Source organism: Lotus japonicus, chromosome 4, assembly GCF_012489685.1.
Source record: "Lotus japonicus ecotype B-129 chromosome 4, LjGifu_v1.2".
Taxonomy (NCBI): Eukaryota; Viridiplantae; Streptophyta; class Magnoliopsida; order Fabales; family Fabaceae; genus Lotus; species Lotus japonicus.
Window position 1 is genome coordinate 28,655,242 of NC_080044.1, and position 72,089 is coordinate 28,727,330.

Below are 72,089 nucleotides of genomic sequence, written 5' to 3' on the forward strand. Positions count from 1 at the left end.
GTTGTGTTAGGATGGATCCAATTCTGGGGCCAGAATTGGATCAGCATTTAGCATCCAAACATCAATGGAGATGGGAAAATCACGTTTGAGGTCTTTAAACGTGGATCAGGCCTGATCCAACGTGCATCCAAAGAGGTTGAAGACGAGATAGAATGAAACTTAGGTAAATGGCAAAAACAGATAAATAAATGCCTAAATGGATAAAAGTAAAAGCTAGAAATGTAAAGTAAAGTAAAGGGTGTAAAAATAAGTAAAGACTGGAAAATTAAAGGAAATAGATTTGGCTTATTGCCACTAACACACGTCCTGCTCCTTGCACAAGCCACTTGCAAATCGTGGAGTGTAGCCGTGTAGGTGCCTTCTCACTCCTAATCAATCTGGAAGACTATTTTGACCGATCTTTTTTGTGTCGATTGGTTCACAGTGGATAACCACCACTCCTATTCATAAGGTATAAAACCAAAGTTTACTATGCAAGTGACAAAAACCCTGGCTTCTGGGTGTAGCTTCAAAATATCTTTCGAAATATTTCCCTTGACATAAGCTTTTGTATGTTCATAAATCTTGTCTAGATGCATGATTCTTAGGCCAACGGCTAGTCCCTGTGCTACTTTTGTAGTCGTTACGGATTTTTTAGTGCTAACAATGTTGTATGATATTGTGTGATAGAAATAGTTTATAAAAAAATGAAAATAGAGATATAAATAAAAATGAAATGTACATAGAACGGAAATACTATATGGGTTTCTAAAACTAGAAATTGAATAAGGACCATGTCTGGAATTTACATATTCAACCAACATCCACCTGGAAGGTTTTTATAATGCTCTGCAATCCACAAGCTTATCCCAAGGACAGAAAATACACAGAAAATACATATAAATATTAACAAATAGGGAGTGTATCAAGTGACAACTAGTGCTCATTTTAACAAATGAGAACTATTACTATTAACCATTAGATGGGGGCATGAGATTCAAACGCAATACAGTTCATCTGTAAATACGCATTAAAAATTGTCCCTTGAATGAATGTCATAAACAATAGATCAAAATCTAGCACATGGTGCTTAGCAATTTCTCTAAGATTTTAATTCGAATGCAATTGGCAGGACAATGGAACTGCCATGCTATGCTATACACAGATGACCAATTTTTAGAAGAAGGAGTAAATGTCATCCTTTGTATTATTTTCACAAAATGCATGTTTGGCAGACTGGCCAGACATGCTTTTAAGATGTCTTCCTATGATATACTCTCTAGTAGGTTTGAATTCCTAAGCCTCTTGAGATTATTGGAAAGGGTAAATATTTATCAAATGAAGTCAGGTTGCCCTGTTGAAGTTAAGCAACGATGCCACATTCGACTGTTAGGGTCCACCAATCTGGGATGAGATATTACTTCTGGGATGGGAAAATAAGCATAGTGAGTGTTGCATAAGCCTACTGTAATGCCACTGTATCCTGCAAATGCACCATGAACCTGCAATGCCAAAGCAGTGAATCAATATCAGATATGCAGTAACTGACTTTGGGTTCAAAATGCATGGATAGATAGAATAAAAACCTCCTTAAGCTTTTCTCTGGAAACTATTCCCTAGTAACAGATTTAGTTATCAAACTAAATAGATTAAAAGCATGTTTGGAAATCCTTCTACAATTGATTCTAAAGCTAAAGTCAAATATGGGCAGAAACTGCTAATGAGTAGCTTATGGGTGTCGCAATTGATTCTGGGAAAAGATAAGCTGAAACAATTATACAAACATGTTTTAAAGCATATAAAACATCACTAATCACCATAATAGTAAAAATCCTAATTGAATTCAAATCTTACGATTATGAGATTAAAATGCACCTGGCCAATTAAAGTCTATCGCGTAATCCTTTTCTAACGATTAAATAGCATAAGAGCACCTTAATCCTGATTATGCAATTAAGCTCAACCAATGTGACGCAGGTTTGACAACTTCCTATACATGACCCGTTTCGCAAGACCCTGAACTGTTTAAGCAATCGAGGCCCCTTCTCTCCCCCACTGCACTGTCGACGACACTCGGCGCTCCTCCACCATCGAGGATTGGGGTTGGTAAGTCAGTGGTGGTGCGGGACTGGAGCTGATACCAAGGCTGTTTTAGTATGACATTCCTATGAATTATGTTTTATAACTTATGAGTTATGACTACAACTTTCTTTAAGTGTTTCTAGTTATTTAAAGCGTTTTTTATTTATTTATGTTATTTTATATGCATATATATGAATTTTGCTAAATCTAACGATCATGTGATTTACTTTTAACACCCACCTCCGCAATTAACCGCATAATCCCGATTTTGACTACTATGCTTACCACACTAATACACCCAAATCTTAAACTATAATGTCTTTGGTAAGGTTGAAAGGTTGGGAACTAAGGATAGTAATATATATTGTACAAGTTCACTTATCTCTATTGATGAAAACTAGGAGAAGAAATAATTTCGCTCGCTTAGTAAAATAAGTGAGTAAGATATCTAGGGAATTTGCTTTTCATAGCCATCTCAAACTAAATAAGTTTTGAGATGGGTACAAGAAAATTAAGTTCATAATGCAAATCAGTTGATACAAAGTTCTCTTGTTTCTATCATGATCTCAGAGTCTCTCAAGTCTCAGCCAACATGTGAAGGACACCAAATCATAGGAAGATGAACAGAGACAAATTGGTTCTATGTTTATGTCTTATTTAGAGTTATATTTACAACATTTGTAAGGCTTGAATTCCTAATTTTCTGAAATTTCAATAATATTTACATAATTTCATTTATTTTTCTGGAACAACAAAGTACACCAACTAGGAACCTTGTAGTTTGTCTTCAGTGGCTTGTGGAGGGCGATGGGATTTACGGATTTGCTTTGGAGCTTTACAAGGGACACACGTGCCCTCAGGCCAGCCGCCGTCACTTCAGGCAGCCTTCCGCCGCCAACCACGCTAACTCCTGCTCTGTCCCCGTCCGCCACGCCGCTTCATCACCCTTGGTCGTTTCGTTCTTATTTTCGTCGCAACCCCTGTTCTCCTCTAAGTTGGTTGGTGCGCTTGAGAGAGTTCTGTCAGGGTGGCATGCACCAGTTTCTGCTCTGTCTTCTCCGACTGCCGCCGCTACCCCAGTTCTTGTTTAGTTCGCAATCCCTATTTCGCGACCCACTCTGTTGACCCCTGTTTCGAGGAACACTCTGGTCGCAGCCCCTGCTTGCACATGGTGGTGAGGAGGCGAAGGAAGCTGGTGGTGCGGCGTGATTTCAACTGAGGGGGCGGGGAGGTGCTGCAGGGAAACCCCTAACCGCCACACAAAAAAGGAACACAAGGAGATTAAGAAATCAATTACAAAATGTGCGAAACTTGATTCAGAACTGCCAAGCAGAATTCAGCCCATATTGATTTTTCTTCTATCTTCTCTGCGGCTTTCATTTGTTTTGTTGTATCCCCTGTTTATTATCATTTTGCAACTGATGTTTGTTTATGTCACCCTGTATGATGTGACATAGAGAAGCATGAAAGAACAAGGAGCAGAAGCGGTTAAGATTAAGATATAAAGAAGGAACCAATCACGCCGCTGTGAAGGAACTGAGATAACTTAGTTGTTACGAGCCAGGGCAGTTGAGTGTGGGTTCACCGGATGCAGGATCATGTGGTGGTTTGGTTCGTGTCACAGGTCGGATTTGATGCTGCTACTCTGGATGACCTGGGGGTTGTGTGTGACCAGCGACAAGTGTCAGACCATCTTGGTCCTTCGCAGGTTCCCCTCGGGGTGATTTTCTCAAGGTTTGAACCTCTCTACCATTTTCCTTATGTGGAGAAGGAGCCCTCTAAGGGCCCAGGTTTTTATGTTGGGAGAAAAAGAGGTCCATGAGAGAAGGTCACTAAGAGAGGAAGGAAGAAGAAGAATCTTCAAGTCGTTATCTCTGATGAACTCGATGTTTTGGACGTTACGCCTGCTAGGGCAGACCCTTTGGTTATGGCGTTCTGCACGAACCTCAGCCCTCTGATTGTGTTTTCTGCGAGAGCTCATCGGATGTGGTTGCAATTGCATGGTAAACAGTTGGGTTTGGTTTAGGATGGGTTTGATAAGGAGAACTTTGAGGGGTGAGCGTTTTTGTTTCTGATTTTGGGTGAACTTGATTCAGTATTCGTTTAGCTATTAGTCAATGTTAGATTGTTGAGCTTGGGGCTTTGTTCATTGTGGTTTGATAGGATCCCATTTTGGTTGAACTTGTCACCACATGTGGTACCCAAATAGAGGCCTCTCCCATTGGTTGAGATCTGGGTTTTTGTGTTTTTGTCCAGGCGAAGGCAGGCTCTTGGTTTTGTCCCTTTTGAATGGTTGGTTTACTTTGGTTTGTATCGTTTTTGTTTTGGCGGAGGCCTAACCAAGTTTGCCTCTATTATGGGGGTTTTGTGATCCTTTGTCGAGAGGACTTGTATCTCGACACATTCATCATTCAATCATATCTTTTGCTTTAAAAATAAAACTTGGACTAATATTTAAATTCTCAATGTTAAATTGAGTGAGTGAAGCATAAACATAAATTTTTTACTGCTTCACCTGGAAAGTGGTGGCAATCGAATGTTGATGACAATTTTTTTTTGATAAACAGCTTTATGTGAACTAACAAAATAAACTGAAATCACAAACACGCCTATAAACCTCTTTGTTGTTTCTATCAGAAAAATAAGGAGGGAGAGATAGATAGAATGACAAACCGCATTTTGTCCAAGTACAGTGCATAAAATTCCATCGGATGCATTTGCTCGACATGCACGGATCATATATGTTGGATCAATATATTTTACATCAGCATGAACACCAATCTCCTTGAAATATTTTTTTGTCTGAAATATAAAAGTTGTCAGAATAAAATATGCAATAAATAAAAAATATGAATGAAGGAACCTATCTAATATCACAAAAGAATTCAATGAATTTATACACTTTGTTAAGCATACACAACAAGGGAAAGCATACCACCCATGGTGTTAAGTTACATACTGCATTGTGATGTAACTGCAATGTATTGGTTGTGGCAGTCTCAGCCAATGTACCATATGCAATTGCAGTGTCTTTAAAATTCAATCGAAGATCCATAACTAATACCATAATGGAGATAATGCAATAGGTTCCATATTTGACCACTAGGGCCTCAAGGCTCTCGAAAGAACTGTTCTCCATTCTTCCACTTTTTTGTTTACAAGATTTAAATGGAAATCAAGGGCTACGGAGATTTTAGGATGATAGTGATGAAGGAAAGGTGGAATTGGGAGGTAGGAGCAAGGGATGTGGGATTTTGGGGCTGAATCATGATGAGTTACATTCAGTAAAAACAAAATAAATTTCTACCACAATTACTAGAGTATGCATTGTGATAGCAGTAATGCCCACAAACGCAGTGACCGCAACCAAAACCACAATTTCGATACATACTACCAAGACATCGTGCTTGGCAATTGGCATTACGCCCAGAATAATTATTGAGTTTACTTGTTTTTAATAGAAATAGTAGTCGGAAAGCGTCTCATTATGAGAACTTCACAAAAACACATCAAATGGTTCAATGTACAACATGTCTCACTCATTTCAAGAATACATGAATTAGCTTTCTATTTTGTCGACAGCATACTCATCAGGATGTTGGAGAAGAAAACAACTTTAGCATAAGAAGTTTTATGTTAAGTCACAGCATCCAAGTTTTGACAAGATTTGGCTTAAGAGCAGAGCACTTGATTTTCCAAAAGATTAACTTAATAAATAGCTATTATAATCGCAAAAATTGGAAATATATTAAATTATCACATTATTTCCAGGGTAATCAGAATTCAAATGTATAACTTATTGTTTAACCAACGGTTATTGGTTGCAGTGAAAGTAGATTGTGACCCTAGGTGAACTTTATCTATGATTTCAGGAGTTCAAATTCTTGACTCATCATTCCAAGTTCCAACGTGGACTTTACCTAACCACCATCCCTGGCCCAAGAATTTATCTCACAGTCTTGTGAGGATTCCCAATCGAATACCAAGAAAAAACCCCACTCCAGAAACACAATGTATTATTTATCAGCAGATAGCCAGAGAACACCCTAATGACCCTATACAAGGGGAGAAAAAAAGGGGTAAAGCCACCAAAAAGAGGGAACAACCAACCCCACAAAACAAAAAGAACCAAAACTACAAAGCACCATCCTCAAGCACCTAAAACCTCACTCCTTTTACATATTGTGTGATCCTAAATTTCAAATATTTAACTTCTAATTGGATGGAGGAGGGCTTCAAATCGAATATGAGTATGTACAAAATAAATGTTCAGTTTTGATGTAGCCAGGGACCAAATTGACAAAAAAATAATGTCTCCTGTGAATTCACAAAGGTATTCACAGATTGATACTTTAAAATACTATTGAATGATAAAGTGAAGAACTTAAAAATGAGGTATGCCACATACATTAGGCTAGGGAAAAATTAATATGATAACAACTCTAGCCAGTTTGGATGTTCTTCATATTTCTTGTAAAATTTACTAGATATAATGAATTAAACAATATATATCCATTCGATCATCAGACAACAACAAATTAGATCATTGAAAGAACTATAAACAAGTAATACAAACCTCTTGTTGAATATATACACCAATATCTCCAAATACAGTATTTCCTGAAGCATCTGTAGCATTAGTCTTTTGAAGTAAATCCTGCGTAAGAATTTATCAGCTATCAAATTTATGTTTCAATATCTGAATGTCAAGTCTTAAAATGAAATTTCGGTAATATTTTACATCGGATAAGGTTTCTATACGTATAACATAAGAGTTAAAAATTAAATTTTTGCAAAATGTTAATACAAAATTAATTATGTAACCCAAATCACCTGTCCAGCTCCCTCTGCCACACAGACCACAGCTGATCCTTTCATTTCTAAAAGGTACTTCAGATGATTCAATACTCCGTGAGGTCCATGTAAATTAAAAGGCACCTTAAAACCACAGCCAAAACTAATATCAGTTTATCAGTATGACTAACAAAACAGGACCATCCACCTAAGTTTTGCATAATACCTCAGGAATCAGACATATGTCAACTTGGCCACTAGATAGGGATGCCTGCATTGCTATATATCCACTACTACGGCCCATCAATTTCACAATCCCAATTCCATGATACGCGCTATGTGCCTAATAAAAGATAAGGGAAGAAATGTAAATATCTTAATAGTGGTTCACTTGAAACTATAACTGGATGGAGTCAAAGTGACTTGGAATGATGAGAAATTTACCTCAATATATGCAGAGTTGATTGCTCTCTGTGCTTCTTCAACAGCAGTATCAAAGCCAAAAGTTTTGTCCATCAGTAGAATATCGTTGTCAATAGTTTTAGGAACTCCAATTACAGATACCTTAAGCCGTCTTTTGCGGCACTGCAAGAAACAACGAATCTCAGTTCATGAAAGAAACCCTCAAATTAGCAGGACCAATTCCAAAATTTAAACAGTATATAAAATGATACTTAAGATCCTTCAATATAAAACATAATGCACATTTGGAACAAAACAAACACTTTGACGTGAACATTGTACCCTGAGATGAGCTAACAGAAAGGCATAACAATATGGAAGTCAAGCCAATTTGAAAATGAACATTTCGATGAATTTCAATGAACAGTATGTTACCAAGATATCATTTCCGCATAAGAAACTGAACCTAGATAACAAAATAAACCAAACTTTATATGATTAATTGATACAAGGCTAGAAGATTAGAAACCTCATTGTGAACTGCATTTGCACCAGCATGTGTGCCATTTCCACCCAGTACAAAAAGCATGTTGATCCCTCTTTCCTGAAATCAATAATGAGTATATCACGAGACAGAAATCAGACAAATATTGCACCTTTTATCATGCCAAAATCATCAGTTGGTGCTATAATAGATCAGATAAATTAATCACCTCCAAACTGTCCACAATAGCACTAACTCCAGGTCCTCCTCGTGAAACTCCCAACAGGCTTCCACCAGAAAGATGAATATTCTGGACCACTTTCCTTGACAGCTGTGAATGAAAACCCAATACAGTGAAGGGTCATTATGATGAACAACACATGTTCTAGACAACTTTAAGATGAATCAACTGAAAATCACCAAGAATTGGAGCATGAGATTACCGGCACTTCAGTCAATTCTTGGTCAGAAAATCCCCGGTAACCAAAAGGAATCCCCACAATCTTTTTTACACCATATATTTCGAGTGTGATTACAATCTGCACCAGATTGATTTTCGAAGCAATTACACAAACATATTAGCGACCACATAATCAGAACTAGGTATAAATGGGAGATGAACTAGGAACATGCTAAACTACAAGATATAAAAATAATATAGTTGCTATACCCAAATTCAAAGAAGGGGGGAGGGGGAAATCTTATAACATATTTCATATGAAAACAAACAATATATTTTAAGTCAATTAATCAATAGCTTAGGTGCAAGAACTTTTTCTCCAGAAAATTTTAGTAATGACTAATAGTAATCGTCTCAAACATTAAATATAATCGGTATGAATTAGTGTAACATTTCTCGAATAAAATTTTGATACCTTAACTTCCAAACCACCTGCTAGCCTTTACTCTTTCGATAAGAAATGTCAAAGCTTTATGTAAAACAACGAGATGATAAACTAACCTGTCTGATAACATCATTAAGACCAGGGCATAGCCCTCCACAAGTAACAATTGCTGCCTTCACTTCTTCCGGTTTAAAGTATATCTTTTCCCGAGGCCCAGCTCGATGAACCCTAAAAATATATATTTCAGAACCTCTTAGAATATATACTAATATTAGAAAGTAGAAAAAACATTTTATATACCCTGAACACTAACAAAGATATCAAAACCAGAAATTATAAGTAAAACAACTATCTAGTAACTCTGAAAAAACTAATCCGTTATTACAGAAGCTCTATGGTGAGTATAATATTCACATCCTAATGTCCAAAAATTAATTGTATAATCTGGAATCCCTTTATCATGATAAACAAATAGTGGATCAGGTGGGGGGGAAAGAGGGGTTTTCAGCCCCTGCTTACAGTCACACTGAAAGCTGCAAATGCTGCTGCAATATCTGGCATGATAGCAGATGCGGCATTCACAAAGACAAAGCAAAATGCTCTGTGATGAGATTTGTATAACAGAAATCAGATATAATGGACTGAAATATGTTCAATAAATTATTACATTCAAGTTTAAAATTGGGGAATAAAATGTTTTACCACTGTTCCACCCAAGTACAATTGGGATCAATGCACTCAGCACCAGCAGATGTAGGTGATGAATAGTATATTGTCTGAAAGACCAAATAAAATAGAAAATTAATATTCAGAACCACCTTTCTGATTTTTAAACTCAAATGAAGAAGAGCATCAATCAATATCCAACAGTCACATCAACTCACATATTATTGTCATTCAGTTATAACTTTCATCTAGTGTCTACAGATTACAGAAGACAAAAGATGCCAGGATAAGTGTTAAAAAAATGCATAAAGTGTATTTATTAGTCCAAGTAAGAAGGTAGAGATAAAACAGTCTTAAGATAACAGAGAATGCTTTTCAAACATCAAAACAGCAAGCACAGCTTATGGGTTGTTTTGGAGGGGGATTTGGAGGGAAGGAAAGGGGAGGGTATACTTTTATTTTTAAATATATAGTATCCAATTTGATAATTTTTAAAAATAAAAAGAATGAAATGATAAACTAGCATAAACATAATATACTAGTAATATCTTACTTATTATAAAAATACTATGTAATTCTTCAAATCTAAAATTAAAAAATATACCATCCCCTTCCCTCCATAACCCCCTCCAAAACTAAGGTCTCAATCAACAGTTTGTGCTAGTCAAACAGGAGTACTCTCTCAATTCCTTTCTAAGTGTCAATATAATATCAATTATTATCAAATCAACTACACCCTTATTTTCGCCTAATTGATTAATGAAAAAGAGAATTATTGGGAGATAACAGCTTAAATAGATAAAAGGACGTATTACGAAATTAAAAAAATAATTTTAATATAAAAAGACATTGATCACATTTCTTAAGCAGTTTTAAATTCTTAAACAACACTTAAAAAAGAATGAAAGGCATTATACCATTATATGTGCCTAAATGGAGAGCTAAGTTCAATAAAAATTAGTGAAAGCTTTATCTGTTGATTTTAAGATAACTCTTCCCAATGAATTACTTCCTCTGTTAATTTTTCTGTGTTTTTATATTTATCTATCATTTAAAAAGTTAAATATAAAATTAATCAACATTTCAACCAATTTTACCATCCCTTTACCTAACTATTAATCATTTTACAAAATTAACTAATAACAAAAACAGAACATCATAAGAAATTAGACAACCATTCCTAAAGGTAAAATTGACATATAAATATGAAGCTAAGGAATCTCTAGCAACATTTGAGAGATGAATGTGAACAAACAACCATACCTTAAGAAGCACTCGGTCATTGTTATTAATGTAGCCATGCCACTCCTCATCGGAGATATAATGACCAGGAAGATCATTATTAATCGGAGTTCTATAATCACAGTCCCAAAGCAAATAAACAAAAAACAAAAATTAACAAAGAATAATATATTGCATTTAAATTGAGTTAATCGACTTCACAATTAGCAAGAGAAACGTCCCCGAATAATAGCTCAAATGTTAAGAGTCAGGGACATATGGTTGGGTGGGGGACGTCCAGGAATCAATCCCTGAATGGTACAATTTATCTTTCCTATGTAAAAAAAAAACCAAGAGAAACGAACCTCATTTTGAGACAAAACGTGGAAGGAATAGGAGCGACATCTGGGAACGTTTCAGTGATATGTGGAAGGCGGAAACGGGCCTCAAAATCCTGCTGGAACTTGGTTTTCCAATCAGGGTCGCTGAAATCAACGGCGGCGGAGGAGGAGCTTCGGGCGGTTAGTTTGGCGGAGACGCCGGCTTTCTTGGCGGGTGGCAGAGGGGAACTGGAGGAGTGGAAGAATCGGAGTGTGCGGGAGCGGGTTGGAGTTAGGTGAGGAAGGTAGGGGTTGGTGGTGGTGGTGATCGCGTGTGAGATTGACGCCATTAAAGAGGGATATGATTGAAGAATCTGAAATTGAAAAGAGAGAGAGGATCGAGTTCAAAGGAGAATGCGAGTGTTGATCGGTCGGAGGGAACGAGGAGTGAGAGAGGTAGAAGACAAGGAAGTTTGAGTTTTGACTTGTGAAACCAAGGGTGTCAAACTAGTCAATAACTGCCGGTTGTTAGTGCATCTTCAGCCCCAATCTGAATTTTGTTTCATTAAACTGATTTGGATCCCTCATACGTTAATCTCACACGATCATTTTTTTTTATAGGCAAATACTAGTGGTTAGTTGTTAGTAAGTTAGAAAATTCCTTCAAATTTCTATTCCAAGATTCGAACCCTGAACCCTCCCCAACCCTTATCTCACACGATCATGACATGCGAAAGATTTGAGTCATTAATTACTTTTTTAATGAAATTTGATGGTCAATATTTTTTCTCACGCAATTTTAATTTTTTCTCTCCATATATCTATTAAGAGCTCTGATTTCATTAAAGTAAAATTAATGGCTCAGATCTTCACATGACCATGTCATTGGAGAATTAACACATGAGGCGATCCAACTCTGTTTAATGAAGGAGAATTTGGATCCCCTCATGTAAGTTTGTATTGACACATAAGATTTAAGGAACTGAAGTAGTAGATTTTCCTCAAACCATGGTTTCTTACTTTACAATTACGCGGGTCTCACAATACCACATATATTTATAATATATTTGCAATTACTCGAGTTCCACCATACCACATATATTGATGCAAGTGGGAGAAAATAATAATATTTTAAGCTAAGGAACCATAAAGTAGAGTTTCTTCTACTTCTACTTTAATTTTAAAGAACCAACTAGACACGTCAGCAAGCTTCAATGGAGCAGAAAAATAATGAACTTTCCTTAGTATCTCCACCCAGTCTAAGGAACCAGCGTTGGAGATGCTCTTAGTCTGCTAGAGGAACTTTGCTTTGATAAAACTATTTTTTTTTGTAATTGGCAGTGCTCTAATCTAAGGCATGAAAAATTGTCGGCCTTAAATAACGTTTGTTGAAAACTTACATTTAGCTCACCCTAAGCGGATTAGTGGGGTCGAACCTACGAGACTTTGTCATGTTCCACTAAACCAATGTTTTGTTAGTCAAGGAAGAGTTAGGAAAGAGAAAGATATGGAAAGGCAGTCATGGTAGACGGATACCCACCAATGTTTTATGATACATTAGGGTGGAGCAAAGAGAGAGTTTGGGTGGGACTCACAACTTTTTTGAGTCTCTCCAAATTGGAGAGGATGGTTGGTGTTTGATTTTTTTTTATAGATTTTTCGTACTTTTCTGATGATCTTGAACAACAACTTGTTACTTAGCTGGAAAAAAGGTGCTTAAAATTGGTTTGGCGCTTTTTTTTCATTGTCACTCGTTTAGTGGCGGTATGGAATCGCTAGAAATTGACTAAAACAAGATTTTTCTGAATACAAAACGTATATTTCTCTCTTCTCTAGCTATCTCTCTTTCATACCACTTAACCTATAAATCTACTCTACTTCTCACATCTTTCTCACTACTCATTTTCTCTCTTTCTCTTTTTTCTTTCTCTCATAAACCAAACACTTATAAGTGATGCAGTTTGGTTTATTTATTTGTATTATACAATAAAAATAATAATTTTGCAGTGTGGATTTGATGGGGAAATCTAGAAATTTAAGGTATTTTAAATCCTAGCGAATTTAATTGTATTTTCAAAATCCTTTGTTTGGATAATATTATTGGAATTCCTGCAATTGTAAGTTTCATTTTTTGTATGATATAACTAGTTCTAGAGTTATTTAACCCAAACTTTACCTAGAATCATTTAGACAACTTTAAAAAGTATTTGTTTTCAACTATTAGTGGAGTAAATTTCACCCCACTACCTTACTGTTTTCTAATATGTCTCTAAACTTCAAGCTTACAATAATATTACACTCCAGCTCATTCACTATTAACATTTTTCTTATTAACAACAAATTATGTTACAATTTTATTCACATATATTGGACTGGGCAGGACCCTCAATCCCTATGGGGGCTCGCCTAAGGGAATTGGGATCAAGCGCCAAGATACCTGCCAGGGGCAAAGGGTAAGACTTAAATAGAGTAGGATTTTTAACTAGAGTGATCGCCAGGGGCGGTCGCTACATGTGAGGGAATCTGGTCGTGTTCATTAAGGCCCAACTAGCTCCATTTATGAAAGAATGAGGGCTTCGTGTAACCTCCCTCTAAAAGGGGACTTTGACATCATTGTAAAGAACATTTGGACATTTTATCTAAAGAGGATTAGGTTATTACCTCGCCCTCTTTGCGCTGTTTGTGGGGATCGATAAATTTTCTATTCCCAGATCACGTGTTCAAGCTTAGTGTTTCTCAGAGCTTGGCATTTTGCTTTCAGTCATGGAGACCCGACGTCGGCAGCGTAGGGTTTCGCCAGAACAGCGACGCGTTCCACCACCTAGGCAATTCGTGCAGCCAGATCTGGCGAGGGGAGTTATGCACGGTATCAAGAGGCCAGATCTGGCTCTTGAAAACCCAGATCTGGGTTCTTTTGGTTCAGATCTGCATATTCTTCAACCATCAGGACCACCACCGCTGCCTCTGCCACAACCTCCACCCCCGCCTCCACCTCCTTTGCCACCACGGTCACCAATGCGCGCGCCAGAAACGCCACCACCTCCATCCCCACCACTGGTGGTCACTCAAGAGGAGCGGGCTAGAATGATGCACAACATTGGGGATATTCAACGCCATAATGAGCATCTGCAGGCTTAGTGGGATTATGTACATTATGAGCGTGCTTATCAGGAGGATGGCGTTCGAGAGGCGGAGAATGTGGTAGAGTTCTGGCCTTTCTCCGGACGGTTGAGAATGTGGCGATTATGGAGAATATGAAATCTTTAGTTTTGGAGTCTTACAATGGTGATATCAATCCTAAGGATCATCTCCTGTACTTCAACACTAAAATGGTCATTAGCGCTGCCTCCGACGCTGTGAAGTGTAGAATGTTTCCCTCAACTTTCAAGTCAACGGGGATGGCTTGGTTCACCACTCTCCCGCCACGATCAATTTCTAATTTCATGGATTTCTCTTCGAAGTTCTTGGTGCAATTCTCGACAAACCAAATTCAGAATGTGACGATCAATGATTTGTTCAACATTCGCCAGAGGGAGGGTGAAACTCTCAAGCACTATATGGCGCGCTTTGGAGCTACATCAGTAAAAGTTGAGGACATAATGTCCGATGTATGGGTCGGGGCATTCAAAAATGGCTTGCGACCTGGATCTTTAAATAACAAAATGAGTCAGAAGCCGGCGACCACAATGGGCGAAATCCATTCAAGAGCTCATATGTACATCTTCAAGGAGGAAGATGATGCATTGAAGTTTCTGAGAGATGAGGCGGGGGAAAAGGATGCAGTGTCGTCGTGGTCTTCAATAAGGGATTGTGGCGAGAAAGTGAAGCAGCGAGAGGGCAAAGTGCCGCAAGCAGCGAAACAACCATGACAAGCTCCGTATCAATCACGCAGAACATACGATTATTATCGTCCTTGGCAGTAGTCATACCCTGCGCCACTGCGAGAGGAAGCAAGTCTCGTGCTCAACACCAATTTGGCGAGCATTTATCGCGAAATTAAGGATACCAATATGATTGGCAATCCGAAGATGGCTAAGCCCCCACCAAGTAATGTGGACATGAATAAATGGTGCGAGTATCATCGCGCATGTAGTAGGTCTTGAAACGAATGATTGTTATACACTGAAGCGGGAGATTGAGAAGTAGATAAAGGGGGGGGGGGCGGCTCTTGGGTAGGTTTGTAAAGAGAAATGATTGCCAGGAAGTACCTGAGAGACAAGGGAATCAAGTGAATTTGACCACAAGAACCACCAGGGCACCACAAAACGTTCGCCCATGGCTTACCTTTTAGAACGATCAATACGATTGCTGGAGGATTTGGCAGGGGCGGTGAAACCAATACCGAGCGGAAGAAATATGTTTGGGCTGTGAATTCAGTTCAGGAGTTTCTGTTTGGATTCGATGAGACCAATACCCAGATATCACATTCACACGAGGATATTTTGGAGATACCAAGCCACACAAGGATGACCCGATAATGGTCAAATTGCGAGTGAATAATTTTGACATTAAGCGAGTGCTTTTGGATCAGGGAAGCTCGACAGATTTAATTTATGGTGATGCTTTTGAAAAGCTTGGGCTCAAAGACAGTGACTTACCCCCTTACACGAGAACTTTAATTGGGTCGTCGGCAAACAAGTTTGGGTGAAAGGTTATTTGGATCTTGATACTATCTTTGGCGATGGGGAATGTGCAAAGACCCTGAGGGTAAGGTACTTGGTGTTGCAAGTGGTAGCTTCTTATAATGTCATCATTAGGAGAAATACCTTGAATCATTTGTGTGCGATAATTTCAACTGCTCATTTGGCGGTCAAGTATCCGCTAGACAATGGGAAGGTAGGTCGCATCAAGGTGGACCAACGCCGTGCACGTGAATGTTATAACAATTGTTTGGATTTGTATGGAAAAAAGAATGCGGCGATGGGGAATCGTTGATATGAAATTGACTCGCCAATAGCTGGGATCCTTGAGGCGAGGGGCGTTTGAACAGGCCAGAGCCCATTGAAGAGACTAAGGGTTTGAACTTTGGCGAGAGAGTCCTCAAGGTGAGAACTAAACTTTTAAAGGACTAGGAGGTGCGGTTGGAAAAACTACTCAGGGAAAATTAAGATTTATTTTCCTGGACAATTCAAGATATGCCGGGGATAGATTCCAATTTTATATGTCACAAGTTAGCTTTGAACCCAGGAGTGAAACCCGTTTTACAGACCCGCCAAAGAATGGGTGATGAGAAAGACAAAGTAGTGCAGCAGGAAACCAACAAGCTCTTGGCGGGTCAATTTATCCGAGAAATCAAGTATCCCACGTGGTTGGCAAGCGTGGTGATGGTGAAGAAAGCGAATGGGAAATGGCGAATGTGCACTGCTTACACAGATTTAAGCAAAGTCTGCCCCAAAGATTCTTACCCTCTGCCAAGCATTGGAAAACTGGTAAACGAGATGCTCAGGGAACGAGATGCTCAGCCTCATGGATGCTTATTTGGGATATAACCAAATTAGAATGCACCCAGCGGATGAAGACAGGACAACTTTCATGACCGCCAGAGTTAATTATTGCTATCGAACAATGTCGTTCGGTTTAAAAAATGTAGGGGCAACATATCAAAGGCTGATGGATAGGGTTTTTACTTAGCAGGTCGAAAAGAATATGGAAGTTTATGTTGACGATATGATTGTCTAATCGGCTGCTGGCGAGGACCACTGCGGGGATTCGACAGAGGCCTTCGGCGAGATAAGGAAGCATAATGTGCGACTAAACCCAGAAAAAGTGTTCTTTCGGCATACAATGGGGAAAATTCCTTGGGTTCATGATCATTTCCTGAGGTATCGAGGTAAACCTTGACAAATGCAAGGCGATCCAACAGATGAAAATCCCGAGTAATTTGAAAGAAGTGTAGTGCTTGACATGACAGATCACCACTTTATCAAGATTTATTCCGCATTCTGGTGATAAGGTGGGCACCGTTCTTCAAGTGTCTACATAAGAACACGACTTTTGAATGGACCTTTGAATGTGAGGAAGCTTTCACACGCCTGAAGCAAATGTTATCCACGCCACCGGTCCTTTCTAAGCCCATTCAAGGTGTGTCATTGCATATGTACTTTTATGTTAGTGACAACGCCATCAGGAAGTCGATGGCTAACAAAATATTATCTATTTCGTGAGTCATATGCTGCAAGGTGCGGAGGTCAAGTATCAAAAAATTGAGAAAGCAGCGCTTGCCATCTTAGTGACCGCCAGAAGGTTGAGACCATATTTTCAAAGCTTTCAAGTCAAACTATGAACTGATTTTCCTTTGAGGCAAGCGTTACAGAAACCAGATTTGTCAGAGCAAATGGTGACATGGTCAGTTGAATTGTCAAAGTATGGTTTGCGGTATGATTAAAAGGGAAAACTGAGCGCCCAAGCGCTGGTAGATTTTGTGGTAGAGTTAATGCCACATTCCGGCGAGAAAGAGCGCCATGTTCAAATTGAAGATATATCTCTAACATTCTTGAGGAAAAAGTCAAGTGCAAAGAATCACGTGATACTCCACAAAGCACATTGATCAAGGAAAAAAATTACAACATTGTCAAAATCAAGCTTTATCTTTCCCTCACTAAAGGAATGGAACGATGCTGCATCTGCTACCAACCAACTGACAAGATACATTTTGTAGCAACTTGTCTCAGCAAAAGGACACAGCGCATTTAATGCACCTGACGAGAAGACCGTTTGATCCAACGACTAGAACTCAAGATGCTCTACACGCTCCAACGACTATCAACAAACCCTAGAAGCACTTGAAGTATAAAAGGAGAACTTGAAGATTTTTCAGATGCCATAAATCAAGCTTCTAAAGTCGATCAACTTCCATTCTTCATCAAATAATCAAGAAAAAAAAGTCCTTACTTTGTCTAAGAGAAATACTTAAGAGTCAAATCTTCATACTCAAATCTCTTTAGATTCTGAACTCAAAGTATACACAATAGTCCAATCCCCTCAAACACTTTGCAGTTCCTGTGCGTAGCATTTTCTATTACCCCTCTTGTGATAAGAGAACCTTGTAGAGCCAAAAGATCTTAGGAGAAGTCCTGAACAATACTTTGGTTGGGAGAAGTCTTGTCTAACACTTGGTTAGGAGAAGTCCTACATAACACTTGGTTGGGAGAAGTCATGTCTAATACTTGGTGTAGGAGAAGTCCTTAATACTTGTTTAGTGAAATATTTGTTAAGCCAAGGATTGGACGTAGCCCCATCGCTTGTCGATGAGCCGAGATATATTGCTAGTGTTATATTTATTACTTTACGCACTTATCCGTTGCACCAAACGATTGCAAAAACGTTTTGAAAAAATATAATCATTTGAAAACTAAAGTTAAAAAAAAAACAAAATTCAAACTCTCTCTTTCTTGTGTTATATTATTGTTTCTCAGATTCCTCCTCCAAATAGCTCAAGACACACATGGAAGGGACCACCAAAGTAGGGAGAGCATTCCTCGTTAACAAATTGGCTTTGGTTTGAATTCTATCTAATAAAATTTTTGCTTAATAGCATTTTTGGTCCCTCACATTTCACGATTTGATAAAAGTGGTCCCTCCAGGAATTTATTAGATTTCTCCATCCCTCACTTACTGACACCGTTGCATAACTAGTCTTCCGTCTAAGTTTCGTCTGCTTTTTAACGTTAGGTGCTTATGTGGCATACTTAAGTGATGTGGCTTGCTGAATAGAAAGAGAAATTAAAGGGCCAGAGGAAGCACGTTACTTCTTCATCATCCTCAATCATCCATTAATTAATCAAAAGGCCTATTAGCACTTTTGGTCCTCTAGTTTTCAAAATTGTGCAAACGGAGTCCCTTTACTTTAAAAATAGCATTTCGCTACCCACGTTAGGTTTCGGCAACACTTTTGGTCCCTCACCAGTTTTCCATTAAAAAACTAACGTTTTTGCATGGAATTCTTTCAAATGAGATGGCAACTAATTAGGAGAGAGAGTGGTAATTAGGATTAAAAAATAAAAAAATACCAAAATATCCAACTTTAAATTGAAGATAGAATTTCAAATCTCAACAGGAAATGATTTGCTACATTGAAAGCACGAATAAATTAAGGGTAAATAGTCACTTTGGTCCTTGAAAGTGTCCACCGACTTCACATTAAGTGATTGGCAGCAACAAGATATTTTCATAAAAGGCTATGATTTCCATTATGTTTAATTGGTCAAATGCATTTTTCTCTCAAATAGAATAAATGCGTATTCTCTCGCTAATAACATTTGTCCCTTTAATGATGATGAACTATCATGGATTTTTGTTGTATAGGATAAACGTCAGTTGATTTAATAAGTTTCTTGATGCTTGCCAAAAAAAAACATGGCTTCCGGGTTGGTTTTGAAGCCAGGGAAACATTTGGGGTTTAATTGAGGGAGGTTGATGGTGGTTAGAAGCTTGTCTGTGGGTGGTGGTTTCGTAGTGGTAATTTGAGGATGAAGATGATGATGATGAATAAGATATTGAAGATGGGTTTTTTTATGGATTTAGTTGTACAATCTGGGTTTTTATGGGTGTTGTTGTTGTTGAGGATGGGGATGAAAGATGTTGAGTGGATTTGTTTTGAAAGTTTAAATGTTCTTGAAATCTGGGTTTGTGGGATGAGATGTTAATTTGGTTGGGGATTCTAATCTTCAGATGAATGGAGATAATTATAAGCGTATGTTATTTTATTAAAGAAAAAGGAAATTGTTAATGTCTGTTATACTTTTTTTAACGGAAGGACTAAAATGACGGACGTTTGACACAATTTGGGGGACCGCGAGATGGATAAAATTCATTCAGGGACGAATGTGAAGTCGGTGTACACTTTCAAGGACTAAAGTGACAATTTACCCACAAATTAATGAAGTAGCCAAAGAGAAAAAAGAGGAAATGATTTGCAACATAAAAATATTTTATTTTGTTTTGGTTACAAAGAAAAAGGGAAAAAAAATTGAAACAGATCTCAGAAGAAGAAATAAGAAAACACAGTAAATTCAGATACTTCGTCTCAACCCAGATCTCTGAAGGTGATTCCGGCGAGGACTTTTCAGATATTCTCAACCCGTAAAAGGGGAGAAGTTGAAGAAGTGGAAAGGTAGAGTAAAAGCGAGATGACAAAGAGATGGTGTGCGGTGGGTTGTGGTCGGATCTGGGTTCGTGAGGGTGAGGGACGAGGTCGAGGGGAACTGAGGTTGATAGTTCCCTTGATCGTCTTGCTGATCGGGTATACGAATCTTGTGGCTCTGTCTCGTTTTCGTGCTTGGAGCATCTAAAGTTCAGTGCTTTTCTCACACAGGTTGGCTTGCCACCGATTTTTCCTAAAGAGTTCACAGGTGCTAGATTGGATTCCAAGTTTGAGTATAGAGAAGGAGAAGAAGGAATTAATTGATGGATAAAGCGCTTTGTTTATGTTCTTCACTCTCAGATTTTGATTTTTGTTTTTGTTTTCAGATCTGGGTTTTTATTCTTGATCTTTATGGATCAGTTGGTGTTGTTTGTCAATAATAAATATGGACCAGTGTTGGCTATGGCACCACCCGCTTCAATCTGATTTCAGGTTCAAATGGGGAGATAAAGGGGAAGAAGGGTTTCAATGAAAGCACCTGAAGAGAATGGCACATTTGTGATGGGAAATGAGGTCTTCGTGATTCAATTAGATTGATTTTGAATTTTATTGTTGTGTTTCATTCTTCAGACTTTGAGGATGAAGAATGATTGATGAGGTTGAAGATAAGATGAAGAAGATGGATTATGAATCATGGTAGTCAGTATCGCACGATACGTATCCCGATACGATACGAAAATCAACCAAACGATACGTATCCCATGTATGTATCTTTTTGTGTTCGTATCGTGACCTGTATCGCACATATCGCATGAGTATCGCACGATACGTATCCCGATACGATACAAAAACAATTTTTCAAATGCCGTTTCATCTTACTCTCCTAGAAAAATTAGGGAGTGGACATTTAATTTCATTAAAAATTAGTAAATTGCTCTAAAAAGTGATGTTTTCTTTGATTCTTTCACCCTTTCACGTTCAACTTCACTTCAGCAGCCCTTTCATGTTTCACGTTCAACTTCAGCAGCCCTTTAATGACTTGGAATTAGGGAGTGGACATTTAATTTCATCTCTTTGATGTTTAGTACTTTAGTTTGGCTTATGGCTTGGAATTAGGTTGAACTTGAACTTTGTGAGACTATTTTTCTACTTATGACTTGGATCTTTGATTATTTTGAACTATATTTAGATGATATATTAGTATATTATTTAATTTATGACTTAATTTTTTTTTGTGTCCGTATCTTACGATACACGTTACGATACGATACGCGACACGGAATTAGGGTCTAGCGATACACGATACGTATCTCGATTTGACTACCTTGTTATGAATTAATATTTTGTTATTTTGTAATCATAATTACCACACTCTCTCCTAATTGGTTGCCACCTCATTTTAAAAAAATCCATGCCAGCCAAAACCGTTAGTTTTTTTTATGGAAAACTGGTCGGGGACAGGAAGTGTTGACGAAACCTAATGTTAGGATAGCGAAATGTTATTTTTAAAATATAAGGACTCTGTTTGCACAATTTAAATCTAGGGGACCAAAAATGCTAATAAGCCTTAATAAAAAATCCAAAAACTCTTTAATTCCCAACCATTCATCTTCACCTCCTCCTTCTTCATCATCATCATGGAACCTAGAAACCCAACACTACCCAGGAAAAAAACACAGCCTTCACCATTATTATCATACAAGAAATTCTTAACAACCTTCATCTTCTTCCAATGAATAAACAGAGGTGGAAAATACACAAAGTCACCACTAGGACCTCCCACGCTCCCACCTTCTCCCTTTCTCCTTCACTTACCCCAACCCTCACCTTCTTCTTCCTAACCCAACAAACCCAGAAATGCATTCACCCTAAAATAGCAAACCCAACCCACACCAAGCCACCACCAAACGCATGAACCCACCCCACCACCAACAAACCCAACAACCCTCACCCAGTGAACCAACCAAATACAACACAAGAAAGAGAGAAGTTGTTTGAGTGGAAAAATCAAAGCTCGTCCTCATCACATCATCACACACACCGTGGAGTAGAAGAAGGGAAGCCACATCACTTAAGTATACCACGTAAGCGTCTAATGTTAAAAAACAAACAAAACTTAGACGGAATACCGGTTCTGCAACGGGGTCAAAGAAACTGCACTCTCCTCCCCAAGCTTTCTAAATGCAACAATCTTCAAACCACCCCCAACTCTCAACCGTAAAGTATACAAAATACAAGTCCATACACTTAATAGATGCTTTTTCCTGGTCAGAATTCTTGTACTTGACTTTCAGAACTCTACACTACAAATTTCCCTTCTTAGTTAACAGCCTCCACCTCCACTTGTAAAGTAACGCCACATTAAATAACCTCAAGTCACTCACTCCCAATGCACCTTCCTCCCTTGGCCTATACACTTTCTAACATTTTATCCAAACTATCTTTCCTTCACCCTCCACCCCATCCCACAGAAAATTCCTCAAAATTATATTACAACTTCGGACAAATCCTCGAAGGCATCTTAAATAAAGAGAAGAAGTAGAAAGGATAGGAGGAGATGATAGATTTAATAAGGCACAACCTACCTCCAAATGATAAATTCTTTTGCTTCCGTTTTAATCGCCTCTTCCAAAGTTTGGAGACAACCAAATCTGAGAATGAGAGCCTCCTTAAATTTCCCCCTACTGAGAGGCCCATGGTAAGATGACCCATCCGATTTATGGTAAGTGCGTGTTGTGTGCTCAATGATGGGTAATTTATCATGGGCTGAATCTAGGGAGGCCCAAGTTGGAACAAGTTCCATGCCGTACACATCACCATCTATTTTATTTCACGGATTTCATTCTATTTATCATCCATTTTGTCCAAACGCATTTTCTCTGATAATGTGGCATCTAATTATCAACTAAATTAATAAATGGAAGCAAGTTGAGCTAACCAGGCTTTCACAATTGAGAGGCTACCGACAAAGATTCTAGGGTTCCTAATAGGTTCTCCCCACAAGCCTCTGAATCTCCCACCCATAAGAGTAGTTGGAGAGTTGCAGATAGAGGGTTGTGATCATCTATTAATAGTACTGAGTCTATACTGCTATGCGTTTACATATCTACACATGTTTTATCTTATGAAGTTGCAACATTAAATATTTTTGTTTTTTAAAAGCAAGTGTTGGTCAAAACAACCAGAAAGATTAAGTTGAGTTGAAAGAGCTAAATAGGCAAACAGGTGCTTGGTAAGAGGGCAAAAGCTGTATTATTTTTCCAACATAAAGTTACCACATGTTGATTTGTGTCTCATAATTTTTCATCGCCATTATCAAAGAAAACAAATAAACATTACTTGAATTACACTATTTCATAAAACTCTCGCATGCTATATATTAAAATAGAAAAAACATCGGTAATAGTCATTTTCCTCCCCCAAGGTGTATCGTGTGTATATATCATATGAGAATTGTCGTGTAAATTATATCGATTGTGTGTATATTTAATGACATCTTATCACTTAAAAATATTATGTAACTTTTAAAAAAATTACATAATTTATAAGTATGGATAGACGGTAGAAAACAATAGAGAAATTGAAATCACAATCGTAAAAACAATTTATCTAAACTTTTATGACCGCCATTATTTTGTCTTTATTATGATTTTCTATTGTATACACACGCATTTTATATTATAATCTTAATTATTAATGTAAAGAGAGAAAACTAACCCACAATGTTTTGGATTGATGGTGTGGCAAGGAGGTTTCAGGAAGAGGATGAGATTTAAAGATGGCTGAAAGCAAGATAGGTGTAGAAGATGAAGTTTGGTAAGAGGAAGATGAAGCAAGATATAAGGAGTATTAGATTTTTTTATAAAAAAGGAAATTACCCCTTGTGTAAAGCATCTCTCATGCTTGTTCTTATTTCTTAGTTCTTAGCACTATTCATATGAGCCCGTATTGCCACATGTGCTTAAGCAATTCTCAAGCAAGTTTGTTCCAACCATGAGTTATAAGTTCTTAGTTCTTATCACTATTCATTTGGTCTCACTAACCACATTAATACATTTTATTTTAATAAAGTAATAAAATAAAATTCATAAAGTAATTTGGATGAGAGAGAAAAAATAATTTTTTATGCTAAGAACTCAAAAAGTAAAACTCCTTATATAAGAACTGAGTTCTTATTTTTAAGAACTAAAAACTCTATGTCAGCACCTTCAATGGTTAAGAACTCAGTTCTTAGTTCTTAACTCAAAAATAAGAACTAAGAACCTCGCATTGGAAATTCTCTAACTTTGAAAAAAAAAATTAAAATTTGTGCACCCTATAGACAAATCCTGGGAGGTAGAACACAAGTTTGATCATTAGACCATCCACAATGGTTAAACAAAAAATGTTTTGTTTAACCCTTTTCTACCCCACTTTTTCTCTTCCCAACACTCCACATCATCTTCTCTCTCCAATTCAACAAACTTTCAACAATTACCCACTCCAATGGTTTTGTTTAACTCTCAACACCCTACCCCACCACTCACCACTCACCCTACCCCACCACTTTTTTATTTCACATTTTTATTTAATTTTATATTTTTGTTTTTATAATTACATAAAATTACAATTATCGATTTAAATTAAATTAAAACAATAAACACTTAACGATTTTATTTTTTTTAAATATAGACTTTTTTTTTAAAATATAGACTATAATTTTTTTTTTCTTAACTTAAAACGCAAGACAACAAACTAAGCATACAAGAATTTATTTTATTTTCTTAAAATAAAATGCAAGACAACAAACTAAGCACACAATATCTTAAAATGCAAGACAAGGAAAAACTAAGCACACAACACACAAATAACGTAAATAGTACGATACAAATCATCTTCAATCCTGAGACATTCCAAACTTTGCCCAGATGTGCTTCACTAGATCTGCTTGCAGTTCATGATGAACATTTGAATCACGCAACTCGGATCTAGCACGCACATGATTTGCAAAAGCGGGTAAAACCTCGGTCGAGTATGGTTGCTGTGTACTAGATCCACCTTCCCCAGATTGCTCAAAATCGGTCCAACGTTGAGCATATGTATCTCGTTCATCCTCGACAATCATATTATGTAATATGATGCATGACCTCATAATGATACTCAAGTCATCTATGTCCCACAAGCGAGCTGGTTCACGGATGATTTGAAAACGAGCTTGAAGAACTCCAAATGCACGTTCGATGTCCTTCCGACATCCCTCCTGAACTTTTGCAAATAACTTATCGGGTTCACTTTGAGGAAGTCTAATCGTTTTGATGAAAGTTGGATAAGAAGGATAGATACCATCGGCTAGATAGTATGCCATATTATAGGGACGTTGATTCACAACGAAATTCACAGCTGGAGTCTTTCCCTGTTCCACGTCATCAAACACTGGTGACCGATCTAGAACGTTTATGTCGTTCAACGTTCCAGGACATCCAAAAAAGGCATGCCAGATCCATAGGTCATAAGTTGCAACTGCTTCAAGAATAACTGTTGTGGTTCCCTTATCCCCTCTAGTAAATTGACCTTCCCATGCTTTAGGACAATTTTTCCACTCCCAGTGCATGCAGTCAATACTCCCGATCATGCCTGGGAACCCCCGCATGTCATTAGCATGTAATATCCTTTGCAGGTCTTCTTGGGTTGGTGCTCTCAGGTACTGTTGCTCATACAATCGTATGATTCCTTTACAGAATCTACGTAAACACTCCAATGCTGTAGTACCTCCAATTTTGATGTACTCATCGACCGCATCTGCTGCCACACCATATGCTAACATTCGCATTGCTGTGGTACATTTTGCTAAGGGTGATATACCTTGTTTATTGGCTGCATCAACGCGTTGGGTGAAGTAGTTATCACTACTTGAAAGGTCATCAACGATTCGAAGGAAAAGATGCTTTTGCATCCGGTACCGACGACGAAACATTGCATCGTCATATGTAGGCTCATTGGCAAAGTAGTCGCCAATTAGCATCTGGTTTGCCGCTGTATGATCTCTACCGAGATATTTTCTACTACGAGGTGCAGCATCTTCTCGAATTTTTCTTCGACGCTCTCTAAATCGGTTGAGTACATAAGCTTCTTCAATTTGACTATTTTGAATGTATGCTGCAAGATCAAAAGGACACTCAGATGGATCCATTTTTTGTGAAATTTGAAGTAGATTGGAAGAGATTTGGGATATTGATACATCAATGGAGCTATGAGTCCATATAAGTAGGTACATTGAATGGTGGTTGAGTGCTGGATTTGAAATAAGTTATCAACCAGAGTTAATTATCGGAAAAGGACAAGATTCGAATTGAGTGGCACATATTCAAACACAGTTACCCGAGAATCATAAAAGCCAAACACTACTGACCTAACACCACGGGCAAATTATTAAAGCAAACACTACAGACTTGACACCACTGGTGGATTTGAAATAAGTTATCAACCAGAGTTAATTATCGGAAAAGGACAAGATTCGAATTGAGTGGCACATATTCAAACACAGTTACCCGAGAATCATAAAAGCCAAACACTACTGACCTAACACCACGGGCAAATTATTAAAGCAAACACTACAGACTTGACACCACTGGTGGATTTGAAATAAGTTATCAACCAGAGTTAATTATCGGAAAAGGACAAGATTCGAATTGAGTGGCACATATTCAAACACAGTTACCCGAGAATCATAAAAGCCAAACACTACTGACCTAACACCACGGGCAAATTATTAAAGCAAACACTACAGACTTGACACCACTGGTGGATTTGAAATAAGTTATCAACCAGAGTTAATTATCGGAAAAGGACAAGATTCGAATTGAGTGGCACATATTCAAACACAGTTACCCATACATTAAAGCAAACATTACATAGCTGTCACCACTTGAAAATTATTAAAGCAAACATTAAAGCAAACATTAAAGCAAACACTACAGACTTCACACCACTGACAAGTTTGACCGATTACAGACAAAGACTCGCTTGAAATTAATTTCCAAATAGCTCTTTGGACAACTGCTCTAACAACTCTTTCTTACGGTCACTGAGATGCTCTTCCGAAGTTAGCTTTAGATACATACTAACTTTCTTAGCATTAGTCTTCTCTTTCATCGCATTAGTCTTCTCTTTCATCAATTCGTTAGTCTCTGCTTGCACCAATGCTATCTTTTCCAATTTTTCAAGCTCTTTCTCCTTGAAATGGATATAAGAATCCCACTCTTTGTCCACCACCTCGTCAGCATCTTCTCTAATTTTCTTTTTACTCTTTTTTTTAGCTGCCTCCCTACCCATTGGACGAGGAATTGATCCTATAGAGTTTGAGCCACTTGCATCACTGTCGTGTGATCTCTTAGATCCACTACTTCTCGAGCCACTATTTCCTCCTACCTGACTACAAAAACGTGGTTGATCACGGAGAACGCGCCATTCTTCCATCAAAGTAAATTGACCAATCTTCCCACTTGCGTATAATTCCTGCGCTCTTGCGATAACATCATCCTCCGACCAACCGCTTCGATGCTCACGCTTAGCGCTATCATAAGCGCCAATCCATTTACCCAGTCTTGTGTTCATATAATTCCAACGGTTTCGGCAGGCAACCCAATCGCGCGGAGGATCGAATGAGCAATGCTCATTACAATACTCAGCGATATCTCTCCAAAATGTTTCTCCTTTCTGGTTTCTTCCGACAACACTGTTTGTTCCGCAATTAATCCACCCACTAATTAGCACTAGATTTTGTGGAGTGTTCCATGCGGGTAAATGGGCTTTTTTGCTCTTAGGAGTGATTTCATTGACTTCATTATCAGCTGACCCGCCACCAAGATTGACTTGTGTTGAAAATTCCGGAAATTCCGCTACATCAACACTCGGAACATTTTCAGGAACCACTGGCATATAACCACTAGACTGAGGTGTTTGAGATGAATATCTCACAGATCCATAAGATGGATGAGAGTTTGGAACAATTGATGACTGGTTAAAATTTTGTATGTTTTGAGGAGGTTGGTACGAATATTGATTCGGATCTGGATAATAGTTTGGATTTCGAGGACGTTGGTTGGAGAATTGATGGGGGACTTGATAATAGTTTGGATTTTGAGGACGTTGGTTGAACAATTGATGTGGGACTTGATAATTGGTGGGATTTTGAGGATGTTGGTAAGAAATTTGATTTGGATCTTCATAGTTGTTGTGGTTTTGGTTGTAAAATGGGTTGTTTGAAGAATTCTGGGTGTTGAAATGGGGATTGTTGGGATCCATTTCAATACAAATGCTAATAGATAGATAAATAAGATGGTGAGAGAGATAATAAGAGAGTGAAAAAACTTGGTTTTTTTTTCTGTGTCCAAATCAAACGAACCAAGTCTCTATTTATAGAGAAAAAAAAATCATGAATTTTGGTATAATTTTTTTTTTCAGAAAATATTTTTTTTTATGAAATAATTGAGTTCAAAAGATAAGGAAAAACGAAATCCGGACGGACCAACCAGAAGCAGCCACGTGGCAGGGCAGGAAAATTTTTCTCTCTCTCCCCTGCAGACAAGGCGCGTCACGCGCCTTGTCTGGGCGTGCAGGCCACGCGCCTGCGGTGGCCACTGGCCTTGCGCCACGTGGCACACCGCAGGCTCCTTTTTTTTGTTGAAAATCTTCAACATTTTCTCCCTCTCTCTCCTCTTTCAACCAACTTCAACAAACCATTAAACCTATTAAATACAATTCAACACAATTCAACAACACTTTCAACCATCCATTGTGGATGGTCTTAGTTAAGGGGAACAACCACAATTTCGAACAGGAGATTAAAAAAAAAAAGATTCTAGAAAACAACGTCAAATATTAACGCCTTATTAATCAGCATACAATATTGGAGAAAAATCAAAATTGCATGAAGGAGAGAGGGCGAAAGCTGCCACTATGACTCAGGAATTCCCGCACCTTTTTCAGTGCGTGTAATGAGAGGAGCTGAAAAGGTTTGCACTTTGCATCTAACAGAAGGAAGCAAAGACACCAATACAAGTAAAGACATGTAGAAAGACATGGAAAACGGAAAAAATTGCAGGTGAGAACCCAGAAGACACATTGACGATACCGATAAAGTTCCTGCTTCCAACAACTGTCTTAGGATCGAGTATACGCTGTTCAATATATAGACAAATCAAATAAATGTCCTTTATGTTTAGCTTCGTCATCATCACAAACTTCAGCGAAATACCAACCCCTTATAGCTCAAGCTGATATCACATACGGTGTATGTTTGATAGGCGACTTTCTCAATGCATACACGGAGAAATTAGAAAATTTTAACACATTAACTTCAATATAGATTCACATTGTGTTCAATGAAGATCCAAACAAAACACATCATACGCTCATAGAAACGCGCATTTTAACGCTTTCATAGCCCTGCATTCTTCATCACAACACTAGGCAGAAGAAGATATATAAAATCAGTACTAATTCAAAATCTGAAATGAAATTAAACTTGACCAACACAATTCAATGTATTTAATTATTCGAATAGACAACCTCAAACACTACTTACACTTGAAAACCACCCACATTATAAGAACATGGGATGACAACAATAAAAAAAAGAAAAACCTAAAACGATCTCCTTCAGCTAGTAGTAGACGCAATTTGGCAGCTCCCAACTTCAAGATAGAACCCGATTGATCAGCTTAAGCATTTCACGTCACTTTCAGCTTCAGTAGATCCTGTGAAATTGCATAGACTAGATGCACAGAAGCATGTGATGGATAAAGAACTATTTTTACCACTGCTATTTATTTATTTATTTCTTATATTTATTATTATTATTTTATTTTTATTTATTATTTCTAGGGCTTCTTACCAAGGGTGTGCTTGTTGTTATGCATCCAAACCTTAAGAACATGGCGCTTGACACCAATCTCGTTACAAAACTCTTCCACCACATTGTCATCATGCCTCTGAATCCTCCAGCCAGCACTCTCAGCAAACTCCAGCATCTTCTCCTTCTGTTCATGAGTGAACTTGGTCCTGAACCTCTTCCCTGCCCTCGAGTTCGACCCTTCTCCTCCGCCTCCGCTTCGGTCCGAAACATCATCATGATCCATCAGCTCCCGAGCGCCCTGGGGCCCACCTCCAATTGGCAACGCCAGCGTGGCGGCACCCGAGCCTCTGTTGGGCCCCGCCACGTGGAGGTACCCAGCCGGGGTAGCCCGGTAGCAAGCCGCGTACTGGGGCTGCCCTGGTGGGGGTTGGTGGCGGCGGTGGTGGAAAGGATGGTACGGGTGGTCACCGGGGAAGGCGGCAGCGTCCTTGCGGTGGAAGTTGCGGTGGCAGTCGCAGGCGGCGCATTTCAGGGCGTCGATGGTGCCTTCGGGTCCGGCGGCCATGAACTCCAGGCAGCCGTCGAGCGCGTAGCCTCCCATGCCGACGGCGTGGTTCTTGAGGCACTCTCGGTACTTTCCCTTGCCGGTGTTTCTGACCACCACCATCATCGCCGCTGGGTCGTCGACGGGGCTCGGCATTTTGACTCGGGTCGGGTTCGCCAGCGAGGAGTCGTCGTCGTCGTAACTCGCTCCTCCTCCTCCAGCCATGACCAGCTCTTCCTCTTGCTCATCGTAGTCCATTTCTGATCTCGACCAAAACAAGCAAAGAAAACAAACAAGGGACCAAACACACTCTCTCTCTCTAATCTTTGTTACCAACTTTGTTACTTGTTTTTCTACTTCTCTGTGTGCTCCATAATCTGTCTTTCACTCTTTATATAGTACTAGCTCAGTTCTCACTCCTTGACTTCTACCGGATAGATCCAGTAATTGTAATTAATTTGTTTTGTATTTTATTGTAGGAGCATCCATTGTTTTAGGGGAGATATAAATTGCTTATTAATGAATAACTTTAACCCTTAAGTTTGAGTGTTTGACTGAGATGGGGAGAGAGTAGTAAATAACTAGAGAGAAATTAACTACTCAGTCATGTCATTATTTTAGTAAATTATCTTGGTAATTAACTCATATTTTTATTTAATTTGAGATTTCTCAACACACTTTTCATTATTAATGTGGAATATGTAAGAATGAATATTTGTGAAAATTTTAAAAGTTTCTCAACACACTTTTTATGCCGGTAAACACTCATATCTTTATGGAACGAAGGGAGTAACTTTTAAAATTTTACCTATAAATAAGTGTTTAGGGGCATAAAATATTATTTAAATAATTTACATAAACACATTATAAATTTATTATTAGTCTCACCTTATACTTCTTTTGTAAAATTTATTTAATATATAAAAATATATAAAAAAATAATTTGTTTTTACCATTTTTCATTCAACTATAAAGAGAACTTTTGACATTCTTTTCTTTTTTTCTCTTTAATTAAATAATATAAAATTTATATTTTTATTCACTTTGATTGAAAAATAATTTCTTAATTTTAAAATATTGTAGGAGAATTCAGTGTGAGGGGAAATTATTAATGAACATCCTTAACCCATATGTTTGATTTAGGAGATAGATTTATTTGGATGCAAAAAAATCCAGTCTAATAATTTACTTTTAAATTTTTTCTTCATTGTTTAATGTACTGCTGTGTAAATTTACACATGCATCTAACTGATTTTTGTTACATTAAGAAATTTATTTGTATTTAATTAAAGTTAAATATAACTTATTGAATTGGTACTATGTGGCTTAATTTGATTGATTCTCACTTGTACGCATATTTAGAAAACTCTAACTTACTGCTATATTTTCTAATATCGAAAGAAAAATTGAAGAGTCAAAATTAATATGAGGAATAATAGTACATTGGGAAATTAGAGGTAATTTTAACCAATAAACAAAAATATTAATAGTACTTCTTAGGGTTAATTGTCACATTAGTCCTTGATTTTAGTTATTCAGCGGAAAAGTGACGTATGACCGTAAAAATAGCCAGTAAATATAAAAATGACCTCGACTAAACGTTATTTTTCACCGAGGGACTAAAATCGTACTCTCTCTGTTCTAGAAAGTTTGTAGTTTAAAGTTGTGGCACAAAGATTAGGAAATCAATTATTGATAGTATGATTTGACTAGATTACCCTTTATTTAATTTTACTAGTATGATGTACAACTATTAAATTATACATGGATAGAGAAGAATATAATTAATAGAGAAAAGTTGTAGTTGATTAATATGAAATGTGATAAGTGAGAGAAAATGTATTAAATAAGGGTATAGGTGGAAAAAATTGGCAAAAAGTGCATTAGCTTTCTAAAACAACAAACATTTTGAAATATTGAAAGAATGTCTAAATCAACAAACTTTCTGAAACGGAGGGAGTACTCACTTACAGAATCAAAAACTAATTTAACTATATAATATCTGTGTGAATATTTTTTTTTTTTTGAAAAACATGTGTGAACATCTTAAAGTTGCACATATAGTGACATAGGGACTAATAAAATGATTATTTAATGTTAAATTTAATTTGAAATTAATATTAGTGAATGAATAACTTAATGCTAAATAAAAATATTATTTTAGCAATTTATTGGTTCAATGTTTTAGTCAAAAAAATGATTCTTTTAGTATTGACTTCAGACAAGAAATTAATATCATTGAATGATTAATTTATTTTGAATATTAAAATATATTTTATTAGTTTAAGTTTTTAATAATAAAATATGATTCTTTAATATTAAAAAAAGTAAAATGTAATTAATATCAAAGACCTATTGAATAACATACGACAAAACAATATATAGACTAATTAACTAATATATCAGAAATAAATAAAAACGAAAAAAAATCAGAATAATAAAGCACCATATAGTGTGTTTAGTCTTTTCATTGTTTTGATGTGTTTTCATCCACTTCCGATGAATGCGTGAAATTTAACGGGGAGAGCTCACTGTGCTTGGGTACACTACACTTCAGTAATGCTTTGTTTGGTTGGGTGGAAAGAAAGGGGAGGAAAGAAAACACGGAAACCGATGCATGAATTTAGACTAACTTTAGTCTAAATTCATGCATCGGTTTCCGTGTTTTCTTTCCTCCCCCTTTCTTTCCACCCAACCAAACAAAGCATAACTCTGCAGAGTGAAAACAGTAACAATAGAAAGCATGAGAAGAGAGGACAAACGAAAGACGAGAAAAGAAAAACAAACGCAAACGTGGGTAATTTTTTAGTACTGTTTCAATTGAGATAGTTTCAAAACAGTCTCATACTTAACCAATACAAATATGACACGTGTTATTAGATATTTTGAAGTTAATATTTTTCAAAATATATATTTTAATTCCAGTTAATCTGCATCCTTATATTTTATTTCATAAATTTCATAAAAATGATAAATGAACCACTAAACTTATACGGTGATAAAGTTAAATGTTGATTAAGATTTATGAATTTGGATTTAAATAATAATTTGTGATAGTTTTTGGAATAGAGTATAAAATATTAAATGATGAAGATTAAAAAATAAAATGTGTTAAATGTTATGGGTTAAATTGTAGCCTTGAGAAGAAAGTATAATGATGTAGATTAATTGAGACTAAAATTTAGTTTAGTAAAATGTTGATGTTGAAAAATCAAATATTTGGCGACTGTTAAAAAAGTAAAAAATGAAACATAATTAACAAGTGTCATGAGTTTATTGATTGCATTTGGAACTGTTTTGAAACTGTCTCAATCGAGACAATACCGAAGAGGTCAGCCGCAAACGTTACTTTGAACGAAAAATGAACAATTGAAAAGAAAAGGCGAGCGCGTGAGATTAAACGCTAATAGCAAACACTGAAACCCTGCATCGAAAGGGAGCACGCATTCCCGGGCCCATGAGTTGACTGACGTAAGGTGGGGTCAGAATGTAGAAGAACTTGAGTGGCGGCGCGTGGCGAAACGCGTGAGTGGGGAAGGGTGGGGCTTTTGTTTCGTTCCCGCACAGGAGGCAACAAGTGGACGAAGATCGTCGATGTTTCGTGGGAGGCCCCTGACTTTAGTTGTACTTGTACCAGGTTGATGAAAAAGAGAGAATTATGCGTTGCAGTTGTATGCGGATTTGAAAAAAAAATAATTGTATGCCGATTAATTTTTTTTTCCCATATAATTAATTAGGTCGGAATGTTAATAATACAGGTGGGTAGGTGGGTATGAGTGGTATAAATCTATCAAATGTAAGCATAAATTGGGATCCATACATGATTATAGAACACCAAATAGAAAGAGATAGATTGCATACCTGACAAATCATGAACGAAATAAGGATTCTTGTTTTCATCACCGGATCTTGTGACAGTCAAGTGACTGAAAGTGACTAAGGCTTTATCTGTATCTCATACTCCTTTTCACAACTATCAATGAGACAAGCTGTGGAGCCAGATTAGATCAGTGATTAGGGACCTAGCCAACATATATTTAACCCTAACCCCTTCTCATTATGAGGCTATAGGTTAAGGCCTACACTATAATCCACACTAATCAATACAGATATCAAATGCCAAATAAATGGATCACTTAAATGATTAACTTGATTCACATATGAACCTCTATCTGGATCATGAATTAACCCGTTTTTATTAAAAACAAAACTACAATTGATTGAAGCACACAAGAATTAAAACATAATTCTTACATCAAATACTTTGTCGATAAAGATATATATTCATATTTTCTTTATATCTACGTGGATATTCATTAAGTGGATTTTAAATGAATTTCATATAGGCTTAATTTCACTTTTGGTCTCTGATCTAACATGATTGGGCAAAACTGATCCCTTATGTTTAAAACGAGCGCTTTTGGTCCTACTTGTTTTTTACGTGAGCAATTTTGGTCCTTCCGTCAATCTGCCTTCTGAAAGCTAACGAAACTCACTGATGTAGACTCATTAATTGACATGTCAGGCCATATCAGCACGCCAATTGGATAAATAATTAATAAAACTTTAAATTTCTAACCCAATTACTAATTTAGAAATTTAATTTAATTTAAAAATATAAAACAAAACCTAAAAAAAATGGGGAAAACTTATGTACAGTACCATTGGTGCTGTTGGTACTGTTTTCCAATAGAAAAATGACACATGGAAATTATTTTTAAGCATCAGACCTCAGAAAAGAAAAACACGCTTCCCCTCTTCTCCAACTTCCCATAGCACGCGAGACCCACCGCTCTTCGACATGGACGACGGCGAAATGAGTACGGACAGTGAATTCTGGTGTCCATCGACATTGCTGTGGTGCAGAGCAAGGATTTCATGTTGACATGTGGATAGGACTTCAAGACCATGGTGGATTACAGAATCAATGAGGACCAATTTCACAAGACCGACTTCATTGCAATTTCATAAAATCGTAACTCTTGTCATACTCGCCTAGCTCCATGTGAAAAAGGTCTCTGTTGTTATGTGCAATTTCTTTAATTTCTAAGATTCCCTCTCTAGAAACTCTAAAGATAGGATTCATGCTTGATCCTCTTTCATAATTTGTGCGTTGGATTTTCATTTTTTGATATATGAAGTAAAAGCCACCAAAAGATAAGGAGAGAAGATAACTGTAATCTTCCATGGAAACGGATTACAGTGAAAAAGGGGGGAAGAGGAACGAACTATCAGGGAGAAAGTTAATGGTGTGTACTTAATTATTCCACGTGTCATCTTTTTATTTGAGAACAGTACCAACAGCACCAATGGTACTGTACTTAAGTTTTTCCCAAAAAAAAAATCTTATCTCCTGAAAGTTGTCCATCAGGCCTCACGCTCCACACTCTCTCCCCCTCCTTCTTCTTGTTCTTCATCATCATCCCATCCCAGAACTTCTTCCACCCTGATGTAGAGCAAGGACCCAACATCCTCCGTATTCTTCTTCTTCTTCCTCTTCTCCATCCATAAGTAAACCCAGAGAAATTTCGCCCCACATGCAAATTCCAGATCTGCATCCCCCATCATAGGGCTCGACATAGTGTTGGGGGAAGGAGGAGGAGAGAGATTGTGGGATCGAGAAAGGAAATAGAGGACGACGATGCAGAATCGCTGGCAGGCAGAGAGCGACACACAACCCTAAGGCTTGGCAAAGGAAGCTCCTGTCACGTTGATTTAGTCTGGGGAGGGGTCGGTGTACTCGCGATTGGGCTTGGCTGAGGAAGTTGAGGTTCAAAAGTGACTGATAAGGTTTGGGTGGCGCTGGATATGGGTGAAGATGTGGTTTTCGCGACGTAGAGGCTGAAGAGATGACGAATTTGTCTTTTATCCTCTTTAACACTGCATCTTCTTGTACAGGTTTGCCACAAAATCCAGGCTCTCGGTCTTGGAATTAGATACATCTTCCATCTAGATTCTGAAATTTGAAGTCTTTTCATTCATAACATTGTTGATTGGATTTTAATTCTTGATTTGGTTGGTTTTAGGTTTGTTGATATGGTTTTAAGACCTTGACGATTGATCTGAAGCCGGAGTATTTTGCCCAATCTCCCACAAAACGATGCCAAAAGAACAGGGATTGGATTGTAAATGTATTTATCTTTTCACTCATAACATTGTTGAGATGCTTGAATATAGTGAAGATGAATTCACTTGAAAAATGATTGGATTTTGATATACTGAGTTTTACTCGAGTTGGGTGTTATGTACATACTATTTGCAAGGTTGATGTGTTTTATGAGTTCAATTTTATGGGGTTGAGTTTGATTTTATGGGGATAAAGTTTGGGATTTATGGGTTTGGTTGATGGATATGGAAGAAGTAGGATGAGTTCTCTGAGTTTGGTTGAAGAAGTGGAAGATGATCATGGTGATTTATGTAAATCTCTAGAAATCTAAAATTAAGATGAAGGAGAAAGAGTTTTGGAAAAAAATTTCCTTTCAAATTTTGTTTTTTAATTATATTTTTAGTGTGCCATTAACCTTTTTTTTAACAATTATCTAAGTGGCGTGCTAATATGGCCTGCCACGTCAATTAATGAGTCCATATCAGCAAGTTCCGTTAGCTTTCTGACCGCAGATAGACGGAAGGACCAAAATCGCTCACGTAAAAAACAAGTAGGACCAAAAGCGCTCGTTTTAAACATAAGGGATCAGTTTTGCACAATCATGTTAGATCAGGGACCAAAAGTGCAATTAAGCCTTTCATATATCCATGGGCATCCATGAGTACTCGTAGATATGTGACAAGCGTCCACTAATAATTATATTTTGGTCTTTACAAAAATTTGTGGGTACCTGTGGGTATGGGTAATTTCACCCATAATAAATTTTTATCCATGGATATCCGCGAGTATAAGTAAGACAAATTAAGAAATACACCAACAGTTATTGATCTGACTAAGTAACATGCTAAGGCGGATGGTCAAACCCTTGAGAGGGCATGGTCGTCGGGGACGGAACGAGTGTAGGAGGCTAGTTATATGTTGCAGGTCTTTGATCTGTGGTGGTTGATACGCTATCCGCATGCAAGTATACGGTGCACTCAAAGTAATATAAAATATTATCGAACCACAAGGATTGTGTGAAATACCAATTTACAAAATGAAAGAGTTGTTTGGAGCACATAAAAGTAAAAGAAAAATATATGGTTGATTGGTAAAAGAGCTTAGTTTCATAAGCAAAGATAAGACTAGCACTTGAGCTAGCTTCACCAAAACAAGTTATGTTTCAAGTAAAAGAGAGTATATGGAGTTCATGAAATTCATTCTATTGTTGATCTAGCCTAACTCTTTAAGTGTTGATTCCTCAAGTCAAATAAAGCTTTCTATCATATCTCATTAGTCTAATTCCTTAGGTACCTATGAATAATTCAATTGAATATTAAGTTCCTATTTTCCGGCCACCAACTACCAGCTGCCACCCTCATTCGTAAGGCGGAAGCAACTAATCAATCCAATCCCCAAGACCCTTATTCTAAACCAAATTTTTATTTGTTGAAAAGAATAAGTTAAACAACTTGCATGCATTCAAGATAATATTAAGAAAGAGATATAAACTCATAGAAGAAAACCTATATTCCATATAAAATCGGAAACTAAAACATAACAAAGTTAAGAATTCACATCCCAAGTGCAAAAAGAAAATTATCGAAGCAAGGCTAAGAAAGACATAATCTAACCTGAGAAGAAGCCTTAAGAAATCTCCAAGACACCTTACACAAGCCTTTGTTCAGAAAAAACTAAAATATTGAGGTCTAGTCTAAGTTCCTTACAAGAGATCATCTCAACTGAGATTACAAAGTGTGGTATTTATAGCAGAAAACTAATGAGTCACACATATGCGTGCACTTCTGGCACGCACATGCGTGCAAAATGGCCATGCCGCTGACTAGCCACGTATGTGCGTGTGCCTTGTTTGCACACACATGCGTGCATGTGCTGACAGCTTCAACTTCTTTTCATGAAACGACCCGTGTGGATTCGTTAACCGTCGGATCGAGCTGAAATTTAGATATATTATTTACAAGACATAGATCTTCAATCTGACTAGTCGGATTGTCAAGAAAATATATGTGCTATGAGAAAAATCCCACGCATTAAGTAACTCTTCTTCAATTTTTATCAGCTCAAGTTCTTGCCCTCAAGTCCATAAATGGAACAAGGATTGAAAAGGATTTTTCCTTGAGGATGAGACGACTTTGAGAAATCTCATATATGAGGCACACGTCTTCAGGAATCAAAATCAAGATGCAGGAACCAAATGTGACAATGAGAGCTCTAGGCCCGTCCATCAACTATATGGGCACAGTTCCAGGATACGCGATAGGTTGTTGCAAAGACAAGATAGCCTGAACATAGACTTTTGGTGGTGGAGGAGCTATATCCTTTCTGGCATAGAGAATGAAACTTTCAGTATCTTCATGTGATAGCTTCCAAGATCGAGTAGCATAACCGAAGTTTGAGGCTTTGATTTCCCGAGCAAGAGTCTTTAAAAAGATCTCTTGTGGATTTATGATCGTTCTCTTCTTCTTCTTCTTCTTCTTCTTCTTCCTCAATAAGAATGTGCGAAAAACATCTTGCAATCTATTAGTCTTGGCCTTGAAGACTTTGAGGGTTGAAGTAGAAATAGAATCCTGCTGAGATGAGGAAAACACAACCATGGGTGATGGTGGTGGAGGATGTAAGATGATGGATCGAAATAGTGATGGAGTAGAAGTGACCATTGGTTCAAGAGTTAGATTTTCAATTTGGGAGCTTTCAGCAACAACATTGTCAGTTACCATTTGATCATGTGGTGGTGAGGGAATGTAACAATCATCATTTTGTAAGTGAGGTGGTAGAGGTGATTGTCGTGGAGAAGTTGGTGCATGTATAGTGGAATCGATAAACAAATTTTCTAAAAATTGAGTTGCTAGAGATGATACAAAAGTTACCTCAGTTTGGGTTTGAAGTTCTGGAACAATTTCATTGTCTTTATCTGCATCTATTGTAGGAGATGAAGAATTTAATTTCCTCTTTGAGTAGACCAAAATTCCTTGAGAGGTGAGGGTTTTTCTTGGTGGTGTCATGTGAGGCGAACAAGGAGTCTTTCACTTTCCTGCTAGAGTAGACGTTAAGGAAGACGATTCCCCACTTGAGACTAGTCTTGTAGTTCTTGTCCTTATTACTCTAGGCATAATTGGATCAGACCATGGTGGTGCAGACGTCGTGATATCAGATGTTTGGACATCAGATGATGGAGGTGCAAATGTTGAAGATGGTGTGACACTACTTGTCTTGTTGATCATATTAGAGCTTGAAGTTCGATTTTCTTCAGGAATTCCTGAATCATGAACCTCTAAACCAATTCGTTTGACATTATTGACCTCGAATGGAGTGGGTTTAGCTAGTTTCTTTACAACAACAAGGTTTACATTTAGGTTGAACAACCCTTTCTGTTGAAAGATGACTATGAGAAGAGACCATAAGGAAAATAGCCATTCCTGGACCCCAGAATATTTACCATATAGGAAAATATTAAGTGCGCGAGGTTTATCTTTATCTTGGAGATGACTTTGTAGATTACATATCTGGCATGCATGCTGATATGATCTCGGGCCCCTTCCTTTGGTAAGATTATTTCGCTGATGACTCCATGGAGAAATCAGTAGTCATCATAAAGATTCTTGAAATCTTTCTTGCTGAGACTAGGATTCTTCCAGATTCTTGAATGTACATTTTCCCTCTCACTTATCCATGATGGTGAGTACTTTTCACCATTGGAAAGATCAGCATTCAGCTCTTGAGCAACACCGACTACAGAGATTTGAATCACTTCATGACCAAAGAGAGAGATGATTATCCCACTTTTTTGAACTGCACAGTCATAAAATCTCTTTACTAAGTGGATCTGCACATCGTTCTATGAAACTTTATATAACCCATGCTAGTCTTGAAGAAAAAGTTCCTCCAGACCAGGAATAGTGAGATCAGCAAATTCTTTCAACAATGTATCGGGGATTCACAATATTTCTCGTTCCTCTGCACCAATGTTCTAGAATTTTGATCTCTATTGTTCCTTTGTTATGGTTGTCTACATTTTAGCTAATGTATTATGTGTGTGAAGATGTGGGACAAGATGTTGTAACATCTTGCTATGACATTTGTCCCTGGGAAACGTACTATGTACTTGGCTGATTTAATTGTGAAGTTTTGGATTGTTTACGTGTTAACCAAGTTAGGGTTTATTCAAGAAGATTCTGTGCGCCGGCAAGAAATATATCAAGTGTAATCAAATCCAGTTTAGGGGGATTTGATTTGAAGTTATTTGTGGAAGTTTTTATCTGCAACTTAAAACGCGGTTTGAAGATACGGTGCTGATTTGTTTTGAAGATAACTTCCTGTTTTGTGTATGGACTCTTTGATCTTTCAAGCCCATCGAAAACAAGTTTTGAAAGACTAATACTTATGAAGACCCAAGACCTAGTTGCTAGGTGTGCTTCGTGTGTGTGCGATTAAGGTTTATTCTGAGTTCATACTGTATTGTCCTCTCAGCAGCTTTATGCCTTTGTGTTAAGCTGAGAGTTGTTTTAGTTGTGTGATCTTGAGATCTTTCTTTACTCTTGTGTAAGAGATCGATCATTGTGGCAGTGATTGTGTGTGAGAAAGTGAGAGGGGTTCTCATACTTAGGCAGATGTCTAAGTAATAAACCACAGGTAGAGTTAGGTAGAAAAGGCAGTGAACAGGGGCTGTTCAGTTAAAACCTTTTATGTACTGGTTTCTCAATAATAGTGGATTATCTTTCTCGGGTGAAAACCCTCCAGACGTAGGTGATATTGCACTGAACTGGGTTACCAATCTCTTGTGTTGATTTTGTTATTTCTGTTCATTAACTTGCTTATTTGAACGATGTTATCTGTGTTATGTTGTACAAGATGTCTTAGACATCTGGTAGAACATCTGTCCTACGGTTGCCTGAATGTCAATTGGCATCAGAGCAGGCACCCTGTTCTGCTTGGGTGAGAACAAGTGAGCTTTCATCATTCTTGTCCAGAATAGTGTTTGGATATATAGGAGTGATCATTTCATTTGATTTGTGCATGTTGTATTTCTTAAGCATATCCTTGATGTATTTCGTCTGATGGATATAGGTCTTGTCTTTCTCTTGTTTGATTTGTAGACCCAAAAATAATTTCAGTTCTCCCATCATACTCATCTCAAATTCACTTTGCACGAGGGTATAAAATTCTTTGCACAATTTATCACTTGTTGCTCCAAAAATGATGTCATCAACGTACAGTTGTACAAGGATGTAATCATCTTTCAGTTGTTTCCTGAATAGCGTGTTGTCAATATTTCCTCTTGAAAACCCATTCTTCATAAGAAAGCTGCTTAGACGATCATACCATGCTCTTGGGGCTTGCTTTAAACCGTACAGAGCTTTTCTGAGTTTGAACACATGATTTGAAGCTGACGGTTCTTCAAATCCTGGAGGTTGCTTCACATAAACTTCTTCTTCAATTACTCCATTCAGAAATGCACTTTTGACATCCATTTGATATAGCTTGATGGAGTGTTGACATGAAAACGCTAAAAGGATACGAATGGCTTCAATTCTGGCTACAAGAGCAAATGTTTATGTGTAGTTTATTCCTTCTTGTTGATTGTACCCTTGAGTGTAACACCCCGATTTTCAGGTGTCACTTAAGTAACTAAAAATAAACTTTACGCGGAAAAACAGGTATATTTTTTTTTGTTCGATTCCTTTTAATTTAAAGCGATAGAAAATAAAGACAAAACCCATCAACTAAACTAACCGATGTACAACACATATACAAGTACAGCCTCAGCTGCACTCCAACGTCACGCGCACTCGCAGTGACCCCAAGGTAGTGTGCCCGTAGGCAAATATGTACAAAACCAGTAATGTAAGTAAAAGTCATACGTACAGTCATCCAATGAGAAAGTCGGCCCCAAAATGGCCTCAACAAAAGACCCCTATAGTCCGACAGACTCTCTGTGATCCTCAGCAAGAGAACCACACAAAAAGCCATGCATCGGGAACCTACCCTGTCCCAAAAGTAAGACGAATCAGAGCTCTACACAAAATATGACGCTGCCTAACTTACCCTCCCAGTACCGCTCATAGCTCCTCCTCATCTCCCTCGTCGCTCGGCGAGTAGCTGTCCACGTCGCTGTCGGAGTCAGAGTCGGAATCCACCGTGATCATCTCGGTATCCAAGTCCACGACCTCCCTCCTAACTGTCCTGCACACCGTCCTAGTCAAGCCCGTCTCAACATCCACCTCTCCAGTAAGGACATCCTCCTCCACCACCCGAACCAGGGGTTCCACACGGTAGCCGTGCGGTGGAGTAAAAGGAAAACGACGTGAGGCTGATGGGACAACAGACTCCCTCTTCGGCTCCACGAGCCTCGAGGACGACGCCACGTCGGTAGGATCGATACCAGTAGCAGGAGGTGGCGCAACAGGTGCAGCAACATCAGCCTCGATCTCGGATGGGTCTTCGTCATCAGAAGAAGATGAAGTCGGAGGTGGTGCAGGTGGTCCTCGACCAGTACCTGGTCCACAGCGAATTGAAGGCGGCAAGTCAAAGCTCAGCTCCATGCGTTGTAGCACTCCCCTCATCAAACGTCCACGCTCGTCTGTCCGGTCCTCCATGACCCTTCCCCGGTACGTCGCCTGATGATCCACAACATCGATCACCCAAGCGGTGGGGGCATGACGGTCCACCAACTCAAACCTGATCCCCCCCGAGGGAGAGACCATCGAAAACCACTCCGCCATCGACATCTGGCAGCAGGCCGACCGCCCAAGCACAAACATGAAACCAAAGCCAAGGCGCTAGGGTCAACTCACGGAAATAAGTAATTATACACTCAACATGTGATTGGGGTATAGATATATATGTTTATATATATATTAATAATCCTAGCATGCTATTGGCTCTAACAATGCTTCAATAATTCAAACAGCATACAATCCCAGTCAGAGTGAATGTATGCGTGAAATGCAATTGAATATGATCCGGATAGTTCAAGTGGGATGAGCACCATCGAGTCAGTCCTAACACCGGCCTAGTGTTTAACCATTTCCGCTCGGGTGTCACTTACAAACCCATGCATAGTCGGATCAGCCCCAACCACCCTAGGTCGTGCCACTCTGCCCGCTATACCGAAGATACACCTAGGTGTTCTTTGATGAAGGCCTTCCCAACCTTCGTGAAGCTTTCCCGACTTCACCGAGGCCCAATCTTTCGATCGTACAAACCTCGAATGATGCATGATGCAATATGGTTAGCCAAACATCGAATCGTCCTCACAACGTAAGTGTTTAGCCCAATTATCAATTTCAAAACCCAAGAGTTTAATGTCGGTCAATACAACACAAACTCCAACAACAAGAGTACCAAAGTACTGGGTGACTTCCCCTTGTCACCGTGGCTCACCCCCCTGGTGTCCAGCAATCCTCAAGAACCCATATCAAAAGTCGACTTTTCCCCGTCTTTCGCAATCATTTTCCCCTTTAGATTTCCTATGTTTTATTCATTAATAAAAATGTTTCGAATTGAATTAGTCAAGTTATGAGTTTAGTTCTTGAATACTAAATTCTCTAAAGTCTCTAGTTTTCGAAATTCTATTCATTCTAAGTTTTCCAAAAACCCACCAAATATAAATTCCGGGGAAAGTCTAAGTATACAAACGAATGGCTAAGTCTCAAACCCCCTGTTTGGACTTGCCTAGGGTTGTTTCCCCAACCTGAAAGATCAAAAGTAACCAGTTCAATGATTCTCCACTCCGAAGTCGCGTCAAAACGCACAATTCAATATCATCTCAATATCATAAGTTATGGAAAACATCATAACATTAATTCATCATCATAATCAATATCAAAGTAAAGCATAAGTCAAATTTATCGACGCCTAACATGCAGTCTTAGCTAATAGGTAAGTTGCTCTAACCTCGAGTTGCTCCAGCCACGTGGTCTAGGTTTTCTTCCCACAATTGCTCTGAGAAACCCAAAGTTCCTTCAACTGAACCTCGGAGAAACAAAGCAGAAATCCAAACAAAATCGATTAGCTCGATCACAATACAACTAATTATCGATAGACAAAGCATCGAAGCTTCAGAATACAACAATCGAGTACGAAAGGACAAGTTTTCGCAAACGAAAAACTCCCCCCCCCCACACAAACATGCTCTCGGCCACAAGAGGAAAAAGGTTCTGGCGCTTTTTCTTCGATCTAATTTAATTACAAGGTAGTTTTAGGGTAAAACTAGGGTAAAGAAATTGTCGGAAAAATTTTCGGACGAACGGATCGAATTACGGCTAGTTAGGGGCATTTTGGTCCAAAATTAAAGCTCAAAAACTCAAAGTTAAAACTTCGGAAAACAAATTTGATAGCGATGTTCGTAACGACATTGGTAACAACTAATCCTAAAGGCACTAAGTCGGATTGCGACTTTTCGACATTAAAGTTTCAATATGTGCACAAAAAGGGTTTTTACACAGTTTTTCAGATCCTTGACAACTCGATCAAAATCGGCGAACAACGGCGAGTGTTCTAGGTTGTTGGGCAAGTACAGAAGATATCCCAAGAGAAAAATCGGGAAAAACGGATAGTTTTACGAAAAGCTCGAAACTTTGAGCACAGAAAGAGATATAGAAACGCTGTAGAAACAATGATCAGAGGTAAGAATTAAGCTAGTTACCTCGATACCTTGAAGTAGGGACAAACAGCTCGAAGATCGGTCGAGTTTCGGCGAAATTCTCCTCTTCTCCTTTATCTCCTCAACTCGCGGCCTCAATGGGAAGAAATGAGAGATATTTTGATTTTTTTACTATTTATAGGAAGGTGAAATCGCGGGAAAATGAATATTTCGCGATTTTGATTTTTACAGCATGTTCATCGGTGAATTCTAAGCGAGATTCTGGCGACAGAATTCCAGAACTCAAAACAAATCTCTAGAATTAGGGAAAAACGACCCAAAAGCGGTGTAAGTTAATTTGCCCCGAAAAACTACTTTTTGCTGTGAAGTTCGGACGACAAAACTTCGTTCTGAAGAAAGATTGGAAACATCGAAAGAAATCTGGCAACGTGGATGGAAACTTCGTTAAAAGCTCCGAATAGAAAAAGTCTTCATTAAGTGATTGAATTTAGGGTTTTTAAAGAGAAGAAATTAGCGTCGTCGGACTTCCGAGAATTGAAACCTATCGTGCGTACAGTCCAGGGTTCCGAAATGAAACACTGGTCGAAGGAAAAATAAAGAGAACTTCTTATTTTCCCAAGGATTTGAAATTTCACTTGAACGTTGCTTTAAGAGCGAAATTAGCCTATTCTGGACACTCTCGCCATAAGGCAGGTGTGCAGACGACTCGCACTAACTCTTAAAACGACTATGAAACAATCCTCAAGCAATTCCTGAACTTTCTTCTTCATTAAACTTTCTCAAACGGCGAACTCCTGTCACGCTTACACTGATCCTACGCGTGAGTCGGAAAAGTAACTAGTTCTGCAAATCCAGGTCTTACATTGAGCTACCAACCTTGGCTTGTTTCTAGTAACTTTTCCATTTTCATCCATCTTGTTTCTAAAATCCCACTTGGTACCAATGATTGATTTGCCTTTGGGTTTTGGTACTAGTGTCCAGACTAGACTTCTCTCAAACTGATTCAGTTCTTCTTGCATAGCTAGAATCCATCCTTCATCTTGTAGTGCTTCGTCCACTGTCTTTGGTTCAATCTCTGAAATGAATGCGCTGTTGGATTCTTCTCTGAATGCTGATCTGGTTCTGACTCTTTCTGAGACACTACCAATGATCTGCTCCTGTGGATGATCTGACTTGTATTTCCAATCTCTAGGAAAGGAAATTCCACTTGAGGTCATAACTTTATCGAACTGTTCAGGACTTGTTGTTTGAGGTTGAATGGACGGTTCTTTATGTGAGGTTTCTGACGGTTGATCTTCCTTTAATGGCTCTTCTTCATCTCGATCAGATAGATCAAGGTTTAGGAAATCTCTCTCTAAACGATCAGTAGCTTCATTTGATTGATCATAAGTTTCGAGTTAAAAAACTCTATAAGTTTCGAGTGAGAGGAATATTCAAGGAGAATTCCTTTATCAGATTTGTTGTCAAACTTCCCAATGTTGTCCTTTGTGTTGAGGATGAAGCATTTACAACCAAAGGGATGGAAGTAAGATACCTTTGGACGTCTTCTGTAAGACCATGTTTTGGTTCTGTTGTACATCTCTAGGTTTTGATGATAACAATTATATATTTGGTAATGAACAATTTTGGTACTCTAACGTTTGTCTTTTATGTGTTTGACCAACAAATTCTTATTTTGATTGAAAGTGGAATTCATTAGAAGTCAAAGACCAAAGATTGACCAATAATCCGCTTCTGCACTCACTACGTTCTGATGAACGGTAGTTCATGCTTCAGATGTTCTGAAGATAAAAGCCCTGATGATGGGTTCTAAAGATCAAGTGTTGAAGACTCTGAAGACCAGAAGTTCTGAGAGAACGGTCAAAGACTCTGAAGACTTGAAGATTCTGAAGACCCAAAGAAAGCTGGTTCTGAAGACCAAGTGCTTCTACTCTGAAGACCAGAAGTTCTAATTGAACGGTCTAGATGCTGAAGACTTGAAGTTCTAAAGATCCAAGCAACCTCGTGACTCTGATTAGAAGCTTCACCTGTTCCAATGAGAAGCGCCTCTGAGGATCAGAAGTCAAAAGCAAAAGGCGCGGGTCACTATCAAAAGTACAAGCGCAATGTACTATTGTGACCGCCTACCTAACGAGGTTCGGCCATAGCAGGTTCTGGAAATTCCCGAAGTGCCCTCCAACGGATATATTCTTTCAATGGAAACATCACTTAGACCTTGGAGTATTTAAAGGCTGAAGAAAGGAAGAAATGGCTGAGAAACTCATTGCAATCAAATACACTCAAGCGAATACCTTAGCAATAAATTTCTTCACTGTAAGACCCGGATTTACAGAACCGTTTACTTTCCGACTCACGCGTAGGATCAGTGTAAGCGTGACAGGAGTTCGCCGTTTGAGAAAGATTAATGAAGAAGAAAGTTCAGGAATTGCTTGAGGATTGTTTCATAGTCGTTTTAGGAGTTAGTGCGAGTCGTCTGCACACCCGCTTTATGGCGAGAGTGTCCAGAATAGGCTAATTCCACTCTTAAAGCAACGTTTAAGTGAAATTTCAAATTCTTGGAAAAATAAGAAGTTCTCTTCATTTTTCCTTCAACCAGTGTTTCATTTCGGAACTCTGGACTGTACGTACGATAGGTTTCAATTCTCGGAAGTCCGACGACGCTAATTTCTTTTCTTTAAAAACCCTAGATTCAATCACTGAATGAAGACTTTTTCTATTCAGAGCTTTTAACGAAGTTTCCATCCGCATTGCCAGATTTCTTTCGATGTTTCCAATCTTTCTTCAGAACGAAGTTTTGTCATCCGACCTTCACAGCAAAAAGTAGTTTTTCGGGGAAAATTAACTTACACCGCTTTTGGATCGTTTTTCTCTAATTCTAGAGATTGGTTTTGAGTTCAGGAATTCTGTCGCCAGAATCTCGCTTAGAATTCACCGATGAACGTGCTGCAAAAATTGGAATCGCGAAATATTTATTTTCCCGCGATTTCACTCTCCTATAAATAGTAAAAAAATCAAAATATCTTCCCATTCATCCCATTGAGGCCGCGAGTTGAGGAGTGAAAGGAGGAGAGGAGAATTTCGCCGAATCTTGACCGATCTTTGAGCTGTTTGTCCCTACTTCAAGGTATCGAGGTAACTAGCTTGATTCTTACCTCTGATCATTATTTTTACTGCGTTTCTTTATCTCTTTCTGAGCTCAAAGTTTCGAGCTTTTCGTAAAACTATCCGTTTTTCCCGATTTTTCTCTTGGGATATCTTCTATACTTGCCCAACAACCTAGAACACTCGCCGTTGTTTGCCGATTTCGATCGAGTTGTCAAAGATCTGAAAAACTGCTGAGAAAACCCATTTGTGCACATATCGAAACTTTAATGTCGAAAAGCCACAATCCGACTTAGTGCCTTTAGGATTAGTTGCTACAAATGTCGTTAGGAACATCGCTATCAAATTTGTTTTACGAAGTTTTAACTTTGAGTTTTTGAGCTTTAATTTTGGACCAAAATGCCCCTAACTAGTCGTAATTCGATCCGATCGTCCGAAAATTTTTCCGACAATTTCTTTACCCTAGTTTTACCCTAAAACTACCTTGTAATTAAATTAGATCGAAGAAAAAGCGCCGGAGCCTTTTTCCTCTTGTGGCCGAGAGCATGCTTTAGTGGGGGGGGGGGTTTCGTTTGCGAAAACTCGTCCTTTCGTGCTCGATTGTTGTACTCTGAAGCTTCAATGCTTTTTCTATCGTTAATTAGTTGTATTGTGATCGAGCTAATCAATTTTGTTTGGATTTCTGCTTTGTTTTCTCTGAGGTTCAGTTGAAGGAACTTTGGGTTTTACGGAGCATTTGTGTGAAGAGAACCTAAACCAAGAGGCTGGAGCAACTCGAGGTTAGGGCAACTTACCTATTAGCTAAGACTGCATGTTAGGCGTCGATAAATTCTACTTATGTTTTACTTTGATATTGATTATGATGATGAATTAATGTTATGATGTTTTCCATGACTTATGATATTGAGATGTTATTGAATTGTGCGTTTTGACGCGACTTCAGAGTGGAGAATCACTGAACTGATTACTTTTGATCTTTCGGGTTGGGGAAACAACCCTAGGCAAGTCCAAACAGGGGGTTTGAGACTTAGCCATTCGTTTGTATACTTAGACTTTCCCCGGGAGTTACATTTGGTGGGTTTTTGGAAAACTTAGAATGAATAGAATTTCGAAAACTAGAGACTTTAGAGAATTTAGTATTCAAGAACTAAACTCATAACTTGACTAATTCAATTCGAAACATTTTTATTAACAAACAAAACATAGGAAATCTAAAGGGGAAAATGATTGCGAAAGACGGGGAAAAGTCGACTTTTGTTGTGGGTTCTGGAGAATTGCTGGACACCAGGGGGGTGAGCCACGGTGACAAGGGGAAGTCACCGAGTACTTTGGTACTCTTGTTGTTGGGGTTTGTGTTGTATTGACCGACACTAAACTCTTGGGTTTTGAATTTGAGAATTGAGCTAAACACTTGCGTTGTGAGGACGATTCGATGTTTGGCTAACCATATTGCATCATGCATCATTCGAGGTTTGTACGATCGAAATATTGGGCCTCGGTGAAGTCGGGAAAGCTTCACGAAGGTTGGGAATGCCTTCATCGAAGAACACCTGGGTGTATCTTCGGCATAGCGGGCAGAGTGGCACGACCTAGGGTGGTTGGGGATGATCCGACTATGCATGGGTTTGTAAGTGACACTCAAGCGGAAATGGTTAAACACTAGGCCGGTGTTAGGACTGACTCGATGGTGCCCATCCCACTTGAACTATCCGGATCATATTGAATTGCATTTGACGCATACATTCACCCTGACTGGAATTGTATGCTGTTTGAATAATTGAAGCATTGTTAGAGCCAATGACATGCTAGGATTATTAATGCATATATATATATATACATAAACATATATATCTATACCCCAATCACATGTTGAGTGTATAATTACTTATTTCCGTGAGTTGACCCTAGCGCCTTGGCTTTGGTTTCATGTTTGTGTTTGGGCGGTCGACCTACTGCCAGATGTCGATGGCGGAGTGGTTTTCGATGGTCTCTCCCTCGGGGGGGATTAGGTTTGAGTTGGTGGACCGTCATGCCCCCACCGCTTGGGTGATCGATGCTGTGAATCATCGAGCGACGTACCGGGGAAGGGTCATGGAGGACCGGACAGACGAGCGTGGACGTTTGACGAGGGGAGTGCTACGACGCATGGAGCTGAGCTTTGACTTGCCGCCTTCAGTTCGCTGTGGACCAGGTACTGGTCGAGGACCACCTGCACCACCTCCGACTTCATCTTCTTCCGATGACGAGGACCCATCCGAGATCGAGGATGATGTTGATGCACCTGTTGCGCCACCTTCTGCTACTGTTATCGATCCTACCGACGTGGCGTCGTCCTCGAGGCTCGTGGAGCCGAAGAGGGAGTCCGTTGTTCCATCTGCCTCTCGCCGTTTTCCTTTTACTCCACCGCGCGGCTACCGTGTGGAACCCCTGGTTCGGGTGGTGGAGGAGGATGTTCTTACTGAGGAGGTAGATGTTGAGATGAGCTCGACTAGGGTTGTGCGCAGGACAGTTAGGAGGGAGGTCGTGGACTTAGACACTGAGATGATCACGGTGGATTCCGACTCTGACTCCGACACCGACGTGGACAGCTACTCGCCGAGTGACGAGGGAGAGGAGGAGGAGCTATGAGCGGTACAGGGAGGATAGGTTAGGCAGGCATCATATTTTGTGTAGAGCTCTGATTCGTCTTACTTTTGGGATAGGGTAGGTTCCCGATGCATGGCTTTTTGTGTGGTTCTCTTGCTGAGGAATCACGGAGAGTCTGTCGGACTATAGGGGTCTTTTGTTTAGGACATTTTGGGGCCGACTTTCTCTTGGATGAGTGTACGTATGACTTTTACTTACATTACTGGATCTGTACATATTTGCCTACGGGCACACTACTTTGAGGTCACTGCGAGTGCGCGTGACGTTGACGTGCAGCTGAGGCTGTACCTGTCTATACATGTTTGTACATCGGTTAGTTTAGTTGATGGGTTTTGTCTTTATTTTCTATTGCATTAATTTAAAAGGAATCGAACATAAAAAAAATATACCTATTTTCCGCGTAAAGTTTATTTTGAGTTACTTAAGTGACACCTGGAAATCGGGGTGTTACATTCACTGTTCTAAATTTGTTTACACTTTGCTTGTTTAGAAGCATTTATTTGTAAACCCAAACTTTGATCATACTGATTGTATTTCCTTAAGGGACTAGATTGGTCAGGATCCTTGAGAAGATTGAGACTTGTGTGTCTTAGTGGTTGCTAGTTCTTAGGTGTGTTAGTCACATAGCAAGTTGTGCTAGTGCAGTTGTAACAACCTTTGATTAGTGGATTACCTTCATTCAACGAAGGAAGAAATCACCTTAACGGGTGGACTGGACTAGCTTGAGGATTTGTTCAAGTGAACTAGCATAAAATCACTATGTTGTTCTCTCTTTTTATCCTTTGCATCTTTATTCTTTGATACCGAGAGATTTGCTTGAGATCTTAAAGGAATCGTTTTTATTGCAAAACCCTATTCAAACCCTCCCTTTCTATCATTTTTCATACCTTCAAGAAGGTATGAAAAACGATAGGTATGAAAAACGATAGAAGGGGGGGGGGGTTTGAATAGCGTTTTCAAACTAAAACTTTTCCCACTTGAGATTTTAACAAATCTCTTTTAACAAATCTCTTCAAACACAGAAGATAGAAGTGCTACGATAAGAGGTGAGGAAAGCACACAATGATTTTATCCTGGTTCACTTGATAAATCCCTCAAGCTAATCCAGTCCACCCGTTAAGATGATTTCTTCCTTCTTAGAATGAAGGCAATCCACTAATCAGAGTTTGTTACAATTGCACTTGCAACTTGCAAAGTGACTAACAATACAATGACTTAGCTATCACTAAGATTCACTCTCTTAGTCTTCTCAAGGATCTAACCAACCTTGGTCTCCTTATGGAAAAACAAACAACTATTTGAGAGTTTGGGTTTACAAAGAATTTCTTCTCAGAAAGCTAAAGTAAACACAATAAGAACAGTTTGAAGAAAGATTGCTAAGAGAATATTTGAATATTGCTTGAGCTTGAACAAAGTTTCTTAGGAGGCATCTTTCATCTTCAGCCTCTTTATATACTCCAAGGATTAGGGTTTAGACGTTGCATGGAATGCTACCGTTGGATGGCAGATCTGGGATTTCCAGGTTCTGCTGTGGCTGAACACGTTAGGTAAGGTCGTCAGGAATAGTATAGTTGCTTTTGTACTTGGATAGCGACTTGACCTTTAACCTAGATGACTTCTGATCAGAGCGACGCTTAATGTTGGAACTTGTGAAGCTTGGTGATCAGAGTCAGAGGGAAGGTTGGATCCTCTGACCTTTGTAACTTCTGCTTCTGGACTCAGAGGAGAAGTAATTGGTCTTCAGAGCCAGCTTACTCTTGGACTTCAGAGTCTTCACTTCTCAGCTTCTGGACCTTCAGAACTTCTGGACCTTTAGAGCCTCTGGACCTTTAGAGCTTCTGGACCTTCAGAGCTTCAGGTCTTCAGAACTTCAAGTGATCTGAATCCATATCAGAGCTTAACTATCTTCAGATCTTCTGAAGCTTATTCTACTGTTTAGATTGAATATAGTGAGTGCGAAAGCGTTGTGTAGGTTACTCTTTGAGCATAATGCTTCTGATTTATGTGTAACTAGACCAGAGTCAGAGCCTGTCATTTAAACACTCAGAAAACAACGCTAGAGTACCATAGTTGTTCATACATAATAGTTAACATGTAATCATCAAAACATAGAGTTGTACTGCATGATCAAAACTTGATCTTACACAATTGGTATCAGAGCGCAAGTTCTGATCACCACACTTAACAGTGTTCAATAGATCCAGGCCGTGTGAAAAACTCTATGGATTCCACCACTGTTGGAAGCAAAGATCAATACAGCGCCAAACCTCCCATCTTTGATGGCGAGAAGTTTGATTACTGGAAGGACAGAATCGAAAGCTTCTTCCTTGGCTTTGATGCTGATCTCTGGGATATTGTAGTTGATGGCTACAAGCTTCCTAAAGATGAACATGGAGTGAAGATTCCAAGAAACAAGATGACTGGAGATCAGAAGAAGAAGTTCAAGGACCACCATAGAGCAAGAACCATTTTTTTCAATGCTATTTCATATGAAGAATATGAGAAGATCACTGACAAAGATTCTGCAAAGTCTATCTTTGATTCTCTTAGAATGACTCATGAATGAAACAAAATTGTCAAAGAGACAAAGGCTCTTGCCCTAGTCCAGAAGTACGAAGGCTTCAAAATGCAAGAAAATGAATCTATAGAAGAAATGTTCTCCAGATTTCAGATGCTCATTGCTGGACTTAGAGTTCTGGACAAAGGATACTCTACATGAGCTCATGCCAAAAAGATCGTCAGAAGTCTTCCCAAGAAATGGAGACCTATGGTGACTGCTCCAAAGCTGACCACAAACATGAACAAGATCAGTCTTGGGGAACTTATTAGTTGCTTGAGAAGTCATGAGCTTGAGCTTAACGAAGATGAACCTCAAAGAAAGCCTAAGTCTTTGGCTCTGAAGTCCAGACCTGAGAAAGCAAAAGCTCTTCAAGCTGAAGAAGAGTCAGATGAATCTGATGAAGATTCTGATGAGGATGAGCTCTCCTTGATACCCAGAAGAATAAACTGTCTATGGAAACATAGGCAAAACAAGTTCAAAGGGCCAAGAAAAGAGAAAGGTAAACAAGAGTCTGCATCTGGTCAACGAAAACCTTCTCGAAAGGAAGTCACTTGTTTTGAGTGCAAGGAGCCAGGACATTACAAGAATGAATGTCCAAAGCTGAAGGGAGACAAAAAGCCCAATAAGACTTACAGGACTAAGAAAGGGCTCATGGTGACTTTTGATGACTCAGATTCAAAAGAAGATTCTGATGAGGGACAAGAAGTTGCAGCACTCATGATAATCTTTGAGAAAAGTTGTGATCTATCATGTGATTGAATGAGCTTTGTGAATACGCATTTTGCTGTATTCTTATGCCATGATAACCTTGAATCCTAATCCTCAATTAGTATTCCTCAATGGCCTTATGATCATATACGTGAAACCCATGATTACTTGCTATTCCTGACTTGATTTCGCATGTTTGAATATGAAAGTTGATGTATGATCAAATCTGAAATTTTGTGAGAATATGATTGAAGTTGTTGGCTGGTCTTTGGCTTGTGAGGTTGAAACGGAAGCAAGGAAAAGCTTTTGGAAACCCTAGGGCCACTTGATGGTTCGGCCGAGACCTATTTTTAGGGTTTCGGTGAGTCTCTTTGCTTCCGATTCATGCACAGGTTCACATGATGTTATGCTTTATGGATTTGCTATGTATTATGTGATGAGATGCATGAGAAGGTGATTATGAATAACCATATGTGTTGTATTATGCTTATTCGAGAATTCGTTACCAAGGGTCGCTCACCTCACTGTAATTCCCAATGTGACTGTGATTGTTTTGTCATTATTTTTATTCGACGTTGAAAATTGTAAGACTCTAGGATGACATTAGAGCCTTGAACAAAGAGAAACGTGATTAATCGCTTGCAAGTAAATGAGATATATTAATGGAACATAGGTCTAGTGAAGACTATGGACCATGAGAACGATGGTGCCGTTAGAGACAAACAGTAACTTGCACGCGAGGGAGATTTTTGTGGATCATTGCGGCTCCACGTGATAAGGTTGACTGCGGTCTCCTTGAGATTTTGTGGATCATTGCGGCTCCACGTGATTTGAGGGTTGTACTGTGGGTCCCCTCCGAGAACTGTGCATCTGCGGATGTACGAGATTGGCCAAGGTGTTTTGGTGGGTTGTGTGATGTGAGGATTCGTTAGCTTAACTGACTAACTGCTATCTAAATCAAATCCATAAAGTGAATGGTTAATACTATAGTGAATTACTTTGTTATTGTGATATTTTGGAACTTGACCCTTGCACTACTTGTTTTGTGTTATTTGTGGGGGGGGGGGGGGTAGATGGTTGTTGGTCAATTCGCAAGTGTACGAATACCTCCGGGTTTTAAAATATCGAACCACAGGGATTGTGAGTGAGAATTGTTGATTTAAGCCTAAAATTTGCAAGTTCTTAAAACAGTAAAATTTAGAAATTGATTTTGGTTGATTGTGACAAAAGATTTGCAAAAGAGCAATGTTGAAAATGATGTAAATAACAATTGATGGAAAATTGCCTTGGGTTGCTGATCATCTAATCCATTTTAGTCCACTTATCCTATGCATGTGAAACCTTGATTTAACTCTTGTTGTTATAGCCTATGTACTTACTAGTTGATTCCTCACAAAAGTAATTCTCTCAAATTGAAAGTTAAGCCCAATTCCTTGTGTACTTAAACATTCATAAGAGGTATAATATCATGTATAATCAGGCCAACAAAACCCTACCCTCACTCTATGCCTAGAAGCGAGTATAGAAGGACCTATTCCAATTCATGTCCCTAAATCATAACAAATTTCATTTGATTATAATCTAGCCTATAGCAAAGGTGCACCAAAGCTAAACATGCAATAAGGAATTGAAATACAAGATTGAATCAAGACTCATGCATAGAGATAGGATTTAACAAACTAAAATTTCATAGAATCTCTTAACCCAAAGCAAAAAGAGAACTAGCCACTCATGGCTAGTGAATTCATGAAGAAAATGTAAATAAAACCTGAGAAAAAGTACAAGTTGGAAGCCTCCCTTGGCCCCAAAGTTCTCCTCAGCTCTCAAACTTGATCAAAAATGAGTAAAATGTCAAAATGTATCAAAGAAATTGGCCTAAGCCTTATTTATAGGCAAATTACACGAAGCTGGGCGCTCAGGCGCCAATTCAGAGCGCCTGAGCGCCAATTGCATGTTGAAAAACATGCCTCTGGACCCTATTGGCGCCTAGGCGCCCACTCCCAGCGCCTATGCGCTTAAGCTCGCCTGAAAAGGACTTTTTGGCTTCTGAAACTCCTCTTTTCAATCCTCTTTAAGTTCTTCATCAATTCCATGCTTCTTGGCCTTCTTTCTCCTTCAGTTTCTGCACTCCAAACCTAACCAACAAGACAAGGAAGATTCTAGAAGCTCCAAGAGCTCATTAGCACAAGAGGTCCTTCATAAAACACAACAAAACCATTCAAGTCCTAAACTTTACTTAAAATGCAAGAAAACTGCCTATAAAACTACTAAATTACCAAAACAAAATAAAGACTAAAGAAAAGAATAAAAATGCATGAGAATGCATGAAACACTACATGAGACTCAACAAAAAGACTCAAAACAAACAAAGAAATGACCCTAAAAACACTACTAAAACAGGGTCATCACACCACTATACTCAACGACAGCTCGCCCTCGAGCGTAAATAACACTCGCTTGCCCTCAAGCGCAAGAAATGCTCCCACACAAGTGCTCTCAACAGGGAATACTTCACAAAAACAGGGGGACAAAGTAATCACAACTAGTTCCAAGAGAAAGACCCAACAACCTACTTCATGCATCTTTTGAAAAGAGAAGAGTGTAGAGTCCGTTCATGAGAAGCATTTAGATCTACAAATCCTAGGATGAGATGTTCATTTAGTGCACTGAGCACACAAGCAAGTTCATAGGTCCTGAATGTCATTCACTCAATAGCAACAAAGATTAAGCATGCAAATATTCAAAGAGACTTTTAAAAGGGTTGAAACATTGGCTTGGCGAAACATGATGGTGGTTGGTCCCTAAGGGAATTCTAGGCTTTCAAGCACATTGAGTGTGGTCCTCTTCTAATAACCCCGGAGCTTACAACACACTTTTTTTTTACAAGTCTCTTGCACCCATCTTTTCAAACTTTTTTTCCTTTTTTCCAACTCCAACTTTTGGTTAGGAGTTCTTTTTCTTTCCCTTTTTTTTTCACTGATTTTTCTCTTTGGGGCAAGAGATTATTTCTCATTTTTCCAGCTCCATACAACACAACAAGGACCATCACTCCCCAATATTCCAACCAAACATCCGTCCCAAAAACTTGGCTACAACAAATTCTCCAATAAGGCTCAAATGGGACAACTAAGGACAATGTTCAAACAACAAATTCAGAATCTCAAGAAATCCTACAAGTCTCAAGAATAAAGCAAGAATCACTAAGCATGCTATGAGTGAAATCAACGCAGAACCAAGAATTGCAAGTGAGTCAGGATCCTCCAGAGAATTTTTATGGTGAAGGGTCAAAGATAGACCCTTAATGGACTCAACACCGACTCCTTTCTCAAGAGACACTCGGAAGACCGAAGTCTCCTCCTCTCTTCCCCAACATGCAATCACTCATCGCCAAAAACAACAACAAGTATTCACAAAAGCATTTTCAAAAACAGCACAAGTAGGGAAGCAAATCTATAGCTGAAAGCATGTGAGTATAGGGAAGTAAAGACCCAAAAATAAAAACAAAACCAGCTAAAACAATGCATGATCAAAAGAAAACAAAATCTACAAATTGAAAATATGCTAAAAATGCATGACCTAAACTAAGAGTAGAGTTACCTCAACATAGTCACTCCATGGGGTCATGGTCACCCCTTCCATCGCCATAATCCGGATGAACACCGGCATCATGCATCAAGCTCAAGTCTATCATCCCCTGCTCCAAGGTATTAAAATCCAAGGGCCCATTGTACCTGGGGTCTGATGTGCTACCTCCCCTCCAATGGAGGTCAAGATCCCTGTGTAGGCGATCTTGCCTCAAAAACATCCGCCCGAAAGCGGCCTCCATCCAAGCAGGAGAAGGGTCAGCACGTGGTGGAGTAACCACCTCATTCACCACCTTAACATTTTCTTCTTCCTCCTCTTCTTCTTCTTCTTCTTCTTCTTCTTCTTCTTCTTCATCTTCTTCCGCTGGCTCCTCAGGATCCTCTTCCTCTTCCTCCTCTTGAGGCATCCTCGCCGTCCATTCTTTATAAAGCTGAGCGATCCTCTCCTTACTGAGCAGAGGTGCCACTGGCAACCTCTTCTCAATAACATGGACTGGCCTCCTAGCTCTGTCCCTCACCGCATGAATCAAAGAGCAAATCAAGTGAGGAAAGATGGGTCGATGCTTGTCTTTACTCCTGTTGTAGAGGGAATAAATCTGACCAGCAATGATGGTGGCCACGTCCATAGGATGACCTCTCACGATGCAGTAGATGGCAACCAATGTAACCTCTCTAACTTCAGATTTGTTAGAGCTAGGAATGAGGGAATCCTGCAAAAATTCAGCCCAAACTCTAGCCAGCGGTGTCATATCCTTCCTTCTCACAAAAATGATCTCATCTTCAACTGCTTCCCAGTCCCGCCCAGGCCTAACAATCACTGCCTTCATGTCCTCCAAGATCTCCGGTGACTTCTCCTCTAAGAGCTCATGATAAGTGGCCTTCTCGGGGAAAAGCTCCTTCTCTTGGTCCTCCGTGAGGAGACCAAGATGCCTGCGAATGACTGCTGGATTGTAATCAATCACATATCCCCTGAACCAAGATGAGTTCACTGGTGGCCTGGACCTGTCCTCTTGATTGTCACAGTAGGTGTTCGCGTAGAACTCCCTAACCATGACCTCACAAGCAAACGGAATGGGGTTGACCCAATTCTTCCACCTCCTAATTTCCATGGCTTCCTGCATGCCCAAGAGGTCTCTCCTTCCCTCCCGATACAAAACTCCCCGCTCCTTCACACACTCCTTGTGTGCTAGGTGAGCTTGGTAAAACTCCTCCTTAATCACTGATAAGAAGCGGGAGCGATCAAAACTCCGGGAGGTGGAGGAAGAAGCTGCAGCTCTTGTGTTGGTTCTTGCTCTTTTTACAGGCATCTGCAAAATTGTTAGCCCATACACAAGCCACAAATGTTAGAAATGTTAGTTCGAAAATAAAAAGAAAAGAAAGAAGAAACTTTGTACAAAAACAAAAATAGAACAACCTAAGAGCACCCAACAAGTTTCTTAGTGATTTTGGCAAAGAGAGAAAAACTACCACAAGCACTTGCCAGAAATCGACTAAGAGAACCCATTGAGGCATTCTATCAAACACCTTATAAGCAAAAGCTAAACTAAACTAATCCACAAAATCCTAACTACCCATTCCTCACAAATTCACACCCCCTTTCTAATTAAGCACAAAACCAACCTATAAAGAACAAATACAACCCAAACCCAATTTGCACTAACACAAATTCACTCACCCTTACCCAAAAGAAGCATGCATTGCAAAACTCATGAACCAAAATGAAGGAAAGTGGAAAATGGAACTTACCTTGACTTGAGAGTGAGTGGGTGCAAGTGGAATAGACTTGATGCAATGCAGAACTTTGAAGCAAAAGGAAGAGCTAATGTGTGTGCAAGTGAGAAATGAGAAGTAGAAATCGGGTATGGAGAGAGTGGGGTGCGTTTTTATGAGAGAAATGAGAGTTAAGAGTGGGAAAATGAAAGGTTGGGGTTTTAAAACCCAAAATCTGGCAGAAAAAACGTATAAGAGCGCTCGAGCGCTCATGGGGAACGCTCAGGCGCTCATGCCAGATACAGAGGCAGTGCCTCTGCCACTAATTGGCGCCTAGGCGCCCATGAATTGGCGCCTAGGCGCTCAACCCAGTTTTTTCACAAAAATTTTACTTTTTTACTTTTTTTTTGAAATTAAACACCTAAAATACTACAAAATTAAAAGATAGAAAATAATAAAATAAAAAGAATGGGTTGTCTCCCATTTAGCCCTAGGTTATAGTCCTAGGTGGACTCTCCTTCCGATGGTGTTAGGAAGGAAATTCCTTTCCATTGATTAACTTACCACAAGTGCAAGGAAGAAACCTTGCACAAAACCTCCGGAGTAAATCCTCCCATGAGGCTATGTCCTCTTGCTCATCAAACCAAACTCTAGCCTCCCTCGTCAAAGAATGAGGGAAGAGTTTAATCTTCACTTCATCACTTGAAACACCCTCAATCTTAGCAAGGGTGCTAGCTTGGGTAAACTTCACCATATGAGCATGCAAGTTCTCGTACTTGGACCCCCCATACTTGTTACCATTAACAAGCTTGATGAGAGCCGGATGGAACTCATCAATTTGGGCATTAACTTTGGGGATCTCTTCCGAAACCTTCGACCTGCTTCTAATCACATCACAGACAAAGTCATTGTCATGGTTAGTCTCAATCATAGGATTAAAAACAGAAAACCGTACCTTTTCCTTACCAACACGGAGAATGAGGTGACCCTTGTCAACATCAATCTTAGCTCTACCAGTAGCTAAGAAAGGTCGACCAAGAATGAGAGGAATCTTCTCATCCTCCTCCATATCAAGCACAACAAAGTCTACGGGGAACACATACTTGTCCACCCGCACCATTACATCCTCCACAATCCCATATGGAGTCTTAAGGGATTGATCCGCCATTTGCAAGGAGAGCATGGTTGGGGTAACCTCTCCTAGGTTAAGCCTCTCAAACATGGTGAGCGGCATCAAATTGATGCTCGCTCCAAGATCACACAAGGCTTCCACATCCGCCATGCCTTCAATTTCCACCGGAATAGTGAAACTTCCGGGGTCCCTTCTTTTCTTTGGCATCTTCCGCTGCAAAATGGCACTACATTCCTCCGTCATCAACACCGTCTCATCTACTCCCTTCAATCTTCTTCTCTTATGCAGAATATCATTCATAAACTTAGCATATATAGGCATTTGTTCCAAAGCATCGGCAAAAGGAATACTAATATGGAGCTTTTTGAAAACTTCAACAAATTTTGAAAACTTTTTATCTAAGCTCTTCTTAGCCAATGCTCTAAGGAACGGAACCTTGCTAGTTTCAGGAGTAAGATCAACTTCCTCTCTCACCTTAATAGGCACAACTACTTCTCCTTCCACTCTATCCTCTCTCTTTTCTCCCTCTGTTTTTTCTTCAATTCATTCATCACTCTCCCACTTCTAGTGGCTATAACAGAGGCATTTTCTTGCTTAGGATTGGGGATAGTGTCGGAAGGGAATTTACCTTGAGGTCTCTCGGCTATTTGCTTGGCCAGCTGGCCAAATTGATTCTCAAGATTCTTGATAGCCGCCTCTTGATTCTTGTAATTATTCTCTGTCCAGTTGATGAAAGTTTCCACCAACTCTTCTAAGCTCTTCTTGGAACCACTACCTTCACCTTCTCCTCGCTCTTGAGGTTGTCTTGAGCTTTGGCCTTGGAATCCTTGGCTAGGAAATTGTCTTTGAAAACCATTTCCTTGCCCACTACCACCTTGTCTCCAAGAAAAATTAGGGTGATTCCTCCATCCTAGATTGTAAGTATTTGAAAATGGGTCATTCCGAGCTTGACCCATAGCCTTCACTTCCTCCTCCGGTCTAGTCTCTGTGCATTCTTCGCTGTCATGTGGCCCTCCACAAGTCACACACTCCACTTTGGCAACTCGACCACCAATCTTGGTAGTCTTCATTTGATTTTGAATCTCATTCATTTGCTTGGAAAGTTGCTTGTTGGAGGCCATAAGTTGATCATAAGCTTCAACCTCAAGGACTCCTCTTCGGGCCTGGCGATCATTACTAGAGTTCATGGCTCTTATAGCCATTTTTTCAATCAACTCATACCCCACTTGTGGAAGTAAGGCATCGAACTCTCCACTTGAAGCCGCATCCAAACCAAACCTCGAAGAATATTGGAGACCATCATAGAACTTTGCTACTTGTTCAGCTTGAGTAAGGTTATGTTGAGGACACCTCCTCAAGAGCTTCTTGAACCTCTCCCAAGCTTCATAGAGATTCTCATCGGTGGATTGAGCAAAAGTCATGATGTCATTCTTGAGCTTCCTCAAGAGGGCTCTCGGAACAAACCTTGTGGTGAACTTCTCAGCCAAGTCTTCCCAAGATGTAATGCTACCTTGGGGCTGTGAATTCAACCACTCTTCAGCAGTATCCCTCAATGAAAAAGGGAATAAACTCAAGCGGATGGTGTCCGCTGAAACATTCTGAACTCTGTAGGTGTTGCAATTGCGGATAAACCACTCCATGTGTGCATGAGGATCTTCAAGAGCACCTCCACCATACTGATTTTGGCTCACCAAGTTGATGAATGCCGGCCTCAGCTCAAAGTTTCCCGTGCCATCGGAGGAAACTATGCTGCCCGGATAATCGTAGCTCATGGCAGTCGAGGTGAGGTCTCTAAGAGAACGATTAGCATTCTCCAATTCTTGCTCTTGAAGTCTTTGAGCAAGAGCCTCATTCACTCTTTCTTCAATGTGGGCTTGCATCTCCTCCTCCGTCATATGGGCAGCCATGGCGGCTAACTCAACAGCTCTTTGTTGAGCTCGTCGACGATGGAGGGTGCGTTCTGGCTCCGGATCAAACAGCAGTGGATCCGTGCCAAGACTACCGTGCATAAACTGAAATCACAAAACAGAGAAAAGGTTAGTAACACCTATTCAATGCAATGCTTAGTAACACAAACAAACAAACTCTTTAACTTAAATCGAAAACCACAAACAATCCCCGGCAACGGCGCAAAAAACTTGTTGGTCAATTCGCAAGTGTACGAATACCTCCGGGTTTTAAAATATCGAACCACAGGGATTGTGAGTGAGAATTGTTGATTTAAGCCTAAAGTTTGCAAGTTCTTAAAACAGTAAAATTTAGAAATTGATTTTGGTTGATTGTGACAAAAGATTTGCAAAAGAGCAATGTTGAAAATGATGTAAATAACAATTGATGGAAAATTGCCTTGGGTTGCTGATCATCTAATCCATTTCAGTCCACCTATCCTATGCATGTGAAACCTTGATTTAACTCTTGTTGTTATAGCCTATGTACTTACTAGTTGATTCCTCACAAAAGTAATTCTCTCAAATTGAAAGTTAAGCCCAATTCCTTGTGTACTTAAACATTCATAAGAGGTATAATATCATGTATAATCAGGCCAACAAAACCCTACCCTCACTCTATGCCTAGAAGCGAGTATAGAAGGACCTATTCCAATTCATGTCCCTAAATCATAACAAATTTCCATTTGATTATAATCTAGCCTATAGCAAAGGTGCACCAAAGCTAAACATGCAATAAGGAATTGAAATACAAGATTGAATCAAGACTCATGCATAGAGATAGGATTTAACAAACTAAAATTTCATAGAATCTCTTAACCCAAAGCAAAAAGAGAACTAGCCACTCATGGCTAGTGAATTCATGAAGAAAATGTAAATAAAACCTGAGAAAAAGTACAAGTTGGAAGCCTCCCTTGGCCCCAAAGTTCTCCTCAGCTCTCAAACTTGATCAAAAATGAGTAAAATGTCAAAATGTATCAAAGAAATTGGCCTAAGCCTTATTTATAGGCAAATTACACGAAGCTGGGCGCTCAGGCGCCAATTCAGAGTGCCTGAGCGCCAATTGCATGTTGAAAAACATGCCTCTGGACCCTATTGGCGCCTAGGCGCCCACTCCCAGCGCCTAGGCGCTTAAGCTCGCCTGAAAAGGACTTTTTGGCTTCTAAAACTCCTCTTTTCAATCCTCTTTAAGTTCTTCATCAATTCCATGATTCTTGGCCTTCTGTCTCCTTCAGTTTCTGCACTCCAAACCTAACCAACAAGACAAGGAAGATTCTAGAAGCTCCAAGAGCTCATTAGCACAAGAGGTCCTTCATAAAACACAACAAAACCATGCAAGTCCTAAACTTTACTTAAAATGCAAGAAAACTACCTATAAAACTACTAAATTACCAAAACAAAATAAAGACTAAAGAAAAGAATAAAAATGCATGAGAATGCATGAAACACTACATGAGACTCAACAAAAAGACTCAAAACAAACAAAGAAATGACCCTAAAAACACTACTAAAACAGGGTCATCAATGGTCGTGAAGATAACAGCGACGACCCATTCCTGGGAGGTGAAGCTGTATGATGAGGAGAGGGAGCGGGCCTGGACGTCCGACACGTCCGGGGTCCGCCGGGTTTATGTCGGCGATGTCAAACTCACAGGAAAGGATAAGCAGGGCAACATAGTGGAAATTCAACGGATGACAGGGAAGATCACCATGCCTTATCCACCATCGAGGTTTTACTACCCATAAGATGTAGGTTCGCAGGCCGATTCAGTGGAGATAGATCCTTCAGAAGAAGTTGCTGCTGAAGTCCAAGTCCCAGCGGAACAGATGGTGGTTCCAGTTCAGGAGCCAGTTGAAGAACCCAAACTTGATGAGCATGTGGAGTCGACCAACCGTGTTCCCGCAATACCGGATTGGTGGGGCGATGAGAATGCTTGTTGTATCTTTGGTTCTTACGACCTTCCACTAGAGCCACTTCCAGAAGCTGAGCCGCCTCTGAAGAAGCGCCGTCAGGACAAGGATTTAGTTTGAGCTGAGTTTATTGAGATCTCCAGTGACGACGAAGACTGAGCTGGAGGGTAGTTTGATTTCGGAACCTGAGAGCGGACGCATCGAGTTTTGATTTACTTTCGATTTTTGTTGAACTTTTCCTATTATGGTTTGATTACTCTTTAGTTGTAATACAGTTGATAATTTTCAAATGTGGTTTTTACACTCATGGGTGTGGCCACCGTACTTTTATTTCAATTACAAGTTTTATTTTAGTTATATCGGTTATTTGTATTTATCCGTGCCCTTCGATCTTAATTGGTTTACAATTAAAGTTAAGAGGTTTTCAGTGAAACGAATCTTTGTCACTAATTAATGATTAATAATTGAATCGACGAAAATTCTTTACGAAAACCCATGGTGTTTAGTTACTGTGTGACACTCGATAAATCGGGGCGTTACAGAGCTTGTCAGAAAGAACAGAACAACCGACAATGAGAAAAAGAAGGTCACTAGCTACATTCCCTTTGGCAGACTCCTTTCTGATATTTTTGTAGAGAACGGTCTAGTTCAGTTTCTGAAGGATGCCAACTTCACTGATGATCTTACTTCAACCTATGGAGATGCGTTGAATGCTAAGAACCTCAGGAATATGGGGATTCTAGAGAGGTTGCAAGTAGTTCCAGTTGATGAGGCTCTAGAAGCTATCATCAAGACCAGAAATAAAGTTGAAGATTATCCTCTCTGGACTAAGCAAGACAATCCAGAAGCAGTCTTGAAGTATCTAAACATGATGGCAGAAGAGGACTCGGAGTTTGACACTCAGGAGTTTCTTCAAAATCTTCCAGACGCTCCTCCTGAGATAGATGCTCCTAAGGGCAGAAAACACAAGAGGTCAGAATCTTCTGAACCTGAGAAGGAGAAGAAGAAGAAGCATAAGAAGAAGCCGAAGACAGAATCCAAGGCAACAACTTCTCATCTGGCGACGCATACTTCTCCCATAACTTTGGCAAGAACATCTGCAAGGATTTCAGGTAATTCAATTGCTTCTGCTTGCATTTCTAATACTACTCGACTTAGTGCACTTTCTTATGAACCCCTTCTTCCTCAACCTCCTAGATCTTCAACCTTCACATACTTAACCACACCTTTCCCCACAAATCTACTTGTCATCACCCCTTCACATATGACAATCATTCCTGAACAACAATCTGCCACTTCACAATCCACTCATTCTAGTGAAGAGACTGTCTCTTCTGGACCAATGCCAATTTCTGTGGCTCCACCTTTCAACAACCTCAACCTTTACAATCATCAATTTCTGATGATTCCAACGTCTCTCTCTCCAACTACTCACCTGTAAATTCTTATGATTTCGTCTTCTCAAACACTTCTGATCAGATGCTGTTGGTACATGTTGCCTTGCATTTTGTCAAAACAACCGATTGTCGAAGCAGATGCCGTGGCATCTGATTCCGTGAAGCTAGGGCATCAGTCCTCAGCTTGAGTTTCTGTTGTGGGCCCTCTGAAGATTTGTTGCAGATATAATTTACGTGTGACTTGGGGATCAAGTAGCTATTCCAGAAGGGTTTATGTTTATGGGTTGTTATTTGTTGAAACAATCTTTGTTAAAAGATTGGTTTCTATCTTTACTTGTGCAATAAGTAAACAAAATCTATCAAGATTGCGTTTTGAATTGCTGTTGCTGCAATCTGTTACTTCAGCCCATGCTAACCCTAGAGCCCATGCTACCGCTGCTGAAGTCTATAAAAGGATGAAGACCACCGAAGCTAATAGAGAGAGATCAAATGTTTTAGGATTTGTGATTGTGCTTTGTCCTTTGTTAGTTGTGAATCTTCTTTGCTCACTGATTCTATAAAGCAAAGAAGGGTTCTGTGTTGTTTGATTGCGTTCAAACTCTGATTGTTCATTGTGATCACCAGTCACTGTGGCAGTGATTGAGAGAAAGTGAGAGGGGCTCTCATACTTAGGTTGAGATTCTAAGTAGAAATACACTGGGTAGATTAGGAAGTGAACTATGAACTGTTGTGTTCATGAGTGTCTGTAATTCCTGAATCTTGAGATAGTGGATTTCCTTTCTTTGGGTGCAAACCCTCCAGCCGTAGGTGAAAGTTTTCACTGAACTAGGTTAACAATTCCTGTGTTTTGTTGTTTCTGTTTTAAGTTCTGTTTTACTGTTAAGCGATTGTCGATCCTATTGTCCCAGCATCGTGTAGGACATTCGTACTACAGGGAACGTGAATTACAATTGGTATCAGAGCAGGCACCCTGTTCTGGTTGGGTGAGCTCCAGGGAGTTTGAAGGGAATTGGCAAGCAAGGAGGGAGTTTGAAGGGAATTGGCTTTGACTACAGAACAACAAACAAAGAAGATCAGAAAGGTTCAAAGAAATTTGTGTCTGCTGCAAAACAAACTGAATTCAAGAAGCCCAGAAATTATCAGTTGTCAGATCCATTGCCTCGACATGTGCCTCTGCATGTGAACCCCCGACTTAAGTTTGGCAAAACAGTACCTTGGAAGTGTCACTACTATGGTAGGAATGGTCATATAAAGCCCTACTGTTTCAGGTTATATGGTTATCCTCAGATGCACTGTAAGACCCAAGATTTTAAGCTTAGGATCAGTGGAAGAGATTTCCATTTACCAGTAGGTTTGATGCATGGCGAAGGGAAACCTGAACGAAAGTTTATTAAATGAAATATATTTATGAAGGAGAAAGTTCAGGAAAAGTTCAAGGATTGCATTACGATCGATAAAAGTTATAGCACGATCGTTTTACGCTTAAACCTAGGTCAGAAACCCGAGTATATAGCTAATTTTCACTTTTAGGCACGACGGAAGTTAATTCCAAAAATCTTCAGAGAAATGTTAGAACTTCTCTTTTTCCATATATCAAAATCGTTTCGAGGCGAAACTCTAGGATCTACGAACGTCCGATTCCAATCATCGGAAGTTTGCCGAAACCGAATCCCTGGTATTTCAAAACCCTAGAATCACCCGACTATGGGGACTTTTTCTATTCAGAGCTTCAAATGAATATTCTACACGCGTACACCCATTTCTCTTGATGATTTCAATCTTTCTTCCGAAGGAAGTTTTCTATTCCGACATTCGATGCAAAAAGCAACTTATCGGGTAAAATAGTTTTATACCGACTATGCATTAGTTGCCAAAAATACAAGGAGACCTCTTTATAGTTTTGGAATTCTTTTGCCAAAACATATCTATTAATTCACGGAGAATGACGCCGGAAAAATCAGATTCGCGAAACTTTCATTTTCCCGCGATTTGCCATCTTCTATATATAGCAAGCAAGTGAGAAGAAATCACAAAACTCCACCATTTTCAACCCATTCAAGGCCGCGAGTTTGCATAGGAGAGGAGGAGGAGAGATTTTCTTCATTTCTTGCTTGATCGTCGATCAATCAGTTGCTACTTCAAGGCTTCGAGGTATAGTCGCTAATCCTTACCTCTGATCGCTTTTTCCATAGCTTTTATGTAGAGTTTTCTGAGCTGATAGTTTATGGGTTTTTGCAAAACTATCCTGAATCTTTCATTTCTGATTCTAAACCTCTTCTATATGTGCCCAAGATCACTTCTGCCGGATTAGATTTTCCGTTATGTCGCCGGAATTCCGTCGGAATCAATTTTAGCCTTAAATACCCATTTTTGGAGTTTTTGAGGTAAAGCTTCAACCTTTAGGCTAAAAACTATCGCCTTAGCTTAGTGTTAGTAGGATTAGTTGTCATAAACGTCGTTGGTGACGTCCCTGCAAAATTTTATTTTTTGGGATTTCAGTTTTGAAAATCCTAAGTTAAAAATCATGACCAAAATACCCCTGTGACAGTTTTTGATCCGATAATTTTTCCGAGTTCAGAATACCCTTAGTTACGGCTAATGATAGCATAGGAACCAAGTTTGATCGAAGAAAAATCGAGCCCCATAATTACCTAAAGTGGCCGTGAGCTATTAAGGGGGAGGAGGAAAATTTCCTTTTCCGAAAACTTGTCTTTCGCGCTAGATTATCGTACCTTAGAGTATAGATTACTTCGTGTAACCTTAGTAAGTATCGATAGCTTAGTTCTCGATAGATTCTGATAGTATTTCTGTGACTTTGCTTTAAAGGAACTTTTGAGGAATTTCCTGAGGAGCAACGCTTTGCTTGTGAGGAAGAGTTAGAAGATAATCCTGGAGAATCTGCAGGTGAGGGCTTCTCACTGAATCTCTAGTTAATGCTTAGGGTCGATGTTTCGACATTGTTTACTGTTTATGCACTGGAATTGTGTGTGATTGGAAAATGTTTTCTGAGGCTTCGGCTGACAATGTAGATGATTCATCTACTGAATGTTTTTGAGATTGTCTTACATGCTATGTGCTATGTGGGTAATCTAGGATGTGTGGTGCATGCTTTAAATGCTAAGTGCTAAGTGTTTATGATGCGATTTATTGATATATGACATGATGTTGATTGATGGTGCTGAGTTATTTATGCTTTAGCAATGAAATCTGAGTTTCTGAATAGTGAGAATAGCGGGCAGGTCATGCCGATTTTATTTTGAGAGTTTTGAGAAAGTTTGATAGGACGAACGAGGTTCAGGCCTTAATTTTGTTTAGTGGATCGAGACATCCTCTGGAAGCGACTTGGGATTGGGAGATCCTGCAAATGTATAAGACTTGCGATAAGACAAAATGGAATCTATTTTATAAAGAAAATTCATAAGACATTAAATAACCTCAAAATCTTTAAGTAATGATAACAACCTCGAAGGAAGGCATTGGAAGTCAAATCATGGTTTTGGAAAAGCGAGGAGTGTCGTCGGATCCAAGTGTTGAGGAGTTTGGTAAGTTCTGAGTATGTTGGTACTTCTTCGCTCGTTGAGCAATTTGTTAGCCATCCAAGGGATGAGCCGAGAAGCTTCACTGAGGCTACTCCACTGAGGCGTGAGACCTTGTGGAAAGCATGGAACTCCACTGAGGCGTGAGACCTTGTGAGAGCATGAAACTTCACTGAAGCGTGAGACTTCGTGCAAGTGTGTAAATTCACTGAGGCGTGAGACCTTGTGAAAGCATAAAACTTCACTGAAGCGTGAGACTTTGTGAATGTGTGAGACTCCACTGAAGCGTGAGACTTCGTGTGAGCATTGATGACTCGAATAGTTATCGTGAGTGTTTGCACTCATTTTATGATTATTGTACTTTGTCGCAGAATCGACTTTTACCTTAGGGTAAGCTTTTAGAAACTTTAATTTACCTAGAACACGTGGCGACGAATCGAGTGAGGTCGGAGACGTTGTTTGGCAAATCACATTGCACTCATGCATACATAGGAGGTTAATACACGGCGTGATACCGGACCTCGGTGGATTGGAGGTTAATACACGGCGTGATACCGGACCTCGGTGGATTCCAAAATGGTCATAAGACCCGGATTTCCGCGTAAGAGCGCTATTAGGCGACTCTTAGTAGCAGACCGAAATGGCAGGCCTTCGGGTTTTATGCTGATCTGACTACATGATGATGTTGGAGTAAGAGGCATCACGGGCCGAAATGGCACCACCGTGGCTGGTGAAGGGCTGATCCGATGATGTCCATCCGTTCCGGATTGCATATTGGTTGACTGGGTTAACCTGCATATCATTTCATGCAACATGCATACTGACATAGTTGATGAGTGTGTTTGATACTTGTTAGTTCTACTTGATGCATGTTAACTGTGTTTTACTGTCGTTATATTCTTTGTGGAAATATGCAACCCTAGGATGTTATCCCTAGTTATAAGCCTAAGTGGCTACTCTATTATCTGTATCTATCCTTGCTATTATTTACATAATTCGTTGGAGTTGACCCTCGCGTCTTCTGTGTGTGCTTTGGCGGACAAACGCCCTTTGTCAGATGTCTTTGGCGGACTGGTTCGCGACGGTTCACCCTTCGGGGGAATCTAGAGTTGGGATGCTGGAACAGGAGCGCATCGCGATAGCGAGCGGAGGACGGATGGTGTACATAGACTAGGTCGTTCTGGATTTTGAATTCGGACGACGATCATGCTAGCATGTAGGTTTTAGTGCTGGTGTGAGCTCCTCGAGATGGGATTAGTGTAGGAGTAGAGTCTTAGCTCTGAACATCATTTGTTTTCTTTGGGGACAGGTTAGTTTCCCACCTATAGCTTTTTGTGTGGTTCTTTACGAGAATCACAGAGAGTTGGTTGGACTTAGGAGGTCTTGCTTCAGGCCGATGGGCCAGCTTATTCTCAGTTTTGAGGGATGGTGTTGCGGACACTTGACCTTTCTTGTGAATTGTACCTTTTGCCTTCGGGCGTTACACTTTTCTTTCTGTCACTGGAGGTTTACTCGTGACGAGGTTACTACTACAGCGGGGGCTGTTTATATATTGTATATTAGTTCTGATTATTGTTATTGTTGGGTTTTATTTAATTCAGTCTTGTCTTAGTTATTATCGAAAAAAAATATTTCACGTTTTTCCGCATTATGTTTACTTTTGGTTACTAAAGTGACGCCACCGAAATCGGGGTGTTACATGCACAATAATATTAAGGCCTCAAAGCCTATTCAGATGAGGAAGCAATGGAAGCCCAATGGTGAAATCAAATGTCAGGTAGCCTACACATCTTTCAGAGCATCATCAAGGGAAGACTGGTATTTTGATAGTGGCTGTTCAAAGCACATGACAGGGAACAAGAGCTTCTTTCAAGACATCAGAAGTCACTCAACCAACTATGTCACTTTTGGAGATGGAGCTAAAGGAAAGATCAAGGGAGTAGGAAAGCTTGTTAGCACAGAATCTCCCAACTTGAATAATGTGTTACTTGTCAATGGTTTAACTGCCAACCTGATCAACATAAGTCAACTGTGTGATCAAGGGTATGATGGGAAGTTCAATAAGATAGAATGTGTTGTGACCACTGATGATGACAAAGTTGTGATGAGAGGAGTCAGGTCAAAAGACAACTGTTATATGTGGACATCAGAGGAAAAAGCTCATGTTTCTAGATGTTTGTTAACCAAAGAAGATGAGGTAAATGTATGGCATCAAAGACTAGGACATCTCAACTACAGGAGCATGCAAAAGGTTATTGCTGATAAAGCAATAAGAGGCTTGCCCAATCTAAGCTTGGGAGAAGGAAAGCTTTATGGAGAATGTCAGATTGGTAAACAAACCAAAGTGTCACACAAGATGCTCCAGCATCAGACCACAACAAAGGTTCTGGAATTGCTTCACATGGATCTCATGGGTCCTATGTAGGTTGAAAGCTTGGGAGGAAAAAGGTATGTGTTTGTCTGTGTAGATGACTTTTCAAGGTATACATGGGTTGAATTTATGAGAGAAAAATCAGAGACTTTTGAAATATTCAAGAACCTATGTTTGAGACTTCAGAATGAGAAGGACTGTGTGATTGTGAGAATCAGAAGTGATCATGGAAGGGAGTTTGAGAATTATAAGTTCTTGGAGTTTTGTGGAACAGAAGGTATTAGTCACGAGTTTCCTGCCCCCATCACCCTACAGCAGAATGGAATTGTTGAAAGGAAAAATAGAACTCTTCAGGAATCAGCTAGAGTAATGTTACATGCTAAGAAGATTCCACACCAGTTCTGGGCTGAAGCTATGAGTACTTCCTGTTATATTCACAATAGAGTCACCATCAGGGAAGGGACATCCTCTACTCAATATGAGCTATGGAAAGGAAGGAAGCCTTCTTTAAAATACTTTCACAT

The 72,089-nt window shown here is 39.3% G+C and overlaps 4 protein-coding genes, 1 long non-coding RNA gene and 1 other non-coding gene across 6 annotated transcripts; 4 read left to right on the forward strand and 2 right to left on the reverse strand.

Moving 5' to 3' along the window:
• Positions 1–900: 900 nt before the first annotated feature.
• Positions 901–11,327, reverse strand: LOC130711683 (ATP-dependent 6-phosphofructokinase 5, chloroplastic-like). The gene is made up of 13 exons (XM_057561396.1): positions 10,839–11,327; positions 10,516–10,606; positions 9,289–9,362; positions 8,703–8,814; positions 8,185–8,280; positions 7,971–8,072; positions 7,787–7,861; positions 7,300–7,440; positions 7,082–7,198; positions 6,895–6,999; positions 6,638–6,718; positions 4,735–4,863; positions 901–1,481 (listed from the first exon to the last, which is right to left on the reverse strand). Exons 1-13 carry the CDS (start codon positions 11,141–11,143, stop codon positions 1,314–1,316), a joined length of 1,596 nt encoding a protein of 531 aa, XP_057417379.1. The 5' UTR covers positions 11,144–11,327; the 3' UTR covers positions 901–1,313.
• Positions 11,328–13,556: 2,229 nt separating this feature from the next.
• Positions 13,557–13,931, forward strand: LOC130712581 (uncharacterized). Its single transcript, XM_057562408.1, has one exon. The coding sequence runs from the start codon at positions 13,557–13,559 to the stop codon at positions 13,929–13,931; it is 375 nt and encodes a 124-aa protein (XP_057418391.1).
• Positions 13,932–14,038: 107 nt separating this feature from the next.
• Positions 14,039–14,662, forward strand: LOC130712582 (uncharacterized). The gene has a single exon (XM_057562409.1). It carries the CDS (start codon positions 14,039–14,041, stop codon positions 14,660–14,662), a length of 624 nt encoding a protein of 207 aa, XP_057418392.1.
• A 5,019-nt stretch (positions 14,663–19,681) lies between these two features.
• On the forward strand, positions 19,682–20,343 carry LOC130712432 (uncharacterized). The gene is made up of 2 exons (XR_009010896.1): positions 19,682–20,106; positions 20,262–20,343. It is a non-coding gene; the product is annotated as an uncharacterized LOC130712432 (long non-coding RNA).
• Positions 20,344–29,398: 9,055 nt separating this feature from the next.
• On the reverse strand, positions 29,399–30,600 carry LOC130716203 (zinc-finger homeodomain protein 1-like). Its single transcript, XM_057566402.1, has one exon. It carries the CDS (start codon positions 30,510–30,512, stop codon positions 29,736–29,738), a length of 777 nt encoding a protein of 258 aa, XP_057422385.1. The 5' UTR covers positions 30,513–30,600; the 3' UTR covers positions 29,399–29,735.
• A 31,136-nt stretch (positions 30,601–61,736) lies between these two features.
• Positions 61,737–61,843, forward strand: LOC130716315 (small nucleolar RNA R71). Its single transcript, XR_009011934.1, has one exon. It is a non-coding gene; the product is annotated as a small nucleolar RNA R71 (small nucleolar RNA).
• The last annotated feature ends 10,246 nt before the right edge of the window (positions 61,844–72,089 follow it).

Excerpts from the sequence above, each read along its gene's own strand:
- LOC130711683 (XM_057561396.1), bottom strand. The coding sequence starts at position 11,143 with ATGGCGTCAATCTCACACGCGATCACCACCACCACCAACCCCTACCTT. Across the intron at positions 7,862-7,970 it reads CTATTGTGGACAGTTTGGAG|GAAAGAGGGATCAACATGCT; the intron begins GTGATTAATTTA and ends TATTGATTTCAG. Across the intron at positions 6,719-6,894 it reads TGGCAGAGGGAGCTGGACAG|GATTTACTTCAAAAGACTAA; the intron begins GTGATTTGGGTT and ends ATTCTTACGCAG.
- LOC130712581 (XM_057562408.1), top strand. The coding sequence starts at position 13,557 with ATGGAGACCCGACGTCGGCAGCGTAGGGTTTCGCCAGAACAGCGACGC.
- LOC130712582 (XM_057562409.1), top strand. The coding sequence starts at position 14,039 with ATGGAGAATATGAAATCTTTAGTTTTGGAGTCTTACAATGGTGATATC.
- LOC130716203 (XM_057566402.1), bottom strand. The coding sequence starts at position 30,512 with ATGGACTACGATGAGCAAGAGGAAGAGCTGGTCATGGCTGGAGGAGGA.